We start from the raw sequence: 72,089 nt of genomic DNA, 5'->3' as shown, positions 1-72,089 counted from the left end.
TAAAAAGCCAAATCATCAAAAAATAGAAATTAAAAAATTGTTCCGTTTATGTAAAAAATTGATTGAAAATTCCAATTATTTTTTCGCATTTTAGGAAAATGTTTGGAAATTCAAAAATTGGTCTCTTTTTTTAAATGTTCAATTATTCATAATTTATTTGAAACTTAAAAAAATCGTAATTTGTTTTTTATCCACATTTTTAAAAAACAATATGTATTTGGTTTTTCACAATTTTCAAAAAATAATTCAGATTTACAAATGTTGTCCAAAAAAATGTTTGGAATAAAAAAACATATTTACAATTTTTGTTCGTGTTTCTCAAACAATGTTCAAAATTCCAAACATTGTTTGTGTTTTTCAAAACTGTTTTTCAATTTAAAATTTTGTTCACATTATTTGTTTCAAATCTACCGTTTCCAATAGGTGCTACCGATAGGAGCTACCGTTTCCTCCACCCCTAACCTTTTTTTTGAGGGGCTTAAACTTTTTCTCTTTCGCTCAAAAAAAGTTTAAGAGCTACTTGACATTCTCTTTTGAGCTAACTGACATTTAGGGACTGCCATTCATGGAAGTCATGGCAAAAAAATAAAATTAGCACTCCAAAATGCTTTTGTTGTGAAGCATCAGTTTTGTTTCTTATTTTTTTGCTACAACTTCCACGAATGTCATTACCTTATGAAACTTGACAAACACTCACAACATTGGTCAATGTTTGCCACCAACTTTTTTAGAATTTTTTACATTTTTTTAGGATTTTACTGTTCATGCTGAGATCATATGAGTTCAAACTGAGATAGAGACTTTCCAACACTTTTGTCATGAATGCAAATGAGATGCACATATAGATGATGTTTTTCTAAACATTTTGATATCTTATTCACGTTTTTCTAAGTTAGTATGAATTTGTTATGAAGTTTTTAAAGTGGCTGTCAAACGGTCAAAGGGCAAAAACATAAACGAGCAAAGTGGTTTGGGCGGAAACAATTATTTTCAGAAACTAGGGGTAAACCTGCCGAGTGTGACCCAACTAGGGGCATAAAATCAATTATTTCTATATATTATGTCACTTGAGTCGCAGTCAACTGAGACCTAGCCACACCCATTCATAAAAGAAATCGGTCAGTTGAGTAAAAAGTTGAGCATTTCGGAACACGTTGATCGCTGACGACCTTGTATTACCAAGCAACACAAATACAAGTACAGATTAACAGGTGCACTGCCACTTACTCGCCAATGCGCAGAATTACACAAATGCAGAAAGGAAACTGAGGATGCATGCAACATTTAAAAACACAGGCACGGTTAATTAAACAAAGCCCGGGGTTGCCGCAGCTGGACTGCTGGCCGGAGCAAGGCTGGTTTCAGCGCTTCCTGATGGAGAAGGCGGCGAGGACGACGAGGAGCACGAAGATGAAGACGGAGAGGAAGGAGGCCACGACGGCGCCGCTCGTGCGCCGGCAGAAGCCGTGGAACTGCATGCAGATGGGCACCCAGTTGGCACGCTCGTTCCCGCTGTGCGCCAGGTCCACGATGGCCGCCGCCGCCGCTGCCCCCGCCGTCAGCAGCCCGAGCATGATCTGCATGATCGCAGTGGTTAACCACCCTGTCACGTGCATGATGTGCGTGGCGCCGTTGGAGCGAGTGGGGAAGAAAGAAAAGGGCTTGTCAGTTGTTACCGTGTCGCAGACGAGCAAGAGAAGCCTGAGGACGGTGGTTTGAGGCCGCAGCACGACGACGGCGGAGAACGGGAGGGATAACAGCAGGTACCCCGCGGCGATCGCGCTCGCCACCATGAGGAACCTGCAAGAAATAATACATGAGGCGCGGCATTCGCCATTAACTTAATTCGAACGATCGATGATGGGATTGGGCACTGACAGGAAGGCCGGGAAGTCGTCGAAACGGGCGCGGAACTGGAAGAACTCGGTGAAGACGGAGAGCGTCTCGTCGGACGTGCCGGTCGCGATGGCCGCCGCGAGCGCGGGCCCGAACGCCGCGATCCTCAGCAGGAAGTCGAGGAACGCCATGCACCGGCTGCCGCGGTCGCTCCGCCGGAAGAACCGCATGGGGAACTTGCGCGGGGTTGTCGTCGTGGCCGCAGCTGCAGGAGCGGCCGCCGCGGCAGACGGGGGCGCGGCCGCGGGGGCCTTGGAGGGCGCGCCCTGGCCGGGGGCGACGTCGTAAACGGGGATGACAGTGGCGGCCTCGCTGGTGCTCATGTTCGGTGCTTGCGTGAGGATCGTCGGACGCGGGAGGAGAGGAGAAGGCGGGGTTTCTTGATGGGGTTTATGAGATGAGAGGTGCTTGTGTTTGATTTGATTGGGTTGCGGTGGCAGCGGCGGATTTTATAGAGGCAGAGACGTCCTGCTGCCTGCTGGGATGAGTTGGATATGGTGTGAATGAGTGAGAGGCGATCATGGAGTGGAGAAGTTTGTGCAGAGGTTGGGAGGGTTGTGGTTTGGGTTTGGGCTTTGTGGGAGTGGTTGCCAACTGCTATGAAATGCAAACGCCAAACAGTATCTTGCAGATGCAGTGGTTTGCCTCTGCTGCACTGGCCAGCTCTCACAATGTATGAATCATGGATGAACTGCCTCTACATCTGCCCTGTTACTTATGATGCTGTACTAACTTTTTTTCGCTTTTCCAGGCTGCTTATTGTCAGTATTTTGAAACCAAAAAACTTAAATGGCCACTTGTTATAGCATCATACATATTTATACAAATAAATCGTTGTTTCCATCAATAAAAATAAGACCTAAAATAAAGAAAAATAGCCTCAAGATAATGATAATAATCATTCTTCACAACTTCTTAATCTGAAAAAACATATTCTTGACAACCACTGTTCTTGTCCATCATGCTCTGCAGTGGCCCATTGCCCTCCTACCATATTGAAAGGAAAATCGTCCCAATTTCATCATCAATGTGAATAGTTTTAGTTTTGTGTCATGTGACAATGCTAGGTGTTGGTGGGCCGATCAGGTCACTGGATTGGGTTGGTTGTCCCGCCCGGTGTTGGATCAAGCAGCCTAGCACCGTTTGATTCGTGAGTCCCTCATCCCGGTCTCCTCGCTTCACAACGAACATACGGAAAATCCCCTCTCACCCCCTGCCCGTCACACAAAGCACACGGCTCCGCTCACCGTCACAACACAATGCTTAGCTTGGCCCTCATCACTACGCGGCACCGAGCTCTTGTAAGGACAGCAGCCACCGACGACTCACAACATGACTCGGGCAAGAGGACACTCGACACTAGTGCCGCTCCGCCTTGCACACCGCTCCATTCGCCTGTAGTGTCGCTGAATACGTCACAACATTGGTGGTGTCGTTCATAGCATCACCACCTAGCTAGTAGTGGTGGTGTTCACCTTGCAGCATTGCCGTAGCAGCGCGCGCTTGGGCTCAAAGCATTGTGCATAGCAGGCCACAACATTGTTGTCCACCATCGTAGCGTCATCGTCTCCGCCTAGCTAGCAGTAGTGTGGTTCGCCTTGCAACATAGTCGCAACTACACACGCTTGGGCTCATAGCATTGTGCATAGCCGGCCACAACATTGTTGTCCATCATCGTAGCATCCTTGTTGCCACCTTGCAACATCGTCCAAACAACAGACGGTTGGTAGCATCACCTGTCGCCGATCGCAGAATAGATGTCAAATGTGCCAGCTCGTCACAGACAACCCTTGCAGCATTGACGGGCGTCTTGCAGTAGCGCGATGGTTGTCCTAGTAGCACTTGGCCCCATCGCTTGCAACAGTGGGCGTCAATTTCCATCACGTGGTGATTCGGTGGCCTATAGTGCATGACACACAACTTTGGTCGGGGAGTGAGCAACAGGAGCAAGAGAGGGAGACAAAAAAAAGGAGAAGAGGAAGAGATAGCGGTGCGAGACTGCATGGATGGACGAGAGCGACATGCCGTGAAAAGGGATAAGGCATGGGGCCCATCGGGCCACATGGCAAGTGTGTGTCATGATCGACGCAAGAGGCGGATAGGTGGCTCCATTAGAATCATTTACATGTGTTCAATGCATTGCATATGCGTGTAATCAATGTCAATCTCTTCCAGTGTGCAACTTAATTCCGCGTATTCAGATATACATTGTTAGTATATCTCCTTGGGATATGTTGCAACGGTGTTCTGTATTTATATAGAACTAGAGGATACCCTGCGCGTTGATGCGGCAATTGATTGACGAAAATTAAAGTTGATAACATGAGAAACAAAATGAAAATCCATGTGACTTATTTTATTTGATTATAGGATGACTCTCTTAGATATATAGGACTGAATAGGTATTAAACTTGATTATGTACCTATAAGTGACTAGTATAAGTTATAACTGTAAGCATATTGCAGAAAATGCACACTAGCTCAATAGAACTCCACAAATCCAGCTTTTCTTTGTGGTTTCTAGCTCTAGGTAACAATCTCAGATCCATTCGGTTACATCGGCAATAAGGATGGCAATGGGTCGGGTTTGGGTCGGGTTGAACAATATTAAATCCATATCCATATCCATGAAGACAGTCTTTGTCCATCCACGAAAAAAATCCATGGGTGATAAATCATGTCATGTCCAAACCCGATGGATATCCATACCCACTGGATATCCATTGGGTCCTCTCAAGACATATAAATTACACATAACACAGTGTTAACATAAGCTCCTCCATTCTTCACCTTGTGGCAGACTAGGCCTCACTTATGCTAAACATCAACTTATGGTAAATCAACATCCACTAACAAGCTAAGATCATTTAGTATTTTTCTAATAGTTGTGAATGACGAGTCATTTAACAAGGAGATAAAAATAAGGGAAGGGGCATTGGAGTATGTTACAGAGGGGATTGAATGTCAACTAATAAAAGTTATGACGGAGATTGTGCAATTTCTTTTACATGTTTTAGATAACAAAGTGTAAAATTGCAGTGGGACATGTGACCGTGGGGTAGGGATAGCAGATTTTGGCCCATTAAGTCACACTATCGGGTTGGGTTTGTATATATCCACGGGTACAAGATTATATCCATGCCCTACCCACGAGCAATCGGGTCGGGTTTGGGCGGCGTCCATGGACACAAAAGCATATCCAGACCCTGTCCATTTGGGTCGGATATCCATGGATATCCATGTCCATGGGTAAAATTGCCATCCTTAATCGGCAACTTCTACCAACGATGCAGCCTAGTTGGGAGGGTTGTGGACTATTCAAAGCAGATTGGGCCAGCTGGAGACAACCCAATTCGGGTCAGTCAGTGCATCATTTTGAGGGTGGGAGTGTACCAATTCGAGCGGGATCGCTCGTGCAACGGTAGGTTCTTTTTTCGACAAGGGGGGGGAGGGGCAACGAGTCGGTATGTTCGGCGGTGGCAAGTTGTCGTAAATTGGGCGAACTCCAAATTTTCCAATCAATGGAGCTAGGCCGACCGAGCTCCTAATTTTTTGCACTTCCAGTTTCGTGGAGCCCAAGCGTTCCGATCAAAATTATCTATGGAGTTTGTCGAGTTAGTGGTTGGAGGGGATCCGAACACGTCCCGTGTTAACGGATGACCATGACACGGATTTGGCATATCTCTCTCAAGGTAGTTTTGGTGATTGATGACAACATGTTTGCGGACTAATCATGTGCTTTGAATAGTTCACAGATTCACCCCTGGCACGAAACGTTTCCTTCCCTTCGGAGTGTCCTTCAAGACGGTGTAGCTCTTTCGTTTCTCTTTCGGTGGACTAGTTGCGTAGAGGGCACCGTACTATCAAGAGGGGGTCCGCTGGGGTTTTGCATGGGTGGAATCAACACGTACACATCAGCTTCTCACCCTCCGAGCTTGTCCATTCCTTTGAAGAGGTCTCTCCACTTTTCCTTGTCCTGTCTGGGTCCCAGCGGTAGTACCGCGCAACCCAGCCGTAGTACCGCTGAGGAGACACAAGCGGCAGTACCGCTCCACAGCGGTAGTACCGCCCTTGTCTCCACAGCAGTAGTACCGCTGGGGTGCCTGGCACCACCGCCTCGTCCTCAGCCTCATTGGAGAGATTCTCTCTATCTCTTCAGTGTCCCAGTGGTAGTACCGCACTACCAGCGGTAGTACTGCCGAAGGGTCACAAGCGGCAGTACCGCTCCACAGCGGTAGTACCGCCCATGACCCCGCTGTCGTAGTACCGCTGGGCTGCCTGGCTCCTACCGCCTCGACTCGAGGGGTCTTTTTATCGTGTCAGGTTTTGCGGCACTAGTTGCGGTTGTAGAGGCGGTAGTACCGTTTCAGGAGCGGTAGTACCGCCCCTACCACCGCGGTAGTACCGCGTTGGGTCCTATTCCCTACTAGTCTCCTCTGCGCGGCAGTGCCGCTGGCTGGTGCGGCAGTACCACTGACCTCGCGGTAGTACCTGAAGGAAATATGCCCTAGAGGCAATAATAATGTTATTATTTTATTTCCTTATATCATGATAAATGTTTATTATTCATGCTAGAATTGTATTATTCGGAAACATAATACTTTTGTGAATACATAGACAAACTAAATGTCACTAGTATGCCTCTACTTGACTAGCTCGTTAATCAAAGATGGTTATGTTTCCTAACCATAGACATGTGTTGTCATTTGATTAACGGGATCACATTATTAGGAGAATGATGTGATTGACACGACCCATTCCATTAGCTTAGCACCCGATCGTTTAGTATGTTGCTATTGCTTTCTTCATGACTTATACATGTTCCTATGACTATGAGATTATGCAACTCCCGTTTGCTGGAGGAACACTTTGTGTGCTACCAAACGTCACAACGTAACTGGGTGATTATAAAGGAGCTCTACAGGTGTCTCCAAAGGTAAATGTTGGGTTGGCGTATTTCGAGATTAGGATTTGTCACTCCGATTGTCGGAGAGGTATATCTGGGCCCTCTCGGTAATGCACATCACATAAGCCTTGCAAGCATTGCAACTAATGAGTTAGTTGCGAGATGGTGTATTACGAAACGAGTAAAGAGACTTGCCGGTAACGAGATTGAACTAGGTATTGAGATACCGATGATCGAATCTCGGGCAAGTAACATACCGATGACAAAGGGAACAACGTATGTTGTTATGCGGTCTGACCGATAAAGATCTTCGTAGAATATGTGGGAGCCAATATGAGCATCCAGGTTCCGCTATTGGTTATTGACCGGAGACATGTCTCGGTCATGTCTACATTGTTCTCGAACCCGTAGGGTCCGCACGCTTAAGGTTTCGATGACAGTTATATTATGAGTTTATGAGTTTTGATGTACTGAAGTTAGTTCGGAGTCCCGGATGTGATCACGGACATAACGAGGAGTCTCGAAATGGTCGAGACATAAATATTGATATATTGGACGGCTATATTCGGACACCGGAAGTGTTCCGGGTGATTTCGGAGAAAACCGGAGTACCAGAGGGTTACCGGAACCCCCCCGGGAGAAGTAATGGGCCATATGGGCCTTAGTGGAGAGAGAGAAGGGCAGCCAGGGTGGGCCGCGCGCCTCCTCCCCCTGGTCCGAATTGGACTAGGAGAGGGGGGGGGGGCGACGCCCCCCCTTTCCTTCTCCCTCCCCATTTCCTTTCCCCCTCCTAGTAGGAGTCCTACTCCTACTAGGAGGAGGACTCCTCCTTGGCGCGCCAATAGGGCCGGCCGGCCTCCTCCCCTTGCTCCTTTATATACGGGGGCAGGGAGCACCCCTAGACACAACAAGTTGATCCACGTGATCGTTTTCTTAGCCGTGTGCGGTGCCCCCTTCCACCATAATCCTCGATAATATTGTAGCGGTGCTTAGGCGAAGCCCTGCGACGGTAGAACATCAAGATCATCACCACGCCGTCGTGCTGATGTCTCCCTCAACACTCGGCTGGATCGGAGTTCGAGGGACGTCATCGAGTTGAACGTGTGCAGAACTCGGAGGTGCCGTGCGTTCGGTACTTGATCGGTCGGTTCGTGAAGACGTACGACTACATCAACCGCGTTGTGCTAACGCTTCCGCTTTTGGTCTACGAGGGTACGTGGACAACACTCTCCCCTCTCGTTGCTATGCATCACCATGATCTTGCGTGTGCGTAGGAAATTTTTGAAATTACTACGTTCCCCAACAGTGGCATCCAAGCCTATGTTTTATGTGTTGATGTTATATGCATGAGTAGAACACAAGTGAGTTGTGGGCGATATAAGTCATACTGCTTACCATCATGTCATACTTTGGTTCGGCTGTATTGTTGGACGAAGCGGCCCGGACCGACATTACGCGTACGCTTACGCGAGACCGGTTCTCCCGACGTGCTTTGCACAAAGGTGGCTAGCGGGTGTCAGTTTCTCCAACTTTAGTTGAACCGAGTGTGGCTACGCCCGGTCCTTGCGAAGGTTAAAACAGCACCAACTTGACAAACTGTCGTTGTGGTTTTGATGCGTAGGTAAGATTGGTTCTTACTTAAGCCCGTAGCAGCCACGTAAAACTTGCAACAACAAAGTAGAGGACGTCTAACTTGTTTTTGCAGGGCATGTTGTGATGTGATATGGTCAAGACATGATGCTAAATTTTATTGTATGAGATGATCATGTTTTGTAACCAAGTTATCGGCAACTGGCAGGAGCCATATGGTTGTCGCTTTATTGTATGCAATGCAATTGCGCTGTAATGCTTTACTTTATCACTAAGCGGTAGCGATAGTCGTGGAAGCATAAGATTGGCGAGACGACAACGATGCTACGATGGTGATCAAGGTGTCACGCCGGTGACGATGGTGATCATGAAGGTGCTTCGAAGATGGAGATCACAAGCACAAGATGATGATGGCCATATCATATCACTTATATTGATTGCATGTGATGTTTATCTTTTATGCATCTTATCTTGCTTTGTTTGACGGTAGCATTTTAAGATGATCTCTCACTAATTATCAAGAAGTGTTCTCCCTGAGTATGCACCGTTGCGAAAATTCTTCGTGCTGAGACACCACGTGATGATCGGGTGTGATAGGCTCTACGTTCAAATACAACGGGTGCAAAACAGTTGCACACGCAGAATACTCAGGTTATACTTGATGAGCCAAGCATATACAGATATGGCCTCGGAACATGGAGACCAAAAGGTCGAGCATGAATCATATAGTAGATATGATCAACATAGTGATGTTCACCAATGAAACTACTCCATCTCACGTGATGATCGGGCATGGTTTAGTCGATTTGGATCACGTAATCACTTAGAGGATTAGAGGGATGTCTATCTAAGTGGGAGTTCTTTAGTAATATGATTAATTGAACCTAAATTTATCATGAACTTAGTACCTGATAGTATCTTGCTTGTTTATGTTTGATTGTAGATAGATGGCTCGTGCTGTTGTTCCGTTGAATTTTAATGTGTTCCTTGAGAAAGCAAATTGAGAGATGATGGTAGCAATTACACGGACTGGGTCCATAACTTGAGGATTATCCTCATTGCTGCACAGAAGAATTACGTCCTGGAAGCACCGCTGGGTGCCAGGCCTGCTGCTGGAGCAACACCAGATGTTATGAACGTCTGGCAGAGCAAAGCTGATGACTACTCGATAGTTCAGTGTGCCATGCTTTACGGCTTAGAATCGGGACTTCAACGACGTTTTGAACGTCATGGAGCATATGAGATGTTCCAGGAGTTGAAGTTAATATTTCAAGCAAATGCCCGGGTTGAGAGATATGAAGTCTCCAATAAGTTCTATAGCTGCAAGATGGAGGAGAACAGTTCTGTCAGTGAGCATATACTCAAAATGTCTGGGTATAATAATCACTTGATTCAATTGGGAGTTAATCTTCCAGATGATTGCGTCATTGACAGAATTCTCCAATCACTACCACCAAGCTACAAGAGCTTCGTGATGAACTATAATATGCAAGGGATGAATAAGACTATTCCCGAGCTCTTCGCAATGCTGAAAGCTGCGGAGGTAGAAATCAAGAAGGAGCATCAAGTGTTGATGGTCAACAAGACCACTAGTTTCAAGAAAAAGGGCAAAGGAAAAAAGAAGGGGAACTTCAAAAAGAATAGCAAGAAAGTTGCTACTCAAGAGAAGAAACCCAAACCTGGACCTAAGCCTGAAACTGAGTGCTTCTACTGCAAGCAGACTGGTCACTAGAAGCGGAACTGCCCCAAGTATTTGGCGAATAAGAAGGATGGCAAGGTGAACAAAGGTATATGTGATATACATGTTATTGATGTGTACCTTACTAATGCTCGCAGTAGCACCTGGGTATTTGATACTGGTTCTGTTGCTAACATTTGCAACTCGAAACAGGGACTACGGATTAAGCGAAGATTGGCTAAGGACGAGGTGACGGTGCGCGTGGGAAATGGTTCCAAAGTCGATGTGATCACGGTCGGCACGCTACCTCTGCATCTACCTTCGGGATTAGTATTAGACCTAAATAATTGTTATTTGGTGCCAGCGTTAAGCATGAACATTATATCTGGATCTTGTTTGATGCGAGACGGTTATTCATTTAAATCAGAGAATAATGGTTGTTCTATTTATATGAGTAATATCTTTTATGGTCATGCACCCTTAAAGAGTGGTCTATTCTTATTAAATCTCGATAGTAGTGACACACATATTCATAATGTTGAGGCCAAAAGATGCAGAGTTGATAATGATAGTGCAACTTATTTGTGGCACTGCCATTTGGGTCATATCGGTGTAAAGCGCATGAAGAAACTCCATACTGATGGACTTTTGGAACCACTTGATTATGAATCGCTTGGTACTTGCGAACCGTGCCTTATGGGTAAGATGACAAAAACACCGTTCTCCGGTACTATGGAGAGAGCAACAGATTTGTTGGGAATCATACATACAGATGTATGTGGTCCGATGAATGTTGAGGCTCGTGGCGGATATCGTTATTTTCTCACCTTCACAGATGACTTAAGCAGATATGGGTATATCTACTTAATGAAACATAAGTCTGAAACGTTTGAAAAGTTCAAAGAATTTCAGAGTGAAGTTGAAAATCATCGTAACAAGAAAATAAAATTCCTATGATCTGATCGTGGAGGAGAATATTTGAGTTACGAGTTTGGTGTACATTTGAAACAATGCAGAATAGTTTTGCAACTCACGCCACCCGGAACACCACAGCGTAATGGTGTGTCCGAACGTCGTAATCATACTTTACTAGATATGGTGTGATCTATGATGTCTCTTACTGATTTACCGCTATCGTTTTGGGGATATGCTCTAGAGACGGCCGCATTCACGTTAAATAGGGCACCATCAAAATCCGTTGAGACGACGCCTTATGAACTGTGGTTTGGCAAGAAACCAAAGTTGTCGTTTCTGAAAGTTTGGGGCTGCGATGCTTATGTGAAAAAGCTTCAACCTGATAAGCTCAAACCCAAATCGGAGAAATGTGTCTTCATAGGATATCCAAAGGAAACTATTGGATACACCTTCTATCACAGATCCGAAGACAAGACTTTTGTTGCTAAATTCGGAAACTTTCTAGAGAAGGAGTTTCTCTCAAAAGAAGTGAGTGGGAGGAAAGTAGAACTTGACGAGGTAACTGTACCTGCTCCCTTATTGGAAAGTAGTACATCACAGAAACCAGTTTCTGTGACACCTACACCAATTAGTGAGGAAGCTAATGATGATGATCATGAAACTTCAGAACAAGATACTACTGAACCTCGTAGATCAACCAGAGTAAGATCCGCACCAGAGTGGTACGGTAATCCTGTTCTGGAAGTCATGCTACTAGATCATGATGAACCTACGAACTATGGAGAAGCGATGGTGAGCCCAGATTCCGCAAAATGGCTTGAAGCCATGAAATCTGAGATGGGATCCATGTATGAGAACAAAGTATGGACTTTGGTTGAATTGTCCAATGATCGACCAGCAATTGAGAATAAATGGATCTTCAAGAAGAAGACTGACGCTGACGGTAATATTACTGTCTACAAAGCTAGACTTATCGCAAAAGGTTTTCGACAAGTTCAAGGGATTGACTATGATGAGACCTTCTCACCCGTAGCGATGCTTAAGTCTGTCCGAATCATGTTAGCAATTGCCACATTTTATAATTATGAAATTTGGCAGATGGATGTCAAAACTGCATTCCTGAATGGATTTCTGGAAGAAGAGTTGTATATGATGCAACCGGAAGGTTTTGTCGATCCAAAGGGAGCTAACAAAGTGTGCAAGCTCCATCGATCCATTTATGGACTGGTGCAAGCTTCTCGGAGTTGGAATAAACGCTTTGATAGTGTGATCAAAGCATTTGGTTTTGTACAGACTTTTGGAGAAGCCTGTATTTACAAGAAAGTGAGTGGGAGCTTTGTAGCATTTCTGATATTATATGTAGATGACATATTACTAATCGAAAATGATATAGAATTTCTGAATAGCATAAAGGGATACTTGAATAAGAGTTTTTCAATGAAAGACCTCGGTGAAGCTGCTTACATATTGGGCATTAAGATCTATAGAGATAGATCAAGACGCTTAATTGGACTTTCACAAAGCACATACCTTGGCAAAATTTTGAAGAAGTTCAAAATGGATCAAGCAAAGAAAGGATTCTTGCCTGTGTTACAAGGTGTGAAATTGAGTAAGACTCAATGCCCGACCAATGCAGAAGATAGAGAGAAAATGAAAGATGTTCCCTATGCTTCACCCATAGGCTCTATCATGTATGCAATGCTGTGTACCAGACCTGATGTGTGTCTTGCTATAAGTCTAGCAGGGAGGTACCAAAGTAATCCAGGAGTGGATCACTGGACAGCGGTCAAGAACATCCTGAAATACCTGAAAAGGACTAAGGATATGTTTCTCATATATGGAGGTGACAAAGAGCTCATCATAAATGGTTACGTTGATGCAAGCTTTGACACTGATCCTGACGATTCTAAATCGGAAACCGGATACGTGTTTACATTAAACGGTGGAGCTGTCAGTTGGTGCAGTTCTAAACAAAGCGTTGTGGCGGGATCTACATGTGAAGCGGAGTACATAGCTGCTTCGGAAGCAACAAATGAAGGAGTCTGGATGAAGGAGTTCATATCCGATCTAGGTGTCATACCTAGTGCATCGGGTCCAATGAAAATCTTTTGTGACAATACTGGTGCAATTGCCTTGGCAAAGGAATCCAAATTTCACAAGAGAACCAAGCACATCAAGAGACGCTTCAATTCCATCCGGGATCTAGTCCAGGTGGGAGATATAGAGATTTGCAAGATACATACGGATCTGAATGTTGCAGACCCATTGACTAAGCCTCTTCCACGAGCAAAACATGATTAGCACCAAAGCTCCATGGGTGTTAGAATCATTACTGTGTAATCTAGATTATTGACTCTAGTGCAAGTGGGAGACTGAAGGAAATATACCCTAGAGGCAATAATAATGTTATTATTTTATTTCCTTATATCATGATAAATGTTTATTATTCATGCTAGAATTGTATTATTCGGAAACATAATACTTGTGTGAATACATAGACAAACTAAACGTCACTAGTATGCCTCTACTTGACTAGCTCGTTAATCAAAGATGGTTATGTTTCCTAACCATAGACATGTGTTGTCATTTGATTAACGGGATCACATTATTAGGAGAATGATGTGATTGACACGACCCATTCCATTAGCTTAGCACCCGATCGTTTAGTATGTTGCTATTGCTTTCTTCATGACTTATACATGTTCCTATGACTATGAGATTATGCAACTCCCGTTTGCCAGAGGAACACTTTGTGTGCTACCAAACGTCACAACGTAACTGGGTGATTATAAAGGAGCTCTACAGGTGTCTCCAAAGGTAAATGTTGGGTTGGCGTATTTCGAGATTAGGATTTGTCACTCCGATTGTCAGAGAGGTATCTCTGGGCCCTCTCGGTAATGCACATCACATAAGCCTTGCAAGCATTGCAACTAATGAGTTATTTGCGAGATGATGTATTACGAAACGAGTAAAGAGACTTGCCGGTAACGAGATTGAACTAGGTATTGAGATACCGACGATCGAATCTCGGGAAAGTAACATACCGATGACAAAGGGAACAATGTATGTTGTTATGCGATCTGACCGATAAAGATCTTCATAGAATATATGGGAGCCAATATGAGCATCCAGGTTCCGCTATTGGTTATTGACCGGAGACATGTCTCGGTCATGTCTACATTGTTCTCGAACCCGTAGGGTCCGCACGCTTAAGGTTTCGATGACAGTTATATTATGAGTTTATGAGTTTTGATGTACCGAAGTTAGTTCGGAGTCCCGGATGTGATCACAAACATAACGAGGAGTCTCAAAATGGTCGAGACATAAAGATTGATATATTGGACGACTATATTCGGACACCGGAAGTGTTCCGGGTGATTTCGGAGAAAACCGGAGTACCGGAGGGTTACCGGACCCCCCCGGGAGAAGTAATGGGCCATATGGGCCTTAGTGGAGAGATAGAAGGGCAGCCAGGGTGGGCCACGCGCCTCCTCCCCCCTGGTCCGAATTGGACTAGGAGAGGGGGGGGCGGCGCCCCCCCTTTCCTTCTCCCTCCCCACTTCCTTTCCCCCTCCTAGTAGGAGTCCTACTCCTACTAGGAGGAGGACTCCTCCTTGGCGCGCCAATAGGGCCGGCCGGCCTCCTCCCCTTGCTCCTTTATATACGGGGGCAGGGGGCACCCCTAGACACAACAAGTTGATCCACGTGATCGTTTTCTTAGCCGTGTGCGGTGCCCCCTTCCATCATAATCCTCGATAATATTGTAGCGGTGCTTAGGCGAAGCCCTGTGACGGTAGAACATCAAGATCGTCACCACGCCGTCGTGCTGACGAAACTCTCCCTCAACACTCGGCTGGATCGGAGTTCGAGGGACGTCATCGAGTTGAACGTGTGCAGAACTCGGAGGTGCCGTGCGTTCGGTACTTGATCGATCGGATCGTGAAGATGTACGACTACATCAACCGCGTTGTGCTAACGCTTCCGCTTTCGGTCTACGAGGGTACGTGGACAACACTCTCCCCTCTCGTTGCTATGCATCACCATGATCTTGCGTGTGCGTAGGAAATTTTTGAAATTACTACGTTCCCCAACAGTACCGCCCCCTCTTAGCGGTAGTACCGCCCTATGCAGGGCTGGTTGGTGGGGGGCAACGGTTGGATTGTTGCCCCCACTATAAAAGGGAGTCCCCTTCTTCTCTTTAACCTACCTCTTCCTCCCCCAAGCTCCATTTATTGCTCAAGCTCCATTAAATGCTCCAAGCTCCATTTTCGTCCGATCTATCTCTCTAGCCAATCAAACTTGTTGATTTGCTCGGGAGTGGTTGAGAAGGCCCCGATCTACACTTCCACCAAGGGATTTTCGATTCCCCCACTCATCCCTAGCGGATCTTGTTACTCTTGGGTGTTTGAGCACCCTAGACGGTTGAGGTCACCACGGAGCCATAGTCCATTGTGGTGAAGCTTCGTGGTTTTGTTGGGAGCCTCCGATTAAGTTGTGGAGATTGCCCCAACCTTGTTTGTAAAGGTTCGGTCGCCGCCTTCAAGGGCACCAATAGTGGAATCACGGCATCTCGCATTGTGTGAGGGCGTGAGGAGAATACGGTGGCCCTAGTGGCTTCTTGGGGAGCATCGTGCCTCCACACCGCTCCAACGGAGACGTACTTCCCTTCAAAGGGAAGGAACTTCGGTAACACATCCTCGTCTTCACCGGATCCACTCTTGGTTATCTCTTACCTTTACTTGTGCAAGCTCTTTAGTGTTACTTCTCTTGCTTGCTTGTTTGCTTGTTGGTATTGCATCATATAGGTTGCTCACCTAGTTGCACATCTAGACAACCTACTTTGATGCAAAGTTTAATTTGATAAAGAAAAGTTAAAAATTGGTAGTTGCCTATTCACCCCCCCTCTAGTCAACCATATCGATCCTTTCAATTGGTATCAGAGCCTCGTCTCTTTATTTAGGACTTTACCGTCCAAAGAGTATGGTTGATACCGTAGACGGTGTGGAGGAACACTCCGGTGTGAATCCGATCTTGTCCACGGGCGATGGGGGAACCTCGGTCTCTCGTGAGGAATTCAATGTGGCCTTAGTGACATTGAAGACCTCCATGACGACCGAGGTTGAAAGCATGTTTACTAAATTTCTTGAGGGGCTTAAACTTTCCACCGCACCATTGAAAGTGGGTGATCCCACCAACAAGGTGACGGATGTTATCCCCGACAAGGGGGAAGCTAGTAGTGAAAAGGCTCCATCTTCTAGTGGTAAAAATGGCACCGGCATCTTTGCTCATGTGGAACCACCACTTGTTTATGGTGGACCGGTTCCTTCTACTCATTTGAATCATGCCGGTCCTCCCCCTAAGATTGTGAAAAATGAGGACTTTGATTCTTGGGTTTACCGCTTTAAACATCATTTAAATCATGTGAACACTAACCTTTGGAGAATCATTGAAGAAGGTTTTTATCCGCATGATCCAAGCAACTTCACTCCTCGAGAAGCCGCGGATAATCAATTCAATGAGAATGCTCTCTTCATCATTCAAGATGCAATTCCACCCGAAGACCTACCTCATCTTCGTCCCTTCGCCTTGGCCAAAGATGCATGGCATTGTATTGTCTCTCTCTACCGGGGAAGCGCAAGCATTCAATGCTCCAACTATGAAGTGGTGCAAGATGAGGCCGATGAGTTTGCTATGAAAGAAGATGAAGAACCTCGTGAGCTTTATCATAGAGTAACCAAACTCGCAGTCTCACTACGAGATCACGGGAGCAAGGACACGGATGACAATTGGATCAAGCGCAAATTCCTCAAGGCAATGATGCCCTACCACAAGGCCATGTCCTCTGTCATTCGTCAAAGACTGGACTTCCACACTTTGACCTCAAGCGAAGTGTTGGATGAGTTTGTGGCCATGAACATTTTGGACAAGACCGCCGACATTGCGGTGCTCTGTTCTCAATGGGCAAAGAAGCCTAACCTTGCATTGAAGGCCAAGCTCACCGTTGAAGAAGAAGAAGACGAAGAAGAGGAGAGCAACCCCGAAGATACGAAGTATGCATATCATGAACACATGGCACTTGCTTCAAGGCAATTTTGGAGCAAGAAAAACTCGAGGCCAAACTTTAGCAAAAACAACTCGAGTGGCACGAGGGGCAAGCAACGTGTAAGGACTTGCTACAATTGCGGCAACGTGAGTCATTTTGTTGCGGAATGCCCGTATGAGAAGAGGGAAGACAATGGTGGCAAGCTCATCCGAAAGGACAAGGCCAAGTCATTCCCCAACAAGAACAACTTCACCAAGAAGACTCCTCCCAAGACATTGGCTGTACAAGAAGAGTACAATGAGGATGATGACGATGATGAAGATGATGAGTCGGTTGCCATGGCCTCCGTTGCCATTGCGACGACTTCACGGGTGTCTCTCTTCGACTCACCCAATGAGAGCATCACCGCCAAGTGCCTCATGGCTAAAGCCACCAACAAGGTAACCCCCAATATCAAAACTACCATCATTAATCATCCTTCTCCGAGGGATAGCATTAATGAACTTAAGGGAGCTAATGTGGAGGCTAACGAGTTTGAGGCCTTTATGGGCAAACTCAAGGGAAAATCCAAGAAGCACTTTGTTGCTCTCTTGGAACAACTTGGTGAAGCCAATGACATGATTGAGGCTCACGAAGACACCATCACTAAGATGGAAGGGCATAGTCATGACTATGCCGATGAGATTTCGGATCTTTCCAATGCTCTTGAGGAAGAGCGTGGTCTTCGTTTGGATCTTGAGGAGTCACACAACGTTGATCATGCTAAGTTAAAGAAAGATTATGATCATGTCCTCATAGTTTCTCATGTGCTAAACTCCGAGAAGGCCGAACTTGAGGTTGATCTTGCTAGACTCAAAGAGGAGTTTGATCTACTTGACAAGGCTCACAAGGTCTTGAAGGGTGCTCATGCTAGCCTCAAAGAGTCTCATGATCAACTTCAAGTAAAGTTAACCAAGGAAAAAGCCACTTTCCCTCGTATGATGTTAATTGATAATGCAAATGCTACTAACCCGTGTTGTGAGCATGTGCATCTCGTTGAGGAGAACGCTAAGCTAAAGGGGCAACTTGAGAGAGGTCTTGGGACTTGCATACAAGTCAAGAAGAACCTCAACGATCTCTTGATCAATCAAAAGGGAGTTGTGGCCAAGGAAGGGGTTGGGTAAGTGCCCGACTCCAAGAACAAGAAGAAGAATGACAAGACCAAACGACATCCTCCTCTCATGCAAACCTTTGTGAAGGAGGGAGAGAGTGCCTCCGAGGAGAAGAAGAAGAACAATGCCAAGAAGGGCAATGTCACCCCTCCCAACAAAGCCGGCGATTTTAATCCTTCTTATGTGTTATGCCGTGCTAGTGATGCGCATGTTTATGCCAAATTTGTTGGTTGTCCTCATGAATACATTGAATGGTCTATTTGGGTTCCAAAAACCCTTGTTACTAACATCAAAGGACCCATTACAAAATGGGTACCTAAAACCAAGCATTGATCTCTTGTAGGTGTTTGCTTCCGGTGGGGGATCATGGTTGCTCGATAGCGGAGCTACAAATCATATGACCGGAAGCAAGGACTTGGTGGTGGACGTGCACAAGGTTCCATCTATGCCCACCAATGTCGAGTGGGGTGACGCCTCATCTTCTAAGGTATTGGGACTTGGCAAGGTGGTCATCTCTCATGATCTCACGATCGAGAAGGTCATGCTTGTTGAGTCCCTTGCATACAATTTACTTTCCGTTCGTCAACTTGCAATCATGGGCTTTGCTACTTTCTTTGATATCGATACTGTGGCCCTCTTGTGGAGCAAGACTCTTAAAGTAGCTTTTGTTGGGCATGTCGAGAACGGTCTATATGTGATTAACTTTTCAGAGCGACCCACTAAGACCGCGACATGCCTAATGGCTAAAGTTGATGTGGGGTGGCTTTGGCATCGCCGTTTAGCCCATGTCAATATGAGATCTTTGCAAAGTCTCCTCAAGGGGGACCATGTCCGTGGACTAACGAATGTTAGTTTTGCTAAAGATCGTACTTGCAGTGCCTATATTGAAGGAAAGCTACATGAGAAGGCTCACCCTCCCACGACTATCATTTATTCAAAGAGGCCTTTGGAGCTCCTTCACATGGATCTCTTTGGGCCTCCATCCTTCGATAGTCTTGGAGGTAGGAAGTATTGCTTGGTGATTGTGGATGACTACTCAAGGTACACGTGGGTGTATTTCTTCAAGAGGAAGAGCGAGAACCAACAAACCGTCATTGACTTTGCAAATGAAGCACAACGTCAACACAATGCAAAGATCTTGACAATAAGAAGTGACAACGGCACCGAGTTCAAGAACTACACCTTGGATGAGTTTCTTAGTGATGAGGGAATCAAGCATCAATATTCCGCACCCTACACCCCTCAACAAAATGGTATTGCAGAGAGGAAGAACCGGACGTTGATGGATGCGGCAAGGACCATGATGGCGGAGTTCAAGTCTCCGTACAACTTTTGGGCCGAAGCCATCAACACCGCGTGTCATGCATCCAATCGGCTCTACCTCCGCAAGGGCTTGAACAAGACTCCATATGAGATACTCACCGGTAACAAGCCCAACCTCAAGTACTTCTGGGTATTCGAGTGTAAGTGTTTCATTCTCAAGAAAGGTGTTTGGTTGTCTAAATTTGAGGCTAGAGCTTATGAGGGCATATTTGTTGGCTATGCTACAAACTCTCATGCTTACCGTGTCCTCAATAAATCCACGGGACTTATTGAGGGGACGTGTAACGTGGAGTTTGATGAGAATAACGGCTCCCAAGTGGAGCAAAGTGGCACTTGTGATGTAGGTGATGAAATTCCTCCCCAAGCCATAAGAAGAATGGGTGTTGGCTTTATCCTACCCATTGAGGAACCCCTTTTGGCCGAAGGAGAAGGACAAAGCTCCACTCAAGTGGAGCCATCACCAACCCAAGGCCCACACGCTTCCGAAGTTCAACATGAAGGCCCTCATCTTCAAGAACATGAGCAAGGGCAAGATCACGCTCAAGACGGTGTTGACACATCGAGTGATGCCCAAGGTCAAGTTCTCTCCTCCGAGCAAGTTCAAGAACAAGAACAAGCCCAAGAAGACGCTCAAGATGATCAAGTGACCACTCCTCGTCTCACCCCTGAGGAGGAATTAGAGCGTCGTGCCACCAAGGTTGCTTCCAAGCTCTCCACCAAGGATCATCTCATGACGAATGTGCTTGGAAGCTTAAGAAAGGGGGTAAGCACTCGTAGACAATTAGCAAATTATTGTGAGCATCACGCGTTTGTCTCTTGTGTGGAACCCCACAAGGTCTATGAAGTGCTAGAAGATCCGGATTGGCTCAATGCCATGCATGAAGAACTCAACAACTTCGAGTGCAACAAAGTGTGGAGATTGGTGCCAAGACCAACCGGGAATCACAATGTCATAGGAACCAAGTGGATATTTAAGAACAAGCAAGATGCCCATGGGATTATCATTCGCAACAAGGCTCATTTGGTAGCACAAGGCTACTCCCAAGTCGAGGGTATCGACTACGGTGAAACCTTTGCTCCTATTGCTCGTCTTGAATCCATTTGCATGTTGATTTCATATGCTTCTCATCATAACTTTAAGTTACAACAAATGGATGTGAAGAGTGCTTTTCTTAATGGTCCTATTAATGAATTGGTTTACGTCAAGCAAGCCCCCGGGTTCGAGGATCCCTACTTTCCCGATCATGTGTATCAACTCGATAAGGCACTCTATGGCCTTAAACAAGCCCCACGTGCGTGGTATGACCACCTTACCGAGTTGTTACAAGACCGTGGTTTTGAAGTTGGGCTAATCGACCCCACTCTTTTTACTAAGAAGGTCAAAGGGGAGTTGTTTGTGTGCCAATTATATGTTGATGATATTATCTTTGGTTCTCCTAACAAAGCTTTCAATGAGGAATTTGCCGCTCTCATGACCTCAAAGTTCGAGATGTCCTCCATGGGAGAGTTGAAGTTCTTTCTAGGGTTCGAAGTGAAGCAAAGAAGAGAAGGAACCTTCATCAATCAATCCAAATACACTCAAGACATGCTCAAGAGATTCAAGCTAAGTGACGTCAAGCCGGCTTCCACTCCAATGCCCACCAAGTGCCAACTTGACTTAGATCCCAATGGTAAAGTGGTGGATCAAAAGGTATATCGCTCCATGATTGGATCCTTGCTTTACCTTTGTGCATCTAGACCGGACATCATGTTGAGTGTGGGAATTTGTGCACGGTTTCAAGCCGCACCGAAGGAAAGTCCCTATGTGGCGGTCAAACGGATCTTTTGATATTTGGCTCATACCCCAAACTTTGGCTTATGGTACCCAAGAGGATCAAACTTCAAGATTTTAGGGTACTCGGACTCTGATTGGGCGGGAGACAAAGTGGATAGGTAGTCCACTTCTGGAGGGTGCCAATTCCTTGGTTGCTCTTTGGTGAGTTGGTCTTCCAAAAAGCAAAGTTGTGTGTCTCTCTCGTCCACTGAGGCGGAGTATGTTGCCGCTGGTAATTGTTGTGCACAACTCCTATGGATGAGGCAAACTTTAAAGGATTATGGTGTCACTTGTGACAAAGTGCCTCTTTGGTGTGACAATGAAAGTGCCATCAAGATCTCTCTCAACCCGGTGCAACACTTCAAGACAAAGCATATTGAGATTCGGTATCACTTCATCCGGGATCACATTAGGCGAGGAGAGATCGAGCTCAACTATGTCAACACTCATGACAACCTTGCAGATATTTTCATGAAGCCCTTGGATGAAGCAAGATTTCGCGAGTTAAGGCATGAGCTAAATATCATCGATTCGAGCAATGTGGCTTGAACCCTTGCACACCCCACCACGCTCAATTTGCTGTCTAGTTTAGGTGTAGGCATGGACATAGGGGGGGGTGTTGTTCTCTCAATGAACTCTCCCTCCCCCATTATGCATAAATTGATCAAGTCTTTCACTTTAGCCATTGTTGATGGTACTTGTGTTTCAAAGACGAGTTTTGGTCATGGGACCAAGGTTAAAATCTTCGCGGCGCCATACCTCTTGATTCATACATAGGTGGCCTCGGCCACCGCCCTCTTTTGAAGAGGTGTGTCTTGGTCGTTTGCTGGTGTGCTCTCTTTTCTTGCCGTTCTTGTCTTTCCTTCGAGCAAAAGCCATGTTGTTTGGTTGCCGCAGCGTGCTGGGCGGTACTACCGCTGGTGGTGCGCGGTACTACCGCTCATAAGCGGTACTACCGCCCCCCAGCATGGTACTACCGCCGAGGGACGGTACTACCGCTGAGGGATGGGATCAGGGGGTTATATCGGGGCAGGGGGAGGTTTCTTCTCCCCCATACCCATTCGCTTCGCCCCCTCTTTCCTCTTCCTCTCTCCAGCCTCAACTTGCCGCGGGAGGGCTCCGGCGGATCTCCGTCTCCGGGGCGTCCCTCTCCTTTTCCTTTGGTGGAGTCGATCCCCACCCCGTTCTCTTGCCATGGATGCCGGTATTGCCCCTGTTCCTTGTCTCCTTTTGTCTCATTTTCAGATCTTGTTTCTTAGGGGCAATGGTGGTAGCATCTCTAGATTTTTGGCTAAATCTAGGCTTGAGTTGGTTGGAGAAGGCAACTAGACTATCTCGATTAGAGTTTGGTAGGAATATTTTTGAATTTGGCAGGCCGGTAGTGCCGGATCTGACCACGATAGTAGGAAACCGCTGTTTCTCCGCCTCGTGCTGTAGGAAACTGCTGTTTCTCCACCTCGAGCAGTACTACCGCTCTCGTTGGAGCGGTACTACCGCTTGACCTCGAGCGGTACTACCGCCCTCCTTGGTGCGGTACTACCGCTTGGGCGGTACTACCGCGGACATGTCACGGTACTACCGCTGCATGCCAAATTCCATCATATTCCTGCCTTACCTCGATTCCTTTTTGTGTTTGTTGGCTTATGCTCGTTCTTTCTGGTTGTTTTGCGTGTTCTTGTGTTTGGCTCCAGGTGATGACCATTCTGAGCATCAAGCTCGCCGTATCAACCCTGGGCGTGCAACATCAAAACGCTACCGCACCTCTGAGCCAGCCGGTGGCTCCTCGAGCACCCAACCGCCTCCAGCAAATGCATCCGCAAGTGTTCCTCCACCTCCTCAGCAAACGAAGAGATCCGCCAACAAGCCAAAAGGGAAGACTGTGACTGAGATGACCAACAAGGAGTTTTGGGAGAAGCGTCGCCGCAACCCCTATGCGGTGGACCAAGAACCCACTTTGGTCAACCGCCCGTTCTGGAACCGTTTTCAGTTTGCCATCTACTTTGATGTGATTAAGGCCAAGAAGAATCTCTTTGTTGATGTTCGCTCCATTGACACTGATGCTATGGAGAAGGACCCGGAGTACTTTGGCGAAGCCCTTCAGATGTGCACTCATGCAATTCAACAAGGATTTCGATGCGGATTTGGTGGATCAATTCTATGCCACCGTCCATCTTGGGATGGATGTCGACAGGACTCTGACATGGATGACCAATGGCAAGCTGCTTTCCGTCAAGTGGAAGGCTTTCATGGAGTTACTTGATGTGGTGGATCACGAGCTTGAGACTCCTGTCGGTTTCCGCCCTCACCGCAATGCTACGTCCACCCACAAGCAAGCCCTTTGGCCCTACTGCACTGTGAAAGTTCACCCAGTAACTGAGAAGAAGACCTATGAGTTGTCTCCGTATCTGGACATTCTTCATCGCATCTTCCGTGAGACTCTCTTCCCTCGGATCGGGAATCTGGATATGGTCCACTCTTACCTCGTGGACATGCTCCTTTTCTGTCAGCATGAGAAGGAAGCAAGCACTAGAGAGAGCCTGGATATTTCTCATATCATGTGGTCTGAACTTCTCTCTGCCGTGTCTGAGCGCAAGTGCCCGATATATGGTCCATTCATCATGAGGCTCATTGAGAGGGCCTGGGCACAGACCTATCCCAGAGTGTTGCTAGATACTAGAGACTTGGTTTCTCATGAGATCAAGCATCTGAGGAAGAAGGACAATTGGGTCACCCCAGCGCCTCAAACAGGGGGTCCGTCTACTGCTGCTGCTACTGCTGCCATGGAGACCGAGGGTGGGGCAGCCACTGATGATCACGAGGAGGATATTGGCCCCTCTAGTGCTGAACCCTCATGGGAGAAGAAGCTTAAAAACAAGTTGAAGAAGCTTTTCTGCATGGAGTCTCATGGTCAGTACATGACTCATGTGGCGGAGAAGCATGCTAGGATGCGCCACAAGGAGCTCATGCGTCAGTTGGGAGCGACAGTTGCCAGTGGTTCTGAGGGTCAGATCACTGAAGAGGAGGAGTGGATTCATCAGCACTGCCCTTGGACCGACTCCGACGCCGAGCAGTTTTCGACCAACGACGGAGATGCAGACGATCACGCTGAGATTTGATGTTTCGAGATCCTCAGCTTGCCATCACCTGGAGTTGTAGCATCGCTCTTCTCCCTTTTTGGTGTCTCGCAGCCAAAGGGGGAGAGAGTGTAGGGATTTGTGTCGTGCTTTGTGTTTGTCGTCTTGTGTTCTCTTGTGTGTTCTCTCGGTGTCTTTGTTTGGTTTGGTTTGGTGCCCGTGAGACCTAAGTTCTAGACATATGGTGTGAGACATATGCTCCCTATCGCTACCTTATTACTTATATCTATTCAGTACTGTAGTTTATTATGAGTTGCATGCTTGTCCTGTTATATTCTCTTCTCTCATATATCTTGTGCTTAGAATTGTTGGACTATAAAATATAGGGGGAGTGTTGATCCGGATGTGTGTGTCTTGCTTTCCGAATGCTCCTCTAACCAGGTGCAAACATTCTCGGGGAGCCCGTCTATATTTTGTAGTTCTTAGTTTTCTTTCATTTATTTCTTTTCCTTGCGCAAATCCCTAGTTGTCATCAATCCACCAAAAGGGGGGAGATTGTTACGGCATATCTCTCTCAAGGTAGTTTTGGTGATTGATGACAACATGTTTGCGGACTAATCATGTGCTTAGAATAGTTCACAGATTCACCCCTGGCACGAGACGTTTCCTTCCCTTCGGAGTGTCCTTCAAGACGGTGTAGCTCTTTCGTTTCTCTCTCGGTGGACTAATTGCGTAGAGGGCACCATACTATCAAGAGGGGGTCCACTGGGGTTTTGCATGGGTGGAATCAACACGTACACATCAGCTTCTCACCCTCCGAGCTTGTCCATTCCTTTGAAGAGGTCTCTCCACTTTTCCTTGTCCTGTCTAGGTCCCAGCGGTAGTACCGCGCAACCCAGCCGTAGTACCGCTGAGGAGACACAAGTGGCAGTACCGCTCCACAGCGGTAGTACCGCCCTTGTCTCCACAGCAGTAGTACCGCTGGGGTGCCTGGCACCACCGCCTCGTCCTCAGCCTCATTGGAGAGATTCTCTCTCTCTCTTCAGTGTCCCAGCGGTAGTACGGCCGAAGGGTCACAAGTGGCAGTACCGCTCCACAGCGGTAGTACCGCCCGTGACCCCGCTACCGTAGTACTGCTGGGCTGTCTGGCTCCTACCGCCTCGACTCGAGGGGTCTTTTTCTCGTGTCGAGTTTTGCGGCACTAGTTGCGGTTGTAGAGGCGGTAGTACCGTTTTTGGAGCGGTAGTACCGCCCCTACCACCGTGGTAGTACCGCGTTGGGTCCTATTCCCTACTAGTCTCCTCTGCGCGGCAGTGCCGCTGGCTGGTGCAGCAGTACCGCTGACCTAGTGGTAGTACCGCCCCCTCTTAGAGGTAGTACCACCCTGTGCGGGGCTGGTTGGTGGGGGGCAACGGTTGGATTGTTGCCCCCACTATAAAGGGGAGTCCCCTTCTTCTCTTTGACCTACCTCTTCCTCCCCCAAGCTCCATTTATTGCTCAAGCTCCATTAAATGCTCCAAGCTCCATTTTCGCCCGATCTATCTCTCTAGCCAATCAAACTTGTTGATTTGCTCGGGAGTGGTTGAGAAGGCCACGATCTACACTTCTGCCAAGGGATTTTCGATTCCCCCACTCATCCCTAGTGGATCTTGTTACTCTTGGGTGTTTGAGCACCCTAGACGGTTGAGGTCACCACGGAGCCATAGTCCATTGTGGTGAAGCTTCGTGGTTTTGTTGGGAAAGATTGCCCCAACCTTATTTGTAAAGGTTCGGTCGCCGCCTTCAAGGGCACCAATAGTGGAATCACGGCATCTCGCATTGTGTGAGGGCGTGAGGAGAATACGGTGGCCCTAGTGGCTTCTTGGGGAGCATCGTGCCTCCACACCGCTCCAACGGAGACGTACTTCCCTTCAAAGGGAAGGAACTTCGGTAACACATCCTCGTCTTCACCGGATCCACTCTTGGTTATCTCTTACCTTTACTTGTGCAAGCTCTTTAGTGTTACTTCTCTTGCTTGCTTGTTTGCTTGTTGGTATTGCATCATATAGGTTGCTCACCAAGTTGCACATCTAGACAACCTACTTTGATGCAAAGTTTAATTTGATAAAGAAAAGTTAAAAATTGGTAGTTGCCTATTCACCCCCCTCTAGTTGAAAGAACATGCGGTGCCCCCATGTTTGGTTTTGGTAATTGATGACAATCTCTATGGACTAATGGTTTCCTGAGTTATATTTGAAGGTTTTGTCCATAGGCTTTTCTTGGAGTGCATGTGTTGATTTCAAGGAGAGTTTGTGTCGACCAAGGTGTTATTCAAGGAATTATCCAAAGATTGGTCATGTGAGAGTTGAGCTTATTGCAAGCATGTCTTGAGGAAGAAGATTGTGTGATCATTCATGTTTACCTTCAAGACATCATCCAAATGAAGAGAGTTGGAAAGATTCAATGTTGATCAAGACTAAGTCAAGAGTGAATCAAGTTGATCAACTCACAAAGCGTAGAAGAAGTACCAAGAGGGATCAAGTGATCCCATGGTATGGTAAGCATTGTCCATTAGGCTTTGTGTACTAACCCATGGTCTACGTGAGAGTTCTTTGTGGGGTTAGGTATGTTTCCATGGTCTTGCGTCAAGAGGAAGATCTCATACAACCCATGGAGGATGACATCAAGTGGTGATCTTCATCAAGTTTGCAGTGTGCAAGTTCAAGTGGAGCAACTCGAAGAGTGGCTCACCCATAATGGAGTATGGGGGAGCAATCAAGCTTGAAGCTTGCCGTCCATTGTGGTGTCAATGGAATTTTGAAGATGTGCCAAAGAGTGGCTCACCCATAGTGGAGTATGGGGGAGCAATCAACTAGTCTTCATCGAGCCAACACAATCAAGAAAGGTGGTCCAACTTGAGGAAGTCAAGATCATCATCATCTAGCTCAAGTGGACTATGTGCAAGGCAAAGGTTTGCCCTTGATAGGTTTTCTATTTTACCGGTCTCATAGTGGTAGTTGGGAGACCGGGTTGTAGGATCGATTGTCGTACTATCAAGGGGGGCTCTCTAGGGAGTAGCTTGATCGTATCATTAGTCGAGAGCTCAAACCATTGCATCCTTGCATCATCTTTCTTGGTTCTTGTTTGGTTCCATTTGTGAGTCTTAGAGCTTATGGTCATCTTGATGACAAGCTTGAGTTCATCGAAAACGGAGTTCGCATGCATCTTCTATGATGTTTTCAGTGTTGGAGGTTTTACCGGTCTTATCCGAGGAAGGGTTCCCACCATTTTAATACGGTCCTTTTCTCATTTGCTTCTTATTGATATTTCTCTCAAGATTGTGTTAGCCCTTGTCATTAGCATTCCAACAAACTTGGTTTCATTGAATTCGAAGCTCGTATGCGAAAGTTGTGGCTATTTTGATATTGCCTGTTTTACACAGAGAGGTTGTACCGCCCCATGGAGAGGTTGTACCGCTTGACCGGTACAACCGGTGTTTGGAGCGGTTGTACCGCTCCAGAATTGGTCCGGAGGTTGTACCGGTCATGTACCGCTCTACCACCGGACTGGTCTCTGTTGTGGTGCGGTTGTTGGGCGGTTGTGGGCCGGTTGTACCGCTTATTGCCTGTTACTGGTTGTACCGGTGCTCATAGAGGTTGTACCGCTCCTATGTTATTCTGTACATAACGGGCAGATTCGTGGGGACCTATTTAAGGGGGTCTTCTTCCCCAATGGTTCCCCATCTCTTGAGCTCGCTTTTGCCCCCATTGTTGACCTTCTTTGAGCTTGCTAACTCTCAATCCCTCCATGGATTCTTTCTAGTTTTTGAGGGAAAAGAGAGAGGAGATCTAGATCTACATTTCCACCAATCACTTTCTCCTCTATGTGAGGGGAACCCCTTGGATCTAGATCTTGGAGTTCTTGGTGTTCTCCTTCTTGTTCTTCCTCTCATTTTCCTCCCTAGCATTAGTTGCTCCGGTGGGATTTGAGAGAGAAGGACTTGGGCACTCCGTGTGCCCTTGCCATTGCATTTGGTGCATCGATTTGAGTTCTCCACGGTGATACGTGGAAGTGAAGTTTGAGAAGCTGATTACTCTTGAGTGTTTGGGCACCCTAGAGCTTGTTCCTCTTGGGTGCCTTGGCGCCCTAGACGGTTGGTGTTGTTCGGAGCTCAATCATTGTGGTGTAAAGCTCCGGGCAAGCGTCGGGGTCTCCAATTAGGTTGTGGAGATCGCCCCGAGCAATTTGACGGGTACCGGTGACCGCCCCCAAGGGTTGCCAAAGTGTACGGGTTCGGTGACCGCCCCCAAGGGTTGCCATTTGTACGGGTTCGGTGACCGCCCTCAAGGGTCCCTTAGTGGAATCACGGCATCTTGCATTGTGCGATGGCGTGAGGAGATTACGGTGGCCCTAGTGGCTTCTTGGGGAGCATTGTGCCTCCACACCGCTCCAAACGGAGATTAGCATCCACAAGGGTGTGAACTTCGGGATACATCATCGTCTTCGCGTGCCTCGGTTATCTCTTACCCGAGCTCTTTACTTATGCACTTTACTTTGTGATAGCCATATTGTTTCTTGTCATATATCTTGCTATCACCTATTAGTTTATCTTGCTTAGCATAAGTTGTTGGTGCACATAGGTGAGCCTAGTTGTTGTAGGTTTTGTGCTTGACAAATTAACCGCTAGGTTTATTCCGCATTTGTTCAAGCCTAAACCGTAATTATTTTAAAACGCCTATTCACCCCCCTCTAGGCGACATCCACGATCTTTCAATTGGTGTCAGAGCCTCGTCTCTCTTTGTTAGGCTTAACCGCCTAGAGAGTAAAGATGTCGACTAGGGGATTAGGATTCTCTCACACTCTTAGTTTCGATGGCACAAATTTTGATGTTTGGGTAATTCGCATGCTTAATCTCTTTAGGGTCATGGACCCAAATTTAGAGCGAATTGTAGATATGGGTTTTTCTCCTCCAAAGGATCCTCAAAGATTATCTTTAGAGGATGAGAAAAACTCTTATCTTAATGCTCAAGCTTCTAATGTGCTTTTCGATGCTTTGAGCAATGTAGTTATATTTCAACTCATGCCGTTCCGGGATGCTCATGAGTTGTGGACAAAGCTTCAAGATAAATATGGCGTGTCCAAGTTTTGTGGGGATTATTGTTCTCCCTCCACATCCGGCCGTATAGTCTTCTCAACTTCTTCTACTTCACCTACATGTGTCTTGCCACAAGGTAATGATATGGTGAGTAGTGTTGGTCATTGCAATGATGATAGTATGTTTATTGTGGATGATCCTTCATCACTATCTTATTGCAATGCTCCTTCTTTGGGCTTTAACACTTCGAACACTCCAAATGTTTCACATGCTTGTGTTGATAGTCCTTGCATATCATGTAGAAATTGCTTGACTAAATCCCATGATGATATGTTTACTATGTCTTGTTGCCATGATAAAAATGCATATATGTCCTTGAATTGTTGTGCTAACAATGTAGAGGAAACCCAACACCCCATGGAACAAGATGTGGTCTTGAATGGTGCTTCAACGGATCCTTCATCATCATCTATTGCATTTTGCCTTATGGCCAAGGCTTCAAAGGTATCTCCCACTTTGAATCCCAATATATCTTGTGATGATGGCAAGAGTGATGATGATGTTGATTATGATGAAGAGAATGATAATGTTGCCTCCTTAAAAACTAAGGGGGAAATGATTTTTAAAGCTCTTCACAAAAATAAACTTGCTCGTTCCAACTTCATGGAAATCATGTCTCTTGCCATTGAAGGCAAGAAATACATTGAGGAGTTGGAATCTCATCTAGAGGAGCATGAGGTCACCTTTGAGAAAATGGAAGCTCACGAGCGTGATTACGCAAATGAGATCGCGGAGCTATCTCAAGCTCTTGAACATGAACAAACCACATCCGAATCTCTTGAGGAGACCTTTGCTCTAGAATTATCTAGAATAAAGGAATCTCATGATAGAGCACTCGAGGTGGCCAATGATTTCAAAACTAAAAATGCTAAGCTTGAAGTTGCGCATGCTAAACTCCTTGAGGACTTTGAGCACCTCGAAAATGGCTCAAGGGTCATTAAGGGTGAGCTCATCAAACTCACCGAGTCTCATGCTCAACTTAAAGCTTCTTATTCAAAAGATCTTGCCAAGGTGTCTTCTCCTCTTGTTGCTTATGATGATGCTTGTGCTACTAACTCTATCTCTTGTGAAGCATCCATATTGAAGGAGAATGTTGAGCTTCGGGCTCAACTTGAGTTGCTATCTAGCAATTATGGGAAATTGGAAGAAAACCATGAAAAGCTCTCAAGCTCTCATGATGATCTTCTAGTATCCCATAATGAGCTAAAGATATCTCATGAGGCCATGATTTCTAAGGTAACATCTAGTGAGCCTCATGTGGATACTAGCACTAATTCTAGTCAAAATGCTATATTGCCATGTGCTAGTCCTTGTAATTCATCTACTCACAATGTTGGTACATCTTGTGATGAATTGCTTTCCTTACCTTGTTGCTCTAACGATGAAGCTTATACTTCCTCTAGTACTTGTGTTGAGACTAACCATGTAGAGGAAATCAAAGAGCTCAAGGCCCAAGTCACTTCTTTGAAGAAAGACTTGGAAAAGAGTCATGAAGGGAAATCCACACTCAACAATATCTTGAGTGTGCAAAAATCCCCCAATGCCAAAGGTGGACTTGGATTCAACTCCAACAAGAAGAATAAGTCCAAGGTGAACAAAAGGAAGGGCCAAGAACAAGTCAAGAATTCGGCCAAGATTGCTTGCTTCAAGTGCAAAGTAGGAAGGCATCATGTTAGATCTTGCCCATTGAAGAAGAAGCCCATTAGTGACAAGCAACAAGGGAAGCGGCCACAAGTACACTCTCATTCTCAACCTCAAGTTGAAGGAAAGCCTCTTTCCAAGAAGACTCAAGCTTATGCTTCTCAAGTTGAGAAATCAAGTGAGAAGAAAGTGAAGAGTAGACGTTGCTACCTATGTCGCGAGAAAGGTCACCTCGCCTCTTCATGCACTAGTGATAACTTATCCAACCCAATTATTATTGATGATGTCTATTCTCTTGGGAAGGATAAGGTTGGCAATGTGGTTGCCAAGTTTGTTGGTACTCAAAGTGGTTTGAAGCAAAGAACCATTTGGGTAGCCAAGCCTATTGTGACTAACCTCTTAGGACCCAACTTGGTTGGGGACCAACAAGCTCAAACTTGATCAATAGGTGATGTAGGAGGTCATTGGAGACTTGGCTACATTATGAAGAATTAAGGGTACTTCATCATTCTTATTGTCTCAAGCCAAGTCAATTGAATCATCAAGATTATATCTTATATCCAATGTGCCTCCTTGCGGTAACTTGTACCTCAATTTCTTACATTGAAAGTTACTTGCCCCCTTGCATGTTTTGGTTTTGTTCCTTGCATGTGTTTGTATATGTTGTGCTTCCAACTTGATTATCTTGAGCAATCAAGTATGTGTGTGTTGGTTTGCACATCATGTACGTGTGTGTCATGCGTTGAGCCTTTTGCATCTTATTTATTTCTTAGTAGGCTATTGTGAGAGATTAATGGAATATCCCATTATGGGGGAGTGATGTGCTTTGTGCACCTCACAATCCTATAAATGTGTGTACATGAGTAATACCATCTAGTATTGATATTTCAAGATTATCTAGTCACTATGTGGTATGTCTTCTCATGAGAAATTCAAATTCTAAATAGTCCATTAATGATCTCTTGTTGGATCCTTTAATTGCCTCTTGTCTATCTTTAATTGGTATCACATTATGGGGGAGCAATATGCTATGTATATTACTAGCCTAGAAAATGTGTACATTTGAGATATTGTCACCTAGAGTTGATATTGTTAATTATCTTGTTCCTAGGTGGCATGTTAGCTCTACAAGTTGCAATTTGCTTTTTGTTTGGTGTGAAGATGATGTCGGATATCCTTGTTATCTACCACCGAGAATTACTCCCAAATACTTCTTGTCTTGACAATTGGTACTCACTTGTGTGGTAGAAATTTTTGATCATCTTTACATTAGCCTTTGCTTTTATTTGCCCTTTCTCTTGCCAAGGTTTGTATCAACTCCCTTTGTCTTCCATACCACTTGTGGATCTTGTGTATTTCTTGATCTTGTCTAGTGTTTTCTAGATATAGTGAAAGTGGTGATCCCACCTTGTGCATTTTGTATTCAAATGCAAATTCTCTATAATGCACTAGTCTTGGGGGAGCTATCCTATTTTCTATAAAACACTCATCTTGCGATCTTTATCAAGTGTGTGTCGGTGGAAGGCAAGCCGTTTTCGTTTTGGTACTTTATGCCATCATGAAACTTTGTAGAGATCTTGGTTTGTTTGGAACCATCCTCTCTTTTGGGAGTTTGATGTCTCTTATTTGAGTATATCAATGGATATCTCATTCCTTGTTGTATCCACTATGGATATCCTCCAAGTGATGATTTATTCATTTGGTATCTTTTCTTCGCTTGGTATTTCTTTGTCTTTTGGTCTTGGTTCTTGAAAGTCTTGAGCATGCATATTTACTTCTTGTAGTTTCTTTGGCATGCTTTCCCTCTTTGACCCAATATATAGGGGAAACTCCACCAAGTCTCAAATTGGATGAGATGTGCATGAAATTCAGTTTCATATCTATATGCACATATTTATGTGGAGTTTGTCCTATGTGTTGTTGGTTCTCTAACTCTTTGGTCCCAATGAGTTTGGGTACCATTTTGTTTGTGTTGTTGTTCTAGGAACAATTGGAGATACATTGGATGCTCGGCTCACTCACAAAGAAGGTGTTGTCATCATGTGCTTATTGGAGTCGAGCTAGGATGATCAATGAACTACTATCTACCTTCAATTGGTATCTACTACATCCTTCCAATGTTAACTCGGTAAAAAGTATCTTCATATTCTTCATGCACACATTTCTTGCATCAACCTTGTGTAGGTTGTATCATGGCATGTTATCCATTCTTTCTTGTGACACTTGTTTCCTTTCTCAAAGCATCCCAACAATGATGTCTTGGTGCTAGTTGTGATGTCTTTGATGTTCGTGTCGTTGGAATTCATTTATATACAATAAGACCATATCTAGCCATGTTCTATGCTCTCAAGCAAATATCTTATTGGTATATGTATGACTTCCTTTTGGATATCTTGTTCCTTTGTGTTGTAACTATTTCGGGTGTACATCCTTCTTAGTAGATATATCGTCTACCTAGAATCTTATACACTTGAGAGAAGTTGCATATCTAGATGATATCCTTTCTTTCACGTCCACCTTGTCTTTCTTATGTTATTTCTTTGGTGGCTTCGTGAAAGCTTTTGCCTTGAGTGCGTGTCTTCTATCGTTGCATCTTGATGCACTCTTGTGTGTGGTGAAGATTATTTTCCTCATGCTTATCTTTACGAGGCTTTTGCCATCTTAATTGGTATCCCTCTTCTTGATGAGTCTTTCATCTTCTATCTTCACCATGGGTTGTCACAAGCATAGGTTCTTAATATGCTTATTAGTAAGATTGTGAACCCATTTGCTAGTTGTGTGTGCGAATGATAGGCCTTGCACCGTGTGCCTCATTCTTTCAAGACTTTATTGATGCCTAATGCTCATCCGTACATTTGTCTTCTCAAGTGCAGTGCCTTGACTCTCACACATCATTTTGGTTGAGCCCATTCTTAAGTTGCCTCTTTCACTTGTTGCTCAACCATGTGTTAGTTGCAAGTACTAGGCTTAGTTTCCTATATGCTCACTTGCACTTGTTGTAAGTTTCTATTGATTTTGGGGGAGCTATGATCCTATTTTGTGCACTTTGTATCCAAATACAAATATTCTTATGTGTGCACAAATCATGGGGAGCTTCTCTAGTTTCTTTAGAACACTCCTTTGCTCATTTCATAATATCCTTTATTCATGTGGCTCGTAGGATCTTTGGTCTAGTTAGTTCAATTGATATCCGTTGATTGCTTGCTTCAATTGGTACCTTTTGATTGCTTGATTGCTTGTGTCTCTCTTTGTTATGTCCTTGTGGCATATCATTCCTTTAGCAATCTTGGTGCCTCAATATAGTTGGTCTCCCTCCAAGTATTACCTTTGGATATGTGTATGGCATTCCACTCTCTTGTTGAGAAATACACAACTTTTGGAGGAACACCTTATATTGGTCTTCTTAGCTTTTCACCCATTTTGGCAATCGATGCCAATGGGGGAGAAGTTTCAGAGAGTTTTGTGGAGGTTTCAGAGAGTTTTGTGGAGAAGTCTTTAGAGTTTTCTCCTTGCTTTGGTTTTGTTCCTAAGCATTTGCATCTCATACGCATGCTTTATTGGTTGTTGCATTGCATGGTGATGCATAATTCCTTGTATTAAACTCTCTTGAAAGTGATTGTCATCAATTACCAAAATGGGGGAGATTGAAAGAACATGCGGTGCCCCCATGTTTGGTTTGATAATTGATGACAATCTCTATGGACTAATGGTTTCCTTGAGTTATATTTGAAGGTTTTGTCCATAGGCTTTTCTTGAAGTGCATATGTTGATTTCAAGGAGAGTTTGTGTCGACCAAGGTGTTATTCAAGAAATTATCCAAAGATTGGTCATGTGAGAGTTGAGCTTATTGCAAGCATGTCTTGAAGAAGAAGATTGTGTGATCATTCATGTTTACCTTCAAGACATCATCCAAATGAAGAGAGTTGGAAAGATTCAATGTTGATCAAGACTAAGTCAAGAGTGAATCAAGTTGATCAACTCACAAAGCGTAGAAGAAGTACCGAGAGGGATCAAGTGATCCCATGGTATGGTAAGCATTGTCCATTAGGCTTTGTGTACTAACCCATGGTCTACGTGAGAGTTCTTTGTGGGGTTAGGTATGTTTCCATGGTCTTGCGTCAAGAGGAAGATCTCATACAACCCATGGAGGATGACATCAAGTGATGATCGTCATCAAGTTTGCAGTGTGCAAGTTCAAGTGGAGCAACTCGAAGAGTGGCTCACCCATAATGGAGTATGGGGGAGCAATCAAGCTTGAAGCTTGCCGTCCATTGTGGTGTCAATGGAATTTTGAAGATGTGCCAAAGAGTGGCTCACCCATAGTGGAGTATGGGGGAGCAATCAACTAGTCTTCATCGAGCCAACACAATCAAGAAAGATGGTCCAACTTGAGGAAGTCAAGATCGTCATCATCTAGCTCAAGTGGACTATGTGCAAGTCAAAGGTTTTCCCTTGATAGGTTTTCTATTTTACCGGTTTCATAGTGGTAGTTGGGAGACCGGGTTGTAGGATCGATTGCCGTACTATCAAGGGGGGCTCTCTAGGGAGTAGCTTGATCATATCATTAGTCGAGAGCTCAAACCATTGCATCCTTGCATCATCTTTCTTGGTTCTTGTTTGGTTCCATTTGTGAGTCTTAGAGCTTATGGTCATCTTGATGACAAGCTTGAGTTCATCGAAAACGGAGTTCGCATGCATCTTCTATGATGTTTTCGGTGTTGGAGGCTTTACCGGTCTTATCCGAGGAAGGGTTCTCACCATTTTATTATGGTCCTTTTCTCATTTGCTTCTTATTGATATTTCTCTCAAGATTGTGTTAGCCCTTGTCATTAGCTTTCCAACAAACTTGGTTTCATTGAATTCGGAACTCGTATGCGAAAGTTGTGGCTGTTTTGATATTGCCTGTTTTACACGGAGAGGTTGTACCGCCCCATGGAGAGGTTGTACCGGTACAACTGGTGTTTGGAGCGGTTGTACCACTCCAGAATTGGTCCGGAGGTTGTACCGATCATGTACCACTCTACCACCGGACTGGTCTCTGTTGTGGTGCGGTTGTTGGGCGGTTGTGGGCCGGTTGTACCGCTTATTGCCTGTTACTGGTTGTACCGGTGCTCATAGAGGTTGTACCGCTCCTATGTTATTCTGTACATAACGGGCAGATTCGTGGGGACCTATTTAAGGGGGTCTTCTTCCCCAATGGTTTCCCATCTCTTGAGCTCGTTTTTGCCCCCATTGTTGACCTTCTTTGAGCTTACTAACTCTCAATCCCTCCATGGATTCTTGCTAGTTTTTGAGGGAAAAGAGAGAGGAGATCTAGATCTACATTTCCAACAATCACTTTCTCCTCTATGTGAGGGGAACCCCTTGGATCTAGATCTTGGAGTTCTTGGTGTTCTCCTTCTTGTTCTTCCTCTCATTTTCCTCCCTAGCATTAGTTGCTCCGGTGGGATTTGAGATAGAAGGACTTGGGCACTTCGTGTGCTCTTGCCATTGCATTTGGTGCATCGGTTTGAGTTCTCCACGGTGATACGTGGAAGTGAAGTTTGAGAAGCTTATTACTCTTGGGTGTTTGGGCACCCTAGAACTTGTTCCTCTTGGGTGCCTTGGCGCCCTAGACGGTTGGTGTTGTTCGGAGCTCAATCATTGTGGTGTAAAGCTCCGGGCAAGCGTCGGGGTCTCCAATTAGGTTGTGGAGATCGCCCCGAACAATTTGACGGGTACCGGTGACCGCTCCCAAGGGTTGCCAAAGTGTACGGGTTCGGTGACCGCCCCCAAGGGTTGCCATTTGTACGGGTTCGGTGACCGCCCTCAAGGGTCCCTTAGTGGAATCACGGTATCTTGCATTGTGCGAGGGCGTGGGGAGATTACGGTGGCCCTAGTGGCTTCTTGGGGAGCATTGTGCCTCCACACCGCTCCAAACGGAGATTAGCGTCCACAAGGGTGTGAACTTCGGGATACATCGTCGTCTTCGCGTGCCTCGGTTATCTCTTACCCGAGCTATTTACTTATGCACTTTACTTTGTGATAGCCATATTGTTTCTTATTATATATCTTGCTATCACCTAGTAGTTTATCTTGCTTAGCATAAGTTGTTGGTGCACATAGGTGAGCCTAGTTGTTGTAGGTTTTGTGCTTGACAAATTAACCGCTAGGTTTATTCCGTATTTGTTCAAGCCTAAACCGTAATTATTTTAAAACGCCTATTCACCCCCCTCTAAGCGACATCCACAATCTTTCACTAGTCAACCATATGGATCCTTTCAACGGTATTTCTTTTGCAAAGTCAGTTGGGGTCCCCGGCACAAACTAATTTTTGAAAATAGTGCTCATTTCGTGCTTGCAATAGTGTGTCTTCTTCAATCCTACACATGATTTTTGTTACGGAACCACGCAGTATGAAGTGAACAATGTATAAAAAATAAAAGACACATAATACACCGGCTTATGAAGAAAACTAAAGAAAAAATCAGTCATATATGACTAAAAGCCATGCTATCATGCTATGACAGAAAGCTTGATTTGATATGCTACCTTCGTCTCGGTGAATAAGTTGTTCACGTAGTTCTAGGTCGATGATTTAACTATCTAAATATGTATTATATGTGACAAAAAATATATATTTAGAAACTATATTCGTGTAGAAATTCAGTGATATACTTTTCATGACATAGTATAATACATATTTTATTCCTCAAATCGATGATCTAGAACTACGTGAATGACTTATTCAACTAGACGAGGTAGTAATGAACAGTTAACCTGTTTCCCGAGACACTGTTTTCAGAAGCGTCTGTTGAGTTCTTTTTAACTAAAAATAAACTTTCCATCAAAATTAGGTGAAGTGTGGTCCAGGTTAAAAAAAGTTCTATACATAAGAAAATTATACTTTCTTCCGCAGAACTATTCACGGCTGTTGTTCTTACTCCTTTGGCTGGTGCCAAATCAGGTGACTTTGAAGTTGAAGCTTGCCCGCAGAACGATGTAATCATGCTGGTAGTAATATGATTGCCTTAGAGCGCAGATGTCTCTGTCCCTAGGAACGTGATGCTTAGGTGCGAGGTGAAACACAAGCAGGAGATCGAGAAAAGAAATCATACGGATTGCAACCAACAGATGAAGAATCTCACTGCACTGAGAAGATTTTGATGTTTTCTTATATTGAAAATCATCTGTAATAGAAATTGCTACAAATTCTATAATACAAAATTCTCATATTTTAGTCAAAAGAATAAACTGAACCCAGAACTCTTCGCAGATGCTTAGTGAATAATCACTGAATCACACCCTAGCCACGTCCTACGGCAAAAACCCGAACCTCCGGTTGGCGCCACCGTTAACATTGGTCGGCATCGTCGGGTCGGCGCCTACGAAAGTCCAGTCGTCCACGCTGCTGCTGCCGCTGCTGCTGTAGTCTGATTCTGCACGACGCTGCTCCTCTGAATCCGATACATTGGAGTGCTTCTCGGTGGACGAGTCTTCTTCCTCTTCATGTTCGCAAGCAGCAATTTCACTCGAATTCTCTGTACCAATGTCGTCAGAACCTTCGGAATCTCCGGCAACATCCCCAGCCAGATCAGCAACCTCCTGAGTATCCTCGTCAGAACCTTCGGTATCTCCCTCCTGATTACCTTCGGCATCTCCAGCGTCGCTGCCGGCGAGGTCAGCACCCTCCTCATTGCTGTCGTCGTCCTCCGAGGCACCCTCATCCGACAAGTAAATCGCCCTGTCCAGCAAGAACACCGCCTTGGCACCGAGAGACACGAACAACAGCGCACCGAGGTAAAAGTCGAGCACGACGTAGGTGGCAACGACCTTGGCGACGTCTATTGCCACCACCGTCATGGCGGCAGCGTGCCACTTGTTCACGTTCACGTGCGCTCCGTCGGCGACCTCGCCTTCGTCCGTCGTCAGGTAAGCCTTCCTGGCCGACGCAAGGGCGGCGACGTTGTAGATGGCCAAGGACGCGAGCACAAACGGCCGGTTCCCCAGCATGAGGCCGAGGAAGTAGGCGTCGATGCAGTGCATCATGATGATGACGAACCAGAGGCACTCCCACGCATATCGCATGTCCTTCTCCGTGATCGCTCCACCCGCGGCATTGCCAGCTCGCCGTCTTGCATTGGCCGTGTTGCTGCCGCCGGCCCTGGTATCAATGACGTACGAATCCCACAGGTAGACCCTCTCGGCCTCCATGAGCGCAAAGCCGCAGAGCGCGGCGAAGCATGGGAAGCACATCGCGAACGACGTGATGCCGTTGCAGATGCCGTTGATGGTGAACACTAGCGTGCAGTACGCGACGATCGCCGAGATCCATGCGACGAGCACCGTGGTGCCACGTTTGGAGCGGGAGGTCGCCGCCTCCGCCTCCGCCTCCGTCTCCTCTCTCGGCGGCGGTCTGAACCCCTTCACGCCCCTCCACCTCAGAACCGACGGCGCTCGGCTTTTCGCCTCGTTGAGCGCAGCGGTGATCAGGACGGTCGCCAGAAGATTGGTTACGCCGGCGGCCAAACGGAGCCAGAGGAACGCCGCGACTGCCCCGTCCGTGAGGCCGCTCATCTGCTCCCTCGCCTTCCTCTGCAGGCCATCGATCGCCTCCGCGGCAAACGCGTGGGCGCGGCGCGCTTGCTCCTCGGCGCAGGCATAGATGGGCGCGATCAAGGGGTCATCTCTGAGGAAGGCGCGGGCGTTGCGCAGGTCTTCCTGCACGACGGCGTCCACCTGGCCGAAGAAGCCGTCGACGAGCTCCGGCGACAGGACGCGCACGAGGTAGACGAGGGAGAGCGCGAAGGAGGCGTGGAACGCGAGGCCCGTGGACAAGCACGCCGACACGCCGACGCAGAGACCCGACGAGACGAGGAGCGACACCGGGACCGTCATGATGTGCGATCGATCACGGCAAGTCGGCGCGATGTCGATCGATCGCCGTTGCGTACGGGTGTTACGGTGAAAAAAGGAAGGGGCTTTGCGTGTATATATTGGATGGAGGGTTCTGTGAGTTGGTATCCAACTCTCCGATGTATCGGGATTCGGGAAACGACATGATATAATCTTACTGGACGAACCGCTGAATTCTTCTTCCACAAGGAAACGTAATTGGCTAACCGTGTGACTCCTCTTCGATTGCGATTTGCCTCGATCTAAATCCGTACGTCAAACATAAGTTACGTTCAGAGTGGATGCAGAACCCCCAATTTTTTTTTGCCAAAACACAAAACGGAAAAGATAATGAGCGAACGTTCTTTGGGAACGGTTTTTGCAGCGAACGCCCGGTGGCGCGTTTGATCCATGCTTATGTCAGCACGTGATAGCATGGCAATCTTCATCAGGCACTATTCGCTCCATCCACCCCTTAGCGAACAATGTAAATTTTGAGCAATTGCCATTTTTTTATATAGAGCATGACAATTTTTGTGTGTAGTATGACATGATAATTCATGGACTGGCATGGCAACTTTCTCTGCAATAGGATGGTCATTCTTTTTGTTGCAGCATGGCAATCCTCTTCTACAACATGACAATTCCAGAGCATGTAAGCAATTTACTATCATATATATCCCGCAAAAAAATCTATCATATATCATAATAATTCTCTCTGATGCAACATTTGCCAAGTCCTAATATCTATCACTAGAGGAATAACATGCATGTCTGTCACAGCCCTAGAATTTGCTTGTCATTAGTTGCATTAAGGCATTCATATCATCATGTTTAAATTTTTCAGAAAGTTGAAATGGGGATGACAAACCCTAGCACCAAAATTAAATCAAATAGGGTCAGCCATAAGCCTTTTCAATAAACCCAAAATGCCTTTAAAAATGTTCATCATTTTTAGAAAAGGTGAAAACCTCTGACAAAAATGATGCATATGTTTCAAGGCCATTCTTGGATTTTTGAATTAAATCATATCATATTTGAATCTGGGCATTTAAACACTATAAATAATTTAAATGCTCAAATAATGCTGAATTTAAATGTGGACCACTGGAATAATCCATAGAGTGTCCACAAATTATTGCAGCATTTTTACAAAATGCTTTAGTATTTTTACTAAAGCCAAAACAGCAGCATAAAAATAGAAAACAGAAACAAATAAAAGAGGGAAGGCCACTGGGCCACTTACCTGGACCTACCTGGCCCAACTCCAGCTGGCGGCCCAGCCCATCAGGCAAAGCGGCTGTCTTCAACCTCTGCCAGTAGGCAGAGGCGTGTCGACGCGCGCGCGATCGCCATGGCCAGCTCCCTGCCTGCTTCCTCCTTCCCCGGACCCATTCGAGCGCCACGGAGACTCCCAGCACCACGCTGCACCTCTCCCCTCTCTCCCCTGGACCCCATCCCCTCCTCTGCTCTCCGTGTGGCACCACCGAACACACCTGCCGCCGCCGACGAGCACCACCACGGCCACCGGCCCTGCCTCGCCCATCCATTGTGTCTGGAAGAACCGTCGCAACTCCGTCTTCCTCATCGTCGACGTACTCAAGCCCGGACTCCACATGGAGCCGCCTTCGCCCTCATCTTCCTCCTCGGGCAACCGAGATCACCGCCGTGATTTCGTCGCCTCCGAGCCGCCCCCAAGCACGATGAGCTCCTCAGCGACCTCCCAGTGAGCTCCGACGCATTCCCCCTCTCTTTCCCGCGTCTTCCCCGACCTCTAGCCGTGGTTCCGTCAAGGCCGACACTCACCGCCGCCTGAGCTCAACGTCGGCGTGGCTCCGGTGACCAATTGGTCCCGGGCGTACGTACGTTACGCTCAGGGAATCGCGTGCTCCATCTTCAGCATGCTAGCTCGCTCGCTTGGGCACCGCAGCCGCGTCCCCGCACCTGCCCGAACTCCGGCCGCCGCCCGGGCCGTCACCACCGCTGCTACACGATGCCCCGGCACCGCCTATGGCCACCAATCGAAGCGCCTCATCGCGCCGCAGCCGTAGAGGCCAGCCCCGCTTGCTCCCGTCGCCGGAAACGGCCGGGAGGGCAACTCCGGTGCCCTCTGCTAGCGCCGGCGATTAACCCCGGCGACTGCTGACGTGGCATCGAAATTATGGCCTAATCATGTTTAGTTTAATCACCTCAGCCACTGAAAATAGGGACCCACCGACTAAATAACCTCGGGTTAAGGTTAGATTAGACTTAATCTAAACACAGTGGCCCCACGCGTCGGCGTTGACCACGCTGACGTGGCCGTTGACTGGCCCCACCTGTCTGTGAGACAAACCGGCACTGGGTCACTGACGTGTGGACCCACAGGTCAGGGTTGACCTGGTCAGCCGCCGTTGACCTGCTGGCGTCACGGTGACGTAGTGCTGACGCAGTAACTCTTTTTCTGGATTTATTCTTATTCAGAAAATTCCTGAAAATAGTGCTAACTTAAAAAATTCATAGTAAATCAACCGTAACTACAAATGATATAAATTATATATGAAAAATTATCAGAAAAATTCAAGGAATCTGTTTATGGAATTTGCATGCATGTTTGAACAACCTAAGGTTGCTGTATATGGAAATTTGCATAATTAACATTTAAATAAGCACATATGGAGTTTGGATTTGAACCCTTGGTTCAAACCAACTTCATTTAATATGGTTGCTAGTTGCATTAGCTCAATCAACAGCATATTGCCATGTCATCATCATGCATCCTAATTTTTGCATTGCATTGATTGTGTTCTTCTTTGTTTGCCGGTAATTGTCCCCTCTCAGTAGACGTTGCTTCGATGATGTGATCAATGGCACCGATGGAGAACTATACTATCTTCAGAAGTGCCAGACAAGCAAAACCCCCTTGTTCATTCCGATACAAACCCACTTTCTCGCTCCTGCTCTCTTTTACTGCATTAGGACAACAACGATTCAACTGTTACATGCTGCGGTAGTTGAACCCCTTTCCTTTGCATGACCTGGCATTGCCACAGTAAATAGATGAAACCCACTAGCATGAGTAGGAGTTGTTTGAGCCCTGATGTGCCTACTCATTCATGTTTGCTTGTCATGCCTGCTATTGCTTAGAGTTGTGTCAGGTCTGATTCATCGGGGATGAATTGGAAAGTTGTGAACATGTCCTACTGTGTGTGAGCTAAGTGTGTGAACACGATTTGGTAAAGGTAGCGGTGAGAGGCCATGTAGGAGTACATGGTGGCTTGTTTCATTGAGGTCGTCCTTAAGAACTGAGATCTGTATGTGTGATTTAAGATTCAGTTACTACCATACATTGGGCCCGAAACCAATGGACCCTCTCGGCTTCTTAATCACCCTAGTACTCTGTCCAGAAGTTGCAATTAGTTTCTGGTGTTTGTAGGTTATGTGTTGGCGGTTGTGCGTAGCGCTGACCCTAGGGGTGGGCTATGTTGTAGTAGATACACCGTGTCACGGTGTACCGAGTCACCCGTTTGGTGTCTCGGGAACCCTGTTCACATCGTTCGGGGCCGTATGTGGAAACCTCAGCCGGACTCCCTGCGGATGGAACCTGGATAGGCGATAAACCTGGACTAGAGACTTGAGTGTTTAGGTAGGACGTGGCCGACACCCTCGTTGGGCTTCCGCTTGAAGGTTGCCGAGTACATGTCGTGTAAACGGCGGTAAGTGGTGAGAGCATGTATGAAGGAGTACACCCCTACAGGGTTAACATCATCTATTCGAATAGCCGCGTCCGCGGTAAAGGACTACTTGGTTGCCTATACAGTTCATAGACAAGTTAATGGATACTACTAAAAGACTCAATATAAGTGTGAGTATCGAGGATGGCCCTCTCGTAGGATGATGAGGGAGGATCCCCGGTGGAGTATTGTGTTGGTGATTAGCGGACTCGTGTGCGAAAACTATTTTACTAGTGGAGTCTCGTAGGATAGCTTAGCCAAGAGTCAAAGCTGGCTTGCTGCAATAACTCCAACCACCCATTCTCCAAGAATCTGTGTTGGATACCCCTGAGCTAGTTGGTTAAGCTTAACAACAACTTGGAGAGTTGGAGGATAAAAGCTTGTCCGACCACGCTCATCCCTAAGGGATATCTTTTCTGTGTGTGTGTGTGTGTTGAAGAAAGATGATATCTCCATTGATTGGTCCTCGTGATCAGTGATTGGATCTATTGCCTTGTCAAAACTTTGACTTGAGCATGGGCTATCGTCAAGTCATATCAGAACCAACAATGTTCGTAATGTTGTCTTACTCGTGTTTGATCCCTCGAGCATACACCATTACATCTTTGGTCTGACCAATGTTAGCACCATGTTCACATGATGATGGAAGTCCAGTGATATGGAAATTCCGATGGGTTGCTGTTGAGGCCATCAGCAGCATTTTTTCTCCCCCATGATTCATGTTGAACGTCAACCTAGTGTTGGAAACTTCTAAAAGCATTATCTTCATGTCCCGTTCATGAAGCATATGTGGGATGAAAGAAGCGACTTTCTCTGATTCATGTGCATTTGGTGCAAGTTGCCGCCGTGAGTTCGAGAAAGAGTGTTTTTGTTTCCTCTGGTACCATCCCAAGTCAGTCATGCATATGTGCAAAGTATTCTATGGTTTGAAGACTCGCAACCTTCAGCCCATATGTATTCCCTAGCACCCCAAGCCACTGATTGATTTGTTCAAGGAAAAGGAGTTGTTGTGCGAATACTAGTTCATGCACAAGACTTCAACATCCTCGATGATGGTTCCTCACCTGAACTCGGTAGTGTTTTATCATAAGACTACTATGTGGTCATGCTTGTCTGGGACAGCGTGTTCACCTGTGTTTAGCAGAACCAGCTCATGTTTTGGAGCTTGCTATCTTAGTTCATTCCTCGAGAATCTCGCAACGCCATCTCGTCGAATTGTGTTGCAAACTTTCTTTCAGACATGCTGATCTGAAGTATCCTATTACCAATCGGATCTGAATCTCAGGCAAATATGATGGTTGGAACATACAGTTGTATCTTGTTCCCAGCTTGCACCGCCATTGTGCCAATCCCCCATGGGCAGCCCTTCTCGGTAGTTGTTGTCCAATATCATCTCCAAAAGTGGACTTACCATGGGTCCCATTCATTTCCGGTGATAAGAAAAAATCATCCATTGCGTTGTCCTCAACAAGGTAGTCCACATCATCCATTCGAACTCCTCCAAATGATCGTTTGTGATTGACTTAGGCTGGCATAAAGAGTTTCAATGATCTTTATATCAAAAGTAATTCTTTTTGCCACTTAAGGGAATAGCTCTATGAGTCACCTTCTCTGAGGTGCCCCGTTAGTTAATCATGGCAACTTATCTCCTCGCCGCTTTGACACTCACTCACCATCTCACCTAAGCGTGGGATTGTTGCCTACCAATTTGGACCTTCGTCATATGTCCCTCTACATCCCTCTTGATATGTATGTTTCGTGTCTCAGCTCAAGAGATGTTTTATATCTCACCCCAAGAGTTGATCTTGAGTTGCCCGATCTTCGAGAAGATCGATTCATGTAGAGTTCCTGTTCGTCGTCATCGTGTTGGATGCAGATCTCGAAAGGAAGGACGCCAAGATCGATCTGAAGCAATAGATCATGAAGATCGTGTTAGTTTGTGCCCTCTGTCTTCTTACCTCACGTCTTGAATCTCGGGACGAGATTCTTGTTTAGTGGGGGTGAGTTGTCACAGCCCTAGAATTTGCTTGTCATTAGTTGCATTAATGCATTCATGTCATCATGTTTAAATTTCTCAGAAAGTTGAAATGGGGATGACAAACCCTAGCACCAAAAATTAAATCAAATAGGGTCAGCCATAAGCCTTTTCAATAAACCCAAAATGCCTTTAAAAATGTTCATCATTTCTAGAAAAGGTTAAAACCTCTGACAAAATGATGCACATGTTTCAAGGTCATTCATGGATTTTTGAATTAAATCATATCATATTTGAATTTGGGCATTTAAACACTATAAATAATTTAAATTCTCAAATAATGCTGAATTTAAATGTGGACCACTGGAATAATCCATAGAGTGTCCACAAATTATTGCAGCATTTTACAAAATGCTTTAGTATTTTTTACTAAAGCCAAAACAACAGCAGAAAAATAGAAAACAGAAACAAATAAAAGAGGGAAGGCCACTGGGCCACTTACCTGGACCTACCTGGCCCAACTCCAGCTGGCGGCCCAGCCCATCAGGCAAAGCGGCTGTCTTCAACCTCTGCCAGTAGGCAGAGGCGTGTCGACGCGCGCGCGATCGCCGTGGCCAGCTCCCTGCCTGCTTCCTCCTTCCCCGGACCCATTCGAGCACCACGGAGACTCCCAGCAGCACGCTGCACCTCTCCCCTCTCTCCCCTGGACCCCATCCCCTCCTCTGCTCTCCGTGTGGCACCACCGAACACACCCGCCGCCGCCGACGAGCACCACCACGGCCACCGGCCCTCCCTCGCCCATCCATTGTGTCTGGAAGAATCGCCGCAACTCCGTCTTCCTCATCGTCGACGTACTCAAGCCCGGACGCCCCGTGGAGCCGCCTTCGCCCTCATCTCCCTCCTCGGGCAACCGAGATCGCCGCCGTGATTTCGTCGCCTCCGAGCCGCCCCCAAGCACGCTGAGCTCCTCAGCGACCTCCCAGTGAGCTCCGACGCATTCCCCCTCTCTTTCCCGTGTCTTCCTCGACCTCTAGCCGCGGTTCCGTCAAGGCCGACACTCACCGCCGCCAGAGCTCAACGTCGGCGTGGCTCCGATGACCAATTGGTCCCGGGCGTGCGTACGTTACGCTCAGGGCATCGCGTGCTACATCTTCGGCATGCTAGCTCGCTCGCTTGGGCACCGCAGCCGCGTCCCCGCACCTACCCGAACTCCGGCCGCCGCCCGGGCCGTCGCCACCGCTGCTACACGCTGCCCCGGCACCGCCTATGGCCACCAATCGAAGCGCCTCGTCGCGCCGCAGCCGTAGAGGCCAGCCCCGCTTGCTCCCGTCGCCGGAAATGGCCGGGAGGGCTACTCCGGTGCCCTCTGCTAGCGCCGGCGATTAACCCCGGTGACTGTTGACGTGGCGTCGAAATTATGGCCTAATCACGTTTAGTTTAATCACCTCTGCCACTGACAATAGGGACCCACCGAATAAATAACCTCGGGTTAAGTTTAGATTAGACTTAATCTAAACACAGTGGCCCCACGCGTCGGTGTTGACCACGCTGACGTGGCCGTTGACTGGCCCCACCTGTCTGTGAGACAAACCGGCACTGGGTCGCTGACGTGTGGACCCCACTGGTCAGGGTTGACCTGGTAAGCCGCCGTTGACCTGCTGACATCATCATGACGTAGTGCTGATGCAGTAACTCTTTTTCTGGATTTATTCTTATTAAGAAAATTCCAGAAAATAGTGCTAACTTCAAAAATTCATAGTAAATCAACCGTAACTCCAAATGAGATAAATTATATATGAAAAATTATCGGTAAAATTCAAGGAATCTGTTTATGCCATTTGCATGCATGTTTGAACAACCTAAGATTGCTGTATATGGCAATTTGCATAATTGACATTTAAATAAGCACATATGGAGTTTGATTTGAACCCTTAGTTCAAACCAACTTCATTTAATATGGTTGCTAGTTGCATTAGCTCAATCAACAACATATTGCCATGTCATCATCATGCATCCTAATTGTTGCATTGCATTGATTGTGTTCTTCTTTGTTTGCCAGTAATTGTCCCCTCTCAGTAGACGTTGCTTCGATGATGTGATCAATGACACCGATGGAGAACTATACTATCTTCAGAAGTGCCAGACAAGCAAAACCCCCTTGTTCATTCTGATACAAACCCACTCTCTCGCTCCTGCTCTCTTTTACTGCATTAGGACAACAACTATTCAACTGTTATATGCTGCGGTAGTTGAACCCCTTTCCTTTGCATGACATGTTATTGCCACAGTAAATAGATGAAACCCACTAGCATGAGTAGGAGTTGTTTGAGCCCTAATGTGCCTACTCATTTATGTTTGCTTGTCATGCCTGCTATTGGTTAGAGTTGTGTCAGGTCTGATTCATCGGGGATGAATTGGAAAGTTGTGAACATGTCCTACTGTGTGTGAGCTAAGTGTGTGAAAACGATTTGGTAAAGGTAGCGGTGAGAGGCCATGTAGGAGTACATGGTGGGTTGTTTCATTGAGGCCGTCCCTAAGAACTGAGATCTGTATGTGTGATTTAAGATTCAGTTACTACCATACATTGGGACCGAAACCAATGGACCCTCTCGGCTTCTTAATCACCCTAGTACTCTGTCCAGGAGTTGCAATTAGTTTCTGGTGTTTGTAGGTTATGTGTTGGCGGCCATGCGTAGCGCTGACCCTAGGGGTGGGCTACGTTGTGGTAGATACATCGTGTCACGGTGTACCGAGTCACCCGTTTGGTGTCTCGGGAACCCTGTTCACATCGCTCGGGGCCATATGTGGAAACCTCGGCCGGACTCCCTACGGATGGAACCTGGATAGGCGATAAACCTGGACTAGAGACTTGAGTGTTTAGGTAGGACGTGGCCGACACCCTCGTTGGGCTTCCGCGTGAAGGTTGTCGAGTACATGTCGTGTAAACGGCGGTAAGTGGTGAGAGCATGTATGAAGGAGTACACCCATGCGGGGTTAACATCATCTATTCGAATAGCCGCGTCCGCGGTAAAGGACTACTTGGTTGCCTATACAGTTCATAGACAAGTTAATGGATACTACTAAAAGACTCTAGATAAGTGTGAGTACTGAGGATGGCCCTCTCATAGGATGACAAGGGAGGATCCCCGGTGGAGTATTGTGTTGGTGATTAGCGGACTCGTGTGCGAAAACTATTTTACTAGTGGAGTCTCGTAGGATAGCTTAGCCAAGAGTCAAAGCTGGCTTGCTGCAATAACTCCAACCACCCATTCTCCAAGAATCTGTGTTGGATACCCCTGAGCTAGTTGGTTAAGCTTAACAACAACTTGGAGAGTTGGAAGATAAAAGCTTGTCCGACCACGCTCATCCCTAAGGGATATCTTTTCTGTGTGTGTGTGTGTGTTGAAGAAAGATGATATCTCCATTGATTGGTCCTCGTGATCAGTGGTTGGATCTATTGCCTTGTCAAAACTTTGACTTGAGCATGGGCTATCGTCAAGTCATATCAGAACCAACAATGTTCGTAATGTTGTCTTACTCGTGTTTGATCCCTCGAGCATACACCATTACATCTTTGGTCTGACCAATGTTAGCACCGTTTTCACATGATGGTGGAAGTCCAGTGATATGGAAATTCCGATGGGTTGCTGTTGAGCCCATCAGCAGCATTTTGTCTCCCCCATGATTCATGTTGAATGTCAACCTAGTGTTGGAAACTTCTAAAAGCATTATCTTCATGTCCCGTTCATGAAGCATATGTTGGATGAAAGAAGCGACTTTCTCTGATTCATGTGCATTTGGTGCAAGTTGCCACCGTGAGTTCGAGAAAGAGTGTTTTTGTTTCCTCTGGTACCATCCCAAGTCAGTCATGCATATGTGCAAAGTATTCTATGGTTTGAAGACTTGCAACCTTCAGCCCATATGTATTCCCTAGCACCCCAAGCCACTGATTGATTTGTTCAAGGAAAAGGAGTTGTTGTGCGAATACTAGTTCATGCACAAGACTTCAACATCCTCGATGATGGTTCCCCACCTGAACTCGGTAGTGTTTTATCATAAGACTACTATGTGGTCATGCTTGTCTGGGACAGCGTGTTCACCTGTGTTTAGCAGAACCAGCTCATGTTTTGGAGCTTGCTATCTTAGTTCATTCCTCGAGAATCTCGCAATGCCATCTCGTCGAATTGTGTTGCAAACTTTCTTTCAGACATGCTGAGTCTGAAGTATCCTATTACCAATCGGATCTGAATCTCAGGCAGATATGATGGTTGGAACATTCCCAATAGTTGCATCTTGTTCCCAGCTTGCACCGCCATTGTGCCAATCCCCCATGGGCTGCCCTTCTCGTTAGTTGCTGTCCAATATCATCTCCAAAAGTGGACTTACCATGGGTCCCATTCATTTCCGGTGATAAGCAAAAATCATCCATTGCGTTGTCCTCAACAAGGTAGTCCACATCATCCATTCGAACTCCGCCAAACGATCGTTTGTGATTGACTTAGGCTGGCATAAAGAGTTTCAATGATCGTTATATCAAAAGTAATTCTTTTTTCCACTTAAGGGAATGGCTCTATGAGTCACCTTCTCTGAGGTGCCCCGTTAGGTAATCATGGCAACTTATCTCCTCGCCGCTTTGACACTCACTCACCATCTCACCTAAGCGTGGGATTGTTGCCTACCAATTTGGACCTTCGTCATATGTCCCTCTACATCCCTCTTGATATGTATGTTTCGTGTCTCAGCTCAAGAGATGTCTTATATCTCACCCCAAGAGTTGATCTTGAGTTGCCCGATCTTCGAGAAGATCGATTCATGTAGAGTTCCTGTCCGTCGTCATCGTGTTGGATGCAGATCTCGAAAGGAAGGACGCCAAGATCGATTTGAAGCAATAGATCATGAAGATCGTGTTAGTTTGTGCCCTCTGTCTTCTTACCTCATGTCTTGAATATCGGGACAAGGTTCTTGTTTAGTGGGGGTGAGTTGTCACAACCCTAGAATTTGCTTGTCATTAGTTGCATTAAGGCATTCATGTCATCCTGTTTAAATTTCTCAGAAAGTTGAAATGGGGATGACAAACCCTAGCACCAAAAATTAAATCAAATAGGGTCAGCCATAAGCCTTTTCAATAAACCCAAAATGCCTTTAAAAATGTTCATCATTTTTAGAAAAGGTTAAAACCTCTGACAAAAATGATGCACATGTTTCAAGGTCATTCATGGATTTTCGAATTAAATCATATCATATTTGAATTTGGGCATTTAAACACTATAAATAATTTAAATGCTCAAATAATGTTGAATTTAAATGTGGACCACTGGAATAATCCATAGAGTGTCCACAAATTATTGCAACATTTTACAAAATGCTTTAGTATTTTTACTAAAGCCAAAACAGCAGCAGAAAAATAGAAAACAGAAACAAATAAAAGAGGGAAGGCCACTGGGCCACTTACCTGGACCTACCTGGCCCAACTCCAGCTGGCAGCCCAGCCCATCAGGCAAAGCGGATGTCTTCAACCTCTGCCAGTAGGCAGAGGCGTGTCGACGCGCGTGCGATCACCGTGGCCAGCTCCCTGCCTACTTCCTCCTTCCCTGGACCCATTCGAGCGCCACGGAGACTCCCAGCAGCACGCTGCACCTCTCCCCTCTCTCCCCTGGACCCCATCCCCTCCTCTGCTCTCCGTGTGGCACCACCGAACACACCCGCCGCCGCCGACGAGCACCACCACGGCCACCGGCCCTCCCTCGCCCATCCATTGTGTCTGGAAGAACCGCCGCAACTCCGTCTTCCTCATCGTCGACGTACTCAAGCCCGGACGCCCCGTGGAGCCGCCTTCGCCCTCATCTTCCTCCTCGGGCAACTGAGATCACCGTCGTGATTTCGTCGCCTCCGAGCCGCCCCCAAGCATGCTGAGCTCCTCAGCGACCTCCCAATGAGCTCCGACGCATTCCCCCTCTCTTTCCCGCGTCTTCCCCGACCTCTAGACGCGGTTCCGTCAAGGACAACACTCACCGCCGCCTGAGCTCAACATCGGCGTGGCTTCGGTGACCAATTGGTCCCGGGCGTGCGTACGTTACGCTCAGGGCATCGCGTGCTGCATCTTCAGCATGCTAGCTCGCTCGCTTGTGCACCGCAGCCGCGTCCCCGCACCTGCCCGAACTCCGGCCGCCGCCCGGGCCGTCGCCACCGCTGCTACACGCTGCCCCAAAACCGCCTATGGCCACCAATCGAAGCGCCTCGTCGCGCCGCAGCCATAGAGGCCAGCCCCGCTTGCTCCCGTCGCCGGAAATGGCCGGGAGGGCAACTCCGGTGCCCTCTGCTAGCGCCGGCGATTAACCCCGGTGACTGCTGATGTGGCGTCGAAATTATGGCCTAATCACGTTTAGTTTAATCACCTCATCCACTGACAATAGGGACCCACCGACTAAATAACCTCGGGTTAAGTTTAGATTAGACTTAATCTAAACACAGTGGCCCCACGCGTCGGCGTTGACCACGCTGACGTGGCCGTTGACTGGCCCCCACAGGTCAGGGTTGACCTGGTCAGCCGCCGTTGACTTGCTGGCGTCACGGTGACGTAGTGCTGACGCAGTAACTCTTTTTCTGGATTTATTCTTATTCAGAAAATTCCTGAAAATAGTGCTAACTTCAAAAATTCATAGTAAATCAACCGTAACTCCAAATGATATAAATTATATATGAAAAATTATCAGAAAAATTCAAGGAATCTGTTTATGGCATTTGCATGCATGTTTGAACAACCTAAGGTTGTTGTATATGGAAATTTGCATAATTAACATTTAAATAAGCACATATGGAGTTTGGATTTGAACCCTTGGTTCAAACCAACTTCATTTAATATGGTTGCTAGTTGCATTAGCTCAATCAACAGCATATTGCCATGTCATCATCATGCATCATAATTGTTGCATTGCATTGATTGTGTTCTTCTTTGTTTGCCGGTAATTGTCCCCTCTCAGTAGACGTTGCTTTGATGATGTGATCGATGACACCGATGGAGAACTATACTATCTTCAGAAGTGCCAGACAAGCAAAACCCCCTTGTTCATTCCGATACAAACCCATGTTGGGGAACGTAGTAATTTCAAAAAAAATTCCTACGCACACGCAAGATCATGGTGATGCATAGCAACGAGAGGGGAGAGTGTGATCTACGTACCCTTGTAGATCAATAACGGAAGCGTTTGGTTGATGTAGTCGTACGTCTCCATGGCCCGACCGATCAAGCACCAAAACTATGGCACCTCCGAGTTCTAGCACACGTTCAGCTCGATGACGATCCCCGGACTCCGATCCAGCAAAGTGTCGGGGAAGAGTTCTGTCAGCACGACGGCGTGGTGACGATCTTGATGCACTACTGTCGCAGGGCTTCGCCTAAGCACCGCTACAATATTATCGAGGACTATGGTGGAAGGGGGCACCGCACACGGCTAAGAAAACGATCACGTGGATCAACTTGTTGTGTCTAGGGGTGCCCCCTGCCCCCGTATATAAAGGAGCAAGGGGAGGAGGCCGGCCGGCCCTATTGGCGCGCCAAGGAGGAGTCCTCCTCCTAGTAGGAGTAGGACTCCTACTAGGAGGGGGAAAGGAAGTGGGGAGGGAGAAGGAAAGGGGGGGCGCCGCCCCCCCTCTCCTAGTCCAATTCGGACCAGGGGGGAGGAGGCGCGTGGCCCACCCTGGCTGCCCTTCTATCTCTCCACTAAGGCCCATATGGCCCATTACTTCTCCCGGGGGGGTCCGGTAACCCTCCGGTACTCCGGTTTTCTCCGAAATCACCCGGAACACTTCCGGTGTCCGAATATAGTCGTCCAATATATCAATCTTTATGTCTCGACCATTTCGAGACTCCTCGTTATGTTTGTGATCACATCTGGGACTCCAAACTAACTTCGGTACATCAAAACTCATAAACTCATAATATAACTGTCATCGAAACCTTAAGCGTGTGGACCCTATGGGTTCGAGAACAATGTAGACATGACCGAGACACGTCTCCAGTCAATAACCAATAGCGGAACCTGGATGCTCATATTGGCTCCTACATATTCTACGAAGATCTTTATCGGTCAGACCGCATAACAACATACGTTGTTCCCTTTGTCATCGGTATGTTACTTGCCCGAGATTCGATCGTCGGTATCTCAATACCTAGTTCAATCTCGTTACCGGCAAGTCTCTTTACTCGTTCCGTAATACATCATCTCGCAACTAACTCATTAGTTGCAATGCTTGCAAGGCTTATGTGATGTGCATTACCGAGAGGGCCCAGAGATACCTCTCCGACAATCGGAGTGACAAATCCTAATCTCGAAATACGCCAACCCAACATGTACCTTTGGAGACACCTGTAGAGCACCTTTATAATCACACATTTACGTTGTGACGTTGGTAGCACACAAAGTGTTCCTCCGGCAAACGGGAGTTGTATAATCTCATAGTCATAGGAACATGTATAAGTCATGAAGAAAGCAATAGCAACATACTAAACGATCGGGTGCTAAGCTAATGGAATGGGTCATGTCAATCAGATCATTCACCTAATGATGTGATCCCGTTAATCAAATAACAACTCCTTGTTCATGGTTAGGAAACATAACCATCTTTGATTAACGAGCTAGTCAAGTAGAGGCATACTAGTGACACTTTGTTTGTCTATGTATTCACACATGTATTATGTTTCCGGTTAATACAATTCTAGCATGAATAATAAACATTTATCATGATATAAGGAAATAAATAATAACTTTATTATTGCCTCTAGGGCATATTTCCTTCAGTCTCCCACTTGCACTAGAGTCAATAATCTAGATTACACAGTAATGATTCTAACACCCATGGAGCCTTGGTGTTGATCATGTTTTGCTCATGGAAGAGGCTTAGTCAACGGGTCTGCAACATTCAGATCCGTATGTATATTGCAAGTCTCTATGTCTCCCACCTGGACTAGATCCCGGATGGAATTGAAGCGTCTCTTGATGTGCTTGGTTCTCTTGTGAAATCTGGATTCCTTTGCCAAGGCAATTGCAGCAGTATTGTCACAAAAGATTTTCATTGGACCCAATGCACTAGGTATGACACCTAGATCGGATATGAACTCCTTCATCCAGACTCCTTCATTTGCTGCTTCCGAAGCAGCTATGTACTCCGCTTCACATGTAGATCCCGCTACAATGCTTTGTTTAGAACTGCACCAACTGACAGCTCCACCGTTTAATGTAAACACGTATCCGGTTTGCGATTTAGAATCGTCCGGATCAGTGTCAAAGCTTGTATCAACGTAACCTTTTACGATGAGCTCTTTGTCACCTCCATATATGAGAAACATATCCTTAGTCCTTTTCAGGTATTTCAGGATGTTCTTGACCGCTGTCAAGTGATCCACTCCTGGATCACTTTGGTACCTCCCTGCTAGACTTATGGCAAGGCACACATCAGGTCTGGTACACAGCATTGCATACATGATAGAGCCTATGGCTGAAGCATAGGGAACATCTTTCATTTTCTCTCTATCTTCTGCAGTGGTCGGGCATTGAGTCTTACTCAATTTCACACCTTGTAACACAGGCAAGAACCCTTTCTTTGCTTGATCCATTTTGAACTTCTTCAAAACTTTGTCAAGGTATGTGCTTTGTGAAAGTCCAATTAAGCGTCTTGATCTATCTCTATAGATCTTAATGCCTAATATGTAAGCAGCTTCACCGAGGTCTTTCATTGAAAAACTCTTATTCAAGTATCCCTTTATGCTATCCAGAAATTCTATATCATTTCCAATTAGTAATATGTCATCCACATATAATATCAGAAATGCTACAGAGCTCCCACTCACTTTCTTGTAAATACAGGCTTCTCCAAAAGTCTGTATAAAACCAAATGCTTTGATCACACTATCAAAGCATTTATTCCAACTCCGAGAGGCTTGCACCAATCCATAAATGGATCGCTGGAGCTTGCACACTTTGTTAGCTCCCTTTGGATCGACAAAACCTTCTGGTTGCATCATATACAACTCTTCTTCCAGAAATCCATTCAGGAATGCAGTTTTGACATCCATCTACCAAATTTCATAATCATAAAATGTGGCAATTGCTAACATGATTCGGACAGACTTAAGCATCGCTACGGGTGAGAAGGTCTCATCGTAGTCAATCCCTTGAACTTGCCGAAAACCTTTTGCGACAAGTCGAGCTTTGTAGACAGTAATATTACCGTCAGCGTCAGTCTTCTTCTTGAAGATCCATTTATTCTCAATTGCTTGCCGATCATCGGGCAAGTCAACCAAAGTCCATACTTTGTTCTCATACATGGATCCCATCTCAGATTTCATGGCTTCAAGCCATTTTGCGGAATCTGGGCTCACCATCGCTTCTTCATAGTTCGTAGGTTTATCATGATCTAGTAACATGACTTCCAGAACAGGATTACCGTACCACTCTGGCACGGATCTCACTCTGGTTGATCTACGAGGTTCAGTAGTATCTTGTTATGAAGTTTCATGATCATCATCATTAGCTTCCTCACTAACTGGTGTAGGTGTCATAGAAACAGGTTTTTGTGATGTACTACTTTCCAATAAGGGAGTAGGTACAGTTACCTCGTCAAGTTCTACTTTCCTCCCACTCACTTCTTTCGAGAGAAACTCCTTCTCCAGAAAGTTTCTGAACTTAGCAACAAAAGTCTTGCCTTCGGATCTGTGATAGAAGGTGTATCCAATAGTCTCCTTTGGATATCCTATGAAGACACATTTCTCCGATTTAGGTTCGAGCTTATCAGGTTGAAGCTTTTTCACATAAGCATCGCAGCCCCAAACTTTCAGAAACGACAACTTTGGTTTCTTGCTAAACCATAGTTCATAAGGTGTCGTCTCAACGGATTTTGATGGTGCCCTATTTAACGTGAATGCTGCCGTCTCCAAAGCATAACCCCAAAACGATAGCGGTAAATTAGTAAGAGACATCATAGATCGCACCATATCTAGTAAAGTACGATTACGACGTTCGGACACACCATTACGCTGTGGTGTTCCGGGTGGCGTGAGTTGCGAAACTATTCCACAATTTTTCAAATGTACACCAAACTCGTAACTCAAATATTCTCCACGATCAGATCGTAGAAACTTTATTTTCTTGTTACGATGATTTTCAACTTCACTCTGAAATTCTTTGAACTTTTCAAACGTTTCAGACTTATGTTTCATTAAGTAGATATACCCATATCTGCTTAAGTCATCTGTGAAGGTGAGAAAATAACGATATCCGCCACGAGCCTCAATATTCATTGGACCACATACATCTGTATGTATGATTTCCAACAAATCTGTTGCTCTCTCCATAGTACCGGAGAACGGTGTTTTAGTCATCTTGCCCATGAGGCACGGTTCGCAAGTACCAAGTGATTCATAATCAAGTGGTTCCAAAAGTCCATCAGTATGGAGTTTCTTCATGCGCTTTACACCGATATGACCTAAATGGCAGTGCCACAAATAAGTTGCACTATCATTATCAACTCTGCATCTTTTGGCTTCAACACTATGAATATGTGTGTCACTACTATCGAGATTCAACAAAAATAGACCACTCTTTAAGGGTGCATGACCATAAAAGATATTACTCATATAAATAGAACAACCATTATTCTCAGATTTAAATGAATAACCGTCTCGCATCAAACAAGATCCAGATATAATGTTCATGCTTAACGCTGGCACCAAATAAAAATTATTTAGGTCTAATATTAATCCCGAAGGTATATGTAGAGGTAGCGTGCCGACTGCGATCACATAGACTTTGGAACCGTTTCCCACGCGCATCGTCACCTCGTCCTTAGCCAATCTTCGCTTAATCCGTAGTCCCTGTTTCGAGTTGCAAATATTAGCAACAGAACCAGTATCAAATACCCAGGTGCTACTGCGAGCATTAGTAAGGTACACATCAATAACATGTATATCACATATACCTTTGTTCACCTTGCCATCCTTCTTATCCGCCAAATACTTGGGGCAGTTCCGCTTCCAGTGACCAGTCTGCTTGCAGTAGAAGCACTCAGTTTCAGGCTTAGGTCCAGGTTTGGGTTTCTTCTCTTGAGTAGCAACTTGCTTGTCGTTCTTTTTGAAGTTCCCCTTCTTCTTCCCTTTGCCCTTTTTCTTGAAACTAGTGGTCTTGTTGACCATCAACACTTGATGCTCCTTATTGATTTCTACCTCCACAGCTTTCAGCATTGCGAAGAGCTCGAGAATAGTCTTATTCATCCCTTGCATATTATAGTTCATCACGAAGCTCTTGTAGCTTGGTGGCAGTAATTGGAGAATTCTGTCAATGACGCAATCATCTGGAAGATTAACTCCCAATTGAATCAAGTGATTATTATACCCAGACATTTTGAGTATATGCTCACTGACAGAACTGTTCTCCTCCATCTTGCAGCTATAGAACTTATTGGAGACTTCATATCTCTCAATCCGGGCATTTGCTTGAAATATTAACTTCAACTCCTGGAACATCTCATATGCTCCATGACGTTCAAAACGTCGTTGAAGTCCCGATTCTAAGCCATAAAGCATGGCACACTGAACTATCGAGTAGTCATCAGCTTTGCTCTGCCAGATGTTCATAACAGCTGGTGTTGCTCCAGCAGCAGGCCTGGCACCCAGCGGTGCTTCCAGGACGTAATTCTTCTGTGCAGCAATGAGGATAATCCTCAAGTTACGGACCCAGTCCGTGTAATTGCTACCATCATCTTTCAACTTTGCTTTCTCAAGGAATGCATTAAAATTCAACGGAACAACAGCACAAGCCATCTATGTACAATCAAGCATAAACAAGCAAGATACTATCAGGTACTAAGTTTCATGATAAATTTAGGTTCAATTAATTTACTTAAAGAACTCCCACTTAGATAGACATCCCTCTAATCCTCTAAGTGATTACGTGATCCAAATCAACTAAACCATGTCCGATCATCACGTGAGATGGAGTAGTTTCATTGGTGAACATCACTATGTTGATCATATCAACTATATGATTCACGCTCGACCTTTCGGTCTCCGTGTTCCGAGGCCATATCTGTATATGCTTGGCTCATCAAGTATAACCTGAGTATTCCGCGTGTGCAACTGTTTTGCACCCATTGTATTTGAACGTAGAGCCTATCACACCCGATCATCACGTGGTGTTTCAGCACGAAGAACTTTCGCAACGATGCATACTCAGGGAGAACACTTCTTGATAATTAGTGAGAGATCATCTTATAATGCTACCGTCAATCAAAGCAAGATAAGATGCATAAAAGATAAACATCACATGCAATCAATATAAGTGATATGATAGGGCCATCATCATCTTGTGCTTGTGATCTCCATCTTCGAAGCACCGTCGTGATCACCATCGTCACCGGCGCGAAACCTTGATCTCCATCGTAGCATCGTTGTCGTCTCGCCAATCTTATGCTTCCACGACTATCGCTACCGCTTAGTGATAAAGTAAAGCATTACAGCGCGATTGCATTGCATACAATAAAGCGACAACCATATGGCTCCTGCCAGTTGCCGATAACTCGGTTACAAAACATGATCAGCTCATACAATAAAATTTAGCATCATGTCTTGACCATATCACATCACAACATGCCCTGCAAAAACAAGTTAGACGTCCTCTACTTTGTTGTTGCAAGTTTTACGTGGCTGCTACGGGCTTAAGCAAGAACCAATCTTACCTACGCATCAAAACCACAACGATAGTTTGTCAAGTTGGTGCTGTTTTAACCTTCGCAAGGACCGGGCCACACTCGGTTCAACTAAAGTTGGAGAAACTGTCACCCGCAAGCCACCTATGTGCAAAGCACGTCGGGAGAACCGGTCTCGCGTAAGCGTACGCGTAATGTCGGTCCGGGCCACTTCGTCCAACAATACCGCCGAACCAAAGTATGACATGCTGGTAAGCAGTATGACTTATATCGCCCACAACTCACTTGTGTTCTACTCGTGCATATAACATCAACATATAAAACCTAGGCTCTGATACCACTGTTGGGGAACGTAGTAACTTCAAAAAAAATCCTACGCACACGCAAGATCATGGTGATGCATAGCAACGAGAGGGGAGAGTGTGATCTATGTACCCTTGTAGATCGACAACGGAAGCATTTGGTTGATGTACTCGTACGTCTCCACGGCCTGATCGATCAAGCATCGAAACTACGGCACCTCCGAGTTCTAGCACACGTTCAGCTCGATGACGATCCCCGGACTCCGATCCAGCAAAGTGTCGGGGAAGAGTTTCGTCAGCACGACGGCGTGGTGACGATCTTGATGCACTACCGTCGCAGGGCTTCGCCTAAGCACCGCTACAATATTATCGAGGACTATGGTGGAAGGGGCACCGCACACGGCTAAGAATATGATCACGTGGATCAACTTGTGTCTTTAGGGCTGCCGCCTGCCCCCGTATATAAAGGAGCAAGCGGAGGAGGCCGGCCGGCCCTATAGGCGCGCCAAGGAGGAGTCCTCCTCCTAGTAGGAGTAGGACTCCTACTAGGAGGGGGAAAGAAGTGGGGAGGGAGAGGGAAAGGGGGGGCGCCGCCCCCCTCTCCTAGTCCAATTCGGACCAGGGGGGAGGAGGAGCGCGGCCCACCTTTGGCTGCCCCTCTCTCTCTCCACTAAGGCCCATATGGCCCATTACTTCTCCCGGGGGTGGGGGGGGGTCCGGTAACCCTCCGGCTCTCCGGTTTTCTCCGAAATCATCCGGAACACTTCCAGTGTCCGAATATAGCCGTCCAATATATCAATCTTTATGTCTCCACCATTTCGAGACTCCTCGTCATGTCCGTGATCACATCCGGGACTCCGAACTAACTTCGGTACATCAAAACTCATAATATAACTGTCATCGAAACCTTAAGCGTGCGGACCCTACGGGTTCGAGAACAATGTAGACATGACAGAGACACGTCTCCGGTCAATAACCAATAGCGGAACCTGGATGCTCATATTGGCTCCTACATATTCTACGAAGATCTTTATCGGTCAGACCGCAAAACAACATACGTTGTTCCCTTTGTCATCGGTATGTTACTTGCCCGAGATTCGATCGTCGGTATCTCATACCTAGTTCAATCTCGTTACCGGCAAGTCTCTTTACTCGTTTCGTAATACATCATCTTGCAACTAACTCATTAGTTGCAATGCTTGCAAGGCTTATGTGATGTGCATTACCGAGAGGGCCCAGAGATACCTCTCCGACAATCGGAGTGACAAATCCTAATCTCGAAATACGCCAACCCAACATATACCTTTGGAGACACCTGTAGAGCACCTTTATAATCACCCATTTACGTTGTGACGTTTGGTAGCACACAAAGTGTTCCTCCGGCAAACGGGAGTTGCATAATCTCATAGTCATAGGAACATGTATAAGTCATGAAGAAAGCAATAGAAACATACTAAACAATCGGGTGCTAAGCTAATGGAATGGGTCATGTCAATCAGATCATTCACCTAATGATGTGATCTCGTTAATCAAATAACAACTCCTTGTTCATGGTTAGGAAACATAACCATCTTTGATTAACGAGCTAGTCAAGTAGAGGCATACTAGTGACACTCAGTTTGTCTATGTATTCACACATGTATTATGTTTCCGGTTAATACAATTCTAGCATGAATAATAAACATTTATCATGATATAAGGAAATAAATAATAACTTTATTATTGCCTCTAGGGCATATTTCCTTCAACCCACTCTCTCGCTCCTGCAATCTTTTACTGCATTAGGACAACAACGATTCAACTGTTACATGCTGCGGCAGTTGAACCCCTTTCCTTTGAATGACCTGTCATTGCCACAGTAAATAGATGAAACCCACTAGCATGAGTAGGAGTTGTTTGAGCCCTGATGTGCCTACTCATTCATGTTTGCTTGTCATGCCTGCTATTGCTTAGAGTTGTGTCAGGTCTGATTCATCGGGGATGAATTGGAAAGTTGTGAACATGTCCTACTGTGTGTGAGCTAAGTGTGTGAACACGATTTGGTAAAGGTAGCGGTGAGAGGCCATGTAGGAGTACATGGTGGGTTGTTTCATTGAGGTCGTCCCTAAGAACTGAGATCTGTATGTGTGATTTAAGATTCAGTTACTACCATACATTGGGCCCAAAACCAATGGACCCTCTTCGCTTCTTAATCACCCTAGTACTCTGTCCAGGAGTTGCAATTAGTTTCTGGTGTTTGTAGGTTATGTGTTGGCGGCCGTGCGTAGCGCTGACCCTAGGGGTGGGCTATGATGCGGTAGATACACCATGGCACGGTGTAACGGGCGCCCGTTTGGTGCCTCGGGAACCCTGCACACATCGTTTGGGGCTATGAGCGAAACTCCGGCCGGATCTCCTCGCGGATGGAACCTGAATAGGTGATAAACCTGGACTAGAGACTTGTGCGGTTAGTCAGGTCGTGGTCTACACCCACGTCGGCTTTCGCTTGAAGTCTGCCGAGCACATGTCGTGTGCAGACGCTAAGTGGTGGAAACATGTGTGACGAGGTACACCCCTGCAGGGTATAAAACTATTCGAATAGCCGCGTCCGTGGTAAAGGACTTCTGGGTTGCCTATAACAGTTCATAAACAAGTGAGCTCCTCAGCGACCTCCTAGTGAGCTCCGACGCATTCCCCCTCTCTTTCCCGCGTCTTCCCCGACCTCTAGCCGCGGTTCCGTCAAGGCCGACACTCACCGCCGCCTGAGCTCAACGTCGGCATGGCTCCGGTGACCAATTGGTCCTGGGCGTGCGTACGTTACGCTCAGGGCATCGCGTGCTGCATCTTCAGCATGCTAGCTCGCTCGCTTGGGCACCGCAGCCACGTCACCGCACCTGCCCGAACTCCGGCCGTCGCCACCGCTGCTACACGCTGCCCCGGCACCGCCTATGGCCACCAATCGAAGCGCCTCGTCGTGCCGCAGCCATAGAGGCCAGCCTCGCTTGCTCCCGTCGCCGGAAACGGCCGGGAGGGCAACTCCGGTGCCCTCTGCTAGCGCCGGCGATTAACCCCGGCGACTGCTGACGTGGCATCGAAATTATGGCCTAATCACGTTTAGTTTAATCACCTCAGCCACTGAAAATAGGGACCCACCGACTAAATAACCTCGGGTTAAGGTTAGATTAGACTTAATCTAAACACAGTGGCCCCACGCGTCGGCGTTGACCACGCTGACGTGGCCGTTGACTGGCCCCACCTGTCTGTGAGACAAACCGGCACTGGGTCACTGACGTGTGGACCCACAGGTCAGGGTTGACCTGGTCAGCCGCCGTTGACCTGCTGGCGTCACGGTGACGTAGTGCTGACGCAGTAACTCTTTTTCTGGATTTATTCTTATTCAGAAAATTCCTGAAAATAGTGCTAACTTAAAAAATTCATAGTAAATCAACCGTAACTACAAATGATATAAATTATATATGAAAAATTATCAGAAAAATTCAAGGAATCTGTTTATGGAATTTGCATGCATGTTTGAACAACCTAAGGTTGCTGTATATGGAAATTTGCATAATTAACATTTAAATAAGCACATATGGAGTTTGGATTTGAACCCTTGGTTCAAACCAACTTCATTTAATATGGTTGCTAGTTGCATTAGCTCAATCAACAGCATATTGCCATGTCATCATCATGCATCCTAATTTTTGCATTGCATTGATTGTGTTCTTCTTTGTTTGCCGGTAATTGTCCCCTCTCAGTAGACGTTGCTTCGATGATGTGATCAATGGCACCGATGGAGAACTATACTATCTTCAGAAGTGCCAGACAAGCAAAACCCCCTTGTTCATTCCGATACAAACCCACTTTCTCGCTCCTGCTCTCTTTTACTGCATTAGGACAACAACGATTCAACTGTTACATGCTGCGGTAGTTGAACCCCTTTCCTTTGCATGACCTGGCATTGCCACAGTAAATAGATGAAACCCACTAGCATGAGTAGGAGTTGTTTGAGCCCTGATGTGCCTACTCATTCATGTTTGCTTGTCATGCCTACTATTTCTTAGAGTTGTGTCAGGTCTGATTCATCGGGAATGAATTGGAAAGTTGTGAACATGTCCTACTGTGTGTGAGCTAAGTGTGTGAACACGATTTGGTAAAGGTAGCGGTGAGAGGCCATGTAGGAGTACATGGTGGGTTGTTTCATTGAGGTCGTCCCTAAGAACTGAGATCTGTATGTGTGATTTAAGATTCAGTTACTACCATACATTGGGCCCGAAACCAATGGACCCTCTCGGCTTCTTAATCACCCTAGTACTCTGTCCAGGAGTTGCAATTAGTTTCTGGTGTTTGTAGGTTATGTGTTGGCGGCTGTGCGTAGCACTGACCCTAGGGGTGGGCTATGTTACAGTAGATACACCGTGTCACGGTGTACCAAGTCACCCGTTTGGTGTCTTGGGAACCCTGTTCACATCATTCGGGGCAGTATGTGGAAACCTCAGCCGGACTCCCTGCGGATGGAACCTGGATAGGCGATAAACCTGGACTAGAGACTTGAGTGTTTAGGTAGGACGTGGCCGACACCCTCGTTGGGCTTCCGCTTGAAGGTTGCCGAGTACATGTCGTGTAAACGGCGGTAAGTGGTGAGAGCATGTATGAAGGAGTACACCCCTGTAGGGTTAACATCATCTATTCGAATAGCTGCGTCCGCGGTAAAGGACTACTTGGTTGCCTATACAGTTCATAGACAAGTTAATGGATACTACTAAAAGACTCTAGATAAGTGTGAGTACTGAGGATGGCCCTCTCATAGGATGACGAGGGAGGATCCCCGGTGGAGTATTGTGTTGGTGATTAGCGGACTCGTGTGCAAAAACTATTTTACTAGTGGAGTCTCGTAGGATAGCTTAGCCAAGAGTCAAAGCTGGCTTGCTGCAATAACTCCAACCACCCATTCTCCAAGAATCTTTGTTGGATACCCCTGAGCTAGTTGGTTAAGCTTAACAACAACTTGGAGAGTTGGAAGATAAAAGCTTGTCCGACCACGCTCATCCCTAAGGGATATCTTTTCTGTGTGTGTGTTGAAGAAAGATGATATCTCCATTGATTGGTCCTCGTGATCTGTGGTTGGATCTATTGCCTTGTCAAAACTTTGACTTGAGTATGGGCTATCGTCAAGTCATATCAGAACCAACAATGTTCATAATGTTGTCTTACTCATGTTTGATCCCTCGAGCATACACCATTACATCTTTGGTCTGACCAATGTTAGCACCGTGTTCACATGATGGTGGAAGTCCAGTGATATGGAAATTCCGATGGGTTGCTGTTGAGCCCATCAGCAGCATTTTGTCTCCCCCATGATTCATGTTGAACGTCAACCTAGTGTTGGAAACTTCTAAAAGCATTATCTTCATGTCCCGTTCATGAAGCATATGTTGGATGAAAGAAGCGACTTTCTCTGATTCATGTGCATTTGGTGCAAGTTGCCGCCGTGAGTTCGAGAAAGAGTGTTTTTGTTTCCTCTGGTACCATCCCAAGTTAGTCATGCATATGTGCGAAGTATTCTATGGTTTGAATACTTGCAACCTTTAGCCCATATGTATTCCCTAGCACCCCAAGCCACTGATTGATTTGTTCAAGGAAAAGGAGTTGTTGTGCGAATACTAGTTCATGCACAAGACTTCGACATCCTCGATGATGGTTCCCCACCTGAACTCGGTAGTGTTTTATCATAAGACTACTATGTGGTCATGCTTGTCTGGGATAGCTTGTTCACCTGTGTTTAGCAGAACCAGCTCATGTTTTGGAGCTTGCTATCTTAGTTCATTCCTCAAGAATCTCGCAATGCCATCTCATCGAATTCTGTTGCAAACTTTCTTTATGACATGCTGAGTCTGAAGTATCCTATTACCAATCGGATTTGAATCTCAGGCAGATATGATGGTTGGAACATTCCCAACAGTTGCATCTTGTTCCCAGCTTGCACCGCCATTGTGCCAATCCCCCATGGGCTGCCCTTCTCGGTTGTTGTTGTCCAATATCATCTCCAAAAGTGGACTTACCATGGGTCCCATTCATTTCCGGTGATAAGCAAAAATCATCCATTGCGTTGTCCTCAACAAGGTAGTCCACATCATCCATTCGAACTCCGCCAAACGATCGTTTGTGATTGACTTAGGCTGGCATAAAGAGTTTCAATGATCGTTATATCAAAAGTAATTCTTTTTGCCACTTAAGGGAATGGCTCTATGAGTCACCTTCTCTGAGGTGCCCCGTTAGGTAATCATGGCAACTTATCTCCTCGCCGCTTTGACACTTACTCACCATCTCACCTAACCGTGGGATTGTTGCCTACCAATTTGGACCTTCGTCATATGTCCCTCTACATCCCTCTTGATATGTATGTTTCGTGTCTCAACTCAAGAGATGTTTTATATCTCACCCCAAGAGTTGACATTGAGTTTCCTGATCTTCGAGAAGATCGATTCATGTAGAGTTCCTGTCCGTCGTCATCGTGTTGGATGCAGATCTCGAAAGGAAGGACGCCAAGATCGATCTGAAGCAATAGATCATGAAGATCGTGTTAGTTTGTGCCCTCTGTCTTCTTACCTCACGTCTTGAATCTCGGGACGAGATTCTTGTTTAGTGGGGGTGAGTTGTCACAGCCCTAGAATTTGCTTGTCATTAGTTGCATTAAGGCATTCATGTCATCATGTTTAAATTTCTCAGAAAGTTGAAATGGGGATGACAAACCCTAGCACCAAAAATTAAATCAAATAGGGTCAACCATAAGCCTTTTCAATAAACCCAAAATGCCTTTAAAAATGTTCATCATTTTTAGAAAAGGTTAAAACCTCTGACAAAAATGTTCATCATTTTTAGAAAAGCTTGGACTAGAGACTTGTGCGGTTAGTCAGGTCGTGGTCTACACCCACGTCGGCTTTCGCTTGAAGTCTGCCGAGCACATGTCGTGTGCGAACGCTAAGTGGTGGAAACATGTGTGACGAGGTACACCCCTGCAGGGTATAAAACTATTCGAATAGCCGCGTCCGCGGTAAAGGACTTCTGGGTTGCCTATAACAGTTCATAAACAAGTGAAAGTGGATACTCTAAAATGCGCAAGATAAGCGTGAGTGCTATGGATGGCGTTCTCGTAGGGAGACGGGAGCGGATCCATAGTGGTGTATTGATATGGTGAATATGTGGACTCGTGTGCGCCACCTCAAAAGAGTTACTTGCAGTCGTAGTTTAAGATAGCCACCGAGTCAAAGCTGGCTTGCTGCAGTTAAACTCCACCACCCCCCTGTTGATACCGATGCATATGTAGCTAGTTCTGATGTAAGTCTTGCTGAGTACTTTTGTACTCACGTTTGCTTAATTTATGTTTTGCAGAGAGACTTCAGTCTCGCTAGTAGTTTCGCGTGGACTTCGACGTTTAGCTTGATACCTCAGCTATGATCTTGTGCCCTCGGTAGGATCTGGTAGATAGTCAGACTTCTCAGCCTTTTTAATTTGTAGATGTATGTACTCAGACATGTTAAGCTTCCGCATGTGCTTTGATTTGTATGCTATGATTGTTGGGTCATGAGACCCATGTTTGTAATATCTCGCTCCTCGGAGCCCAATGAATAAATACTTGAGTTGTAGAGTTATGTTGTGATGCCATGTTGTATTTACACATATCGAGCATATTGTGTGTATGATTGAAATGCTTGGTATGTGTGGGATCCGACAATCTTGTTGTTTATCCTTGACAGCCTTTCTTATGGGAAAATATAGTCTAGTGTTCCTCGTGCCATAGTAGTCCGCTACAGCCCGGTTCACCGGAGTCCTGCTAGCCCAGCACTACTGCTCAGGACACTTGATTGGCCGGCATGTGTTTCACTTTGTTCCTATGTCTGTCCCTTCGGGGAAATGTCACGCGGTGACATCCGGAGTCCTGCCTAGCCTGCTACAGCCTGGGTTCCCCGGAGTCCTGTTAGCCCAGTGCTACAGCCCGGATTCACTCGCTGATGACCGACATGCTCGATGTGATTCATGTATGCCTGTCTCCATAGGTCTGTGCCGCTTTGGGTTCATGACTAGCCATGTCGGCCCGGGTTCTCTATCATATGGATGCTAGCGACACTGTCATATACGTGAGCCAAAAGGCGCAAACGGTCTCAGGCCATGGTAAGGCGACACCCGTGGGATACCGTGCGTGAGGCCGCAATGTGATATGAGGTGTTACCGGCTAGATCGATGTGACTTGGAATCGGGGTCCTGACAATGTCAAGTAGTAGAAATACTCGACTAAGGCCAGGTGCAACTCGGTGAAAGCTTTGCCAAATGTTGTGCTCGACAACAACGGCTCGGCTTACACCATGTCGGCAAAGTGACATAAGCCAAGATCCTTTCCACGGGCACTCACGGACACTTTGTCAAATATATATTATGAGCTCTCGGCAACATAAAGGCATGTGAGAGACGGCCGACGAAAACAATGGTTCCACGTGGCACCTTCATAAGCTGAGTGCCCTGCTCGATTTCCTTTACTTCCAGGGGGCAACCAGAGATTGCCACATGTATATCCATGAAGCCGACTACCTACTTCGAGGCTCACGGCATAGGAATAAGCCAAGTGCGGACACCCGGCTTCTTTTTTTGCCAGGGGGAACCATGAGCAACCATGTATCTAACATATAAACTGAGTCCCTTTGTTGTTTTACACGACGTAGAGGTACGTCCAGATCATTTACGGTGGTGCACGGTATAGACATAAGAAGAGATCCCCCTTCCTATCTCGATATAGACGTAAGTCAAGTCTCGGCACTCAGTTTATAGTTACATAGTGCGGTACATTTGGTCCTAACATCCCATTGCTTGCCACATATCCCATACCCGCAATTCAACATATTTAATACATTTCAACACTAGTGGTATATATAGCAATATATAGCAAGCTCCAATCTCAATATATACCAGTTTTATCATCATACATCTCAACACATATAGCAAGCTCCAATCTCATATGGGTCCATAGAAGCAACTATGAAAATTATCGTATACAATGAACATGTCCATGTCAACAAGTCACATAACACGTGTATCACTGAAGGAAATATGCCCTAGAGGCAATAATAAAGTTGTTATTTATATTTCCTTATATCATGATAAATGTTTATTATTCATGCTAGTATTGTATTAACCGGAAACTTAGTACATGTGTGAATACATAGACAAACAGAGTGTCACTAGTATGCCTCAACTTGACTAGCTCGTTAATCAAAGATGGTTAAGTTTCCTAGCCATGGACAAAGAGTTGTCATTTGATGAACGGGATCATATCATTAGAGAATAATGTGATTGACTTGACCCATCCGTTAGCTTAGCACTTTGATCGTTTAGTTTATTGCTATTGCTTTCTCCATAACTTATACATGTTCTTATGACTATGAGATTATGCAACTCCCGAATACCGGAGGAACACTTAGTGTGCTATCAAATGTCACAACGTAACTGGTGACTATAAAGATTCTCTACAGGTGTCTCCGATGGTGTTTGTTGAGTTGGCATAGATCGAGATTAGGATTTGTCACTCCGTGTATCGGAGAGGTATCTCTGGGCCCTCTCTGTAATGCACATCACCATAAGCCTTGCAAGCAATGTGACTAATGAGTTAGTTACGGGAAGTTGCATTATGGAACGAGTAAAGAGACTTGTCGGTAACGAGATTGAACTAGGTATTGAGATGCCGACGATCGAATCTCGGGCAAGTAACATACCAATGACAAAGGGAACAACATATATTGTTATGCGGTTTGACCGATAAATATCTTCATAGAATATGTAGGAACCAATATGAGCATCCATGATCCGCTATTGGTTATTGACCGGAGATGAGTCTCTGTCATGTCTACATAGTTCTCGAACCCGTAGGGTCCGCACGCTTAACATTCGGTGACGATCGGTATTATGAGTTTATGAGTTTTGATGTACCGAAGGTTGTTCGGAGTCCCGGATGAGATCACGGACATGAAGAGGAGTCTCAAAATGGTCGAGACATAAAGATCGATATATTGGAAGGCTATGTTTGGACATCGAAAAGGTTCGAGATGAGTTCGGACATTTTTTCGGAGTACCAGGAGGTTACGGGAACCCCGAGGGAAAGATATGGGCCTTATGGGCCATTGGAGGGAGGCTAACCAGCCCACAAGGGGCTGGTGTTGGGGAATGCAGTAATTTCAAAAAAAATCCTATGCACACGCAAGATCGTGGTGATGCATAGCAATGAGAGGGGAGAGTGTTGTCTACGTACACTCGTAGACCGTAACCGGAAGTGTTATGACAACACGGTTGATGTAGTCATACGTCTTCACGATCGACCGATCCTAGTACCGAAAGTACAGCACCTCCACGATCTGCACACGTTCAGCTCGGTGACGTCCCACGAACTCACGATCCAGCAGAGTGTTGAGGGAGAGCTTCGTCAGCACGACGGCATGATGACGGTGATGATGATGCTACCGAAACAGGGCTTCGCCTAAGCACCACTACGATATGATCGAGGTGGATTATGGTGGAGGGGGCACCGCACACGGCTAAGAGATCAATGATCAACTTGTGTGTTCTAGGGTGCCCCTGCCCCCGTATATAAAGGAGCAAGGAGGGAGGCTGGCCGGCCCTAGGGCGCGCCAAGGAGGGGAGGAGTCCTCCTCCTAGTAGGAGTAGGACTCCCCCTTTCCTAGTCCAACTAGGAGGGGAAGGGGAAGGAAGGAAGGAAGGGAGAGGAACAGGATAAGGAAAGGGGGGTGCGCCCCCTCCCTAGTCCAATTCGGACTCCCTATAGGGAGGGGCGCGGCTGCCACTTGTGGGCTGCCTCCCCTCTTCCCTATGGCCCGTGAAGGCCCAACTTTCCCCGACGGGGTTCCGGTAACCCTCCGGCACTCCGGTTTTCTCCGAAATCGCCAGGAACACTTCTGGTGTCCGAATATAGCCGTCCAATATATCAATCTTTATGTCTCGACCATTTTGAGACTCCTTGTCATGTCTGTGATCATATCCGGGACTACAAACTACCTTCGGTACATCAAAACATATAAACTCATAATACCGATCATCACCGAACGTTAAGCGTGCGGACCCTACGGGTTCGAGAACTATGTAGACATGACCTAGACACATCTCTGGTCAATAACCAATAGCAGAACCTGGATTTTCATATTGGCTCCCACATATTCTACAAAGATCTTTATCGGTCAAACCGCATAACGATATACATTGCTCCTTTTGTCATCGGTATGTTACTTGCCCGAGATTCGATCATCGATATCTCAATACATAGTTCAATCTCATTACCGGCAAGTCTCTTTACTCATTCTGTAATGCTACATCCCGTAACTAACTCATTAGTCACATTGCTTGCAAGGCTTATATTGATGTGCATTACCGAGAGGGCCTAGAGATACCTCTCTGATACACGGAGTGACAAATCCTAATATCGATCTATGCCAACTCAACAAACACCATTGGAGACACCTGTAGATCATCTTTATAATCATCCAGTTACGTTGTGACGTTTGATAGCACACAAGGTGTTTCTCCGGTATTCAGGAGTTGCATAATCTCATAGTCAGAGGAACATGTATAAGTCATGAAGAAAGCAGTAGCAATAAAACTGAACGATCATTATGTAAGCTAATGGATGTGTCTTGTCCATCACATCATTCTCTAATGATGTCATCCCGTTCATCAAATGACAACACATGTCCATGGCTAGGAAACTTAACCATCTTTGATTAACGAGCTAGTCAAGTAGAGGCATAGTAGGGACACTCTGTTTGTCTATGTATTCACACATGTACTAAGTCTCCGGTTAATACAATTCTAGCATGAATAATAAACATTTATCATGATATAAGGAAATATAAACAACAACTTTATTATTGCCTCTAGGGCATATTTCCTTCAGTCTCCCACTTGCACTAGTGTCAATGATCTAGTTCACATCATCATGTGATTTAACACCAATAGTTCACATCTTTATGTGATTAGTTCACATCTCCATGTGACTAACACTCAAAGGGTTTACTAGAGTCAATAATCTAGTTCATATCGCTATGTGATTAACACCCAAAGGGTGATCATGTTTTGCTTGTGAGAGAAATTTAGTCAACGGGTCTGCCACATTCAGAGCCGTGTGTATTTTGCAAATTTTCTGTGTCTACAATGCTTTGCACGGAGCTATGCTAGCTAATTGCTCCCACTTTCGATATGTATCTAGGTCGAGACTTAGAGTCATCCAGATCGGTGTCAAAGCTTGCATCGACGTAACTCTTTACGACGAACTCTTTGTCACCTCCATAACCGAGAAACATTTCCTTATTCCACTAAGGATATTTTTGA

The 72,089-nt window shown here is 46.0% G+C and overlaps 2 protein-coding genes across 2 annotated transcripts; both read right to left on the bottom strand.

Moving 5' to 3' along the window:
• Positions 1-1,135: 1,135 nt before the first annotated feature.
• Positions 1,136-2,335, bottom strand: LOC125533771 (casparian strip membrane protein 1). Its single transcript, XM_048697128.2, has 3 exons — positions 1,879-2,335; positions 1,677-1,800; positions 1,136-1,577 (listed from the first exon to the last, which is right to left on the bottom strand). The coding sequence occupies exons 1-3, from the start codon at positions 2,217-2,219 to the stop codon at positions 1,362-1,364; spliced, it is 681 nt and encodes a 226-aa protein (XP_048553085.1). The 5' UTR covers positions 2,220-2,335; the 3' UTR covers positions 1,136-1,361.
• Positions 2,336-38,304: 35,969 nt separating this feature from the next.
• On the bottom strand, positions 38,305-40,126 carry LOC125537372 (uncharacterized). Its single transcript, XM_048700676.2, has one exon. The coding sequence runs from the start codon at positions 40,039-40,041 to the stop codon at positions 38,461-38,463; it is 1,581 nt and encodes a 526-aa protein (XP_048556633.1). The 5' UTR covers positions 40,042-40,126; the 3' UTR covers positions 38,305-38,460.
• Positions 40,127-72,089: the final 31,963 nt, after the last annotated feature.

This window comes from Triticum urartu, chromosome 2A, assembly GCF_056163025.1.
Source record: "Triticum urartu cultivar PI428250 chromosome 2A, HENAU_Tu73, whole genome shotgun sequence".
Classification (NCBI taxonomy): Eukaryota; Viridiplantae; Streptophyta; class Magnoliopsida; order Poales; family Poaceae; genus Triticum; species Triticum urartu.
This window is presented reverse-complemented; position numbering and strand designations above follow the sequence as displayed.

Excerpts from the sequence above, each read along its gene's own strand:
- LOC125533771 (XM_048697128.2), bottom strand. The coding sequence starts at position 2,219 with ATGAGCACCAGCGAGGCCGCCACTGTCATCCCCGTTTACGACGTCGCC. Across the intron at positions 1,801-1,878 it reads GACGACTTCCCGGCCTTCCT|GTTCCTCATGGTGGCGAGCG; the intron begins GTCAGTGCCCAA and ends TATTTCTTGCAG. Across the intron at positions 1,578-1,676 it reads TCTTGCTCGTCTGCGACACG|ATCATGCTCGGGCTGCTGAC; the intron begins GTAACAACTGAC and ends GCGATCATGCAG.
- LOC125537372 (XM_048700676.2), bottom strand. The coding sequence starts at position 40,041 with ATGACGGTCCCGGTGTCGCTCCTCGTCTCGTCGGGTCTCTGCGTCGGC.